General features: G+C 32.6%; 2 protein-coding genes, 1 long non-coding RNA gene and 1 pseudogene across 3 annotated transcripts; 1 reads left to right on the top strand and 3 right to left on the bottom strand.

Annotated features, from left to right (window-relative positions):
• The first annotated feature begins 6,734 nt into the window (after window positions 1–6,734).
• On the top strand, window positions 6,735–12,356 carry LOC107912554 (pyrophosphate-energized vacuolar membrane proton pump). The gene is made up of 9 exons (XM_016840789.2): window positions 6,735–7,079; window positions 7,178–7,479; window positions 9,102–9,676; window positions 9,780–10,159; window positions 10,246–10,332; window positions 10,419–10,749; window positions 11,194–11,604; window positions 11,696–11,755; window positions 11,856–12,356. The coding sequence occupies exons 2-9, from the start codon at window positions 7,215–7,217 to the stop codon at window positions 12,060–12,062; spliced, it is 2,316 nt and encodes a 771-aa protein (XP_016696278.1). The 5' UTR covers window positions 6,735–7,079; window positions 7,178–7,214; the 3' UTR covers window positions 12,063–12,356.
• Window positions 12,357–12,877: 521 nt separating this feature from the next.
• LOC121220081 (probable 2-oxoglutarate-dependent dioxygenase ANS) lies at window positions 12,878–15,276 on the bottom strand (annotated as a pseudogene).
• Window positions 15,277–18,230: 2,954 nt separating this feature from the next.
• On the bottom strand, window positions 18,231–21,385 carry LOC121220082 (uncharacterized). Its single transcript, XR_005917238.1, has 2 exons — window positions 20,543–21,385; window positions 18,231–18,450 (listed from the first exon to the last, which is right to left on the bottom strand). It is a non-coding gene; the product is annotated as an uncharacterized lncRNA (long non-coding RNA).
• Window positions 21,386–57,117: 35,732 nt separating this feature from the next.
• On the bottom strand, window positions 57,118–59,852 carry LOC107912568 (heparanase-like protein 3). Its single transcript, XM_016840810.2, has 9 exons — window positions 59,413–59,852; window positions 59,192–59,228; window positions 58,932–59,115; window positions 58,693–58,841; window positions 58,378–58,608; window positions 58,101–58,290; window positions 57,887–58,012; window positions 57,664–57,763; window positions 57,118–57,582 (listed from the first exon to the last, which is right to left on the bottom strand). The coding sequence occupies exons 1-9, from the start codon at window positions 59,638–59,640 to the stop codon at window positions 57,187–57,189; spliced, it is 1,641 nt and encodes a 546-aa protein (XP_016696299.1). The 5' UTR covers window positions 59,641–59,852; the 3' UTR covers window positions 57,118–57,186.
• Window positions 59,853–72,089: the final 12,237 nt, after the last annotated feature.

The following is a 72,089-nucleotide window of genomic DNA, read 5'->3' on the forward strand; positions in this document are numbered from 1 at the left end:
TTGTATGAGGTGGTCTAAGTCGATCCCAATGTTCTATCAAATGACCTTGTCTGCTTTTCTCAAACTCTGAATTACTTTGAGTGCAGGCTCAAATAAGTCGAACCAAGTGCACAAAACAAAAATTTTTCTTAACTTTCAATAGGAAAGTTAACTCTCTATATAAACAAAAAACTATGAAGTTTCACCAAAAAAAATTGTTCTTAAAATAAATTACACATATTTTCTAATAGAATAACGACTCTCTATAATATGTGTGTATAGGTTAGTTGACAGTTCCTATTTATAGAGAAACAGTGAAAGAGGTCTGTTTGGATAATGTGTAATTAAATAATAATTTAATAGAAAATATAAATTCTACTACAAGTATAATACAAGGTGCAGGCAACATGCCCTTAGAAATACTAGAGCTTGCTGCCCCTACCATTTAACTAGGCCTAATTTAGGAATTTCATGTATTGAGTATAATTAAATGTGTTATTCGAACTTATATATAGCACTTATAATTTATCCAACTCAATAACTATTTTTTATTTTCAAAAATATTATTTATTTAATTAATTTATTTAAAATTAAATTGAATTTCCCATTAAATTATTTTCTGAACCCAATTTTAACTCTGTTAAATCATGGCAACTTCACCATATTAGAATCTATGATGAAATATATTTATTTTCCTCATTCAACAAATCCATGATAACTTAATTAATTTAATTTTCACTTCGAACTTTAATTATTTAATTATAATCAATTAAACAATAATTCAAAGAAATTAAATTAATTTCTAAGTCATCTTTTGCACTTAGCAAGAAAACGCATTTACTACGAATAGTGATACATGTAATCTATTTCTCTTACTTTATCATCTTCATTCATTCCATTTATTGGTTCTAAATGCAATTCATTTCGGGTTATCTCAAGCTAGCGGAGGAACTGGTTGGAAATATATAATTAGGGCTCAAATAATTTGTAATTAAGTTCTTACTTTTCGTCCATTAATTACAACATTATTTAGTCATGGAGTCATTCCACTATAGTACTACGATTGAACCGAAAGCTTGAGTTTGAATAGATAAGGAAGCGAAAGCTGGTGCATTTAGTATACGACTTCTGCAGTATGTAGAACCATTCACAATAGTGAAATTCATAGTCTAAGATACGGGTAATGATATCCTCTCATAGGCATTACATGATAGATGAAAAGTAAACATGACCACAAGTCGTTTACCTTTGTGATGAATGACTTAATTACTATATGATAGTAATTGACTTTTTATGAAGGAAGATGTAGTGGTTACCATGAGATAAAATAAGATCACATTGGGAGAACAAATTTATCCCAAAGAGATTAAGGATATCCTATGAGGGTAATACACTTATGACAAAGTCATTGGATGAGTACTAATCGAGTAGCTTTCATAATGGTATGTCATTAAGGAGAGCTCAATCACGATACTATAGTGAAATGACTTCATGACTAAATGAGTTTATAATTAATAGGCGAAAAACTAGAACTTAAATATAAATCATTTGAACCCTAATTACATATGTCCAAGGTCCCTCCACTAGCTTGTTGAAACCATAAATAAATTGCATGTTGAATCAAATGAACATAAATGGATAGAAATGATAAAGTTAGAGAGATAGGTTACATTCAGAAATTAATGTGGTTGCTCACTAAGTATGAAAATGACTTGAGAATTAGTTTAAGTTTTTTGAATTATTATTTAATTAATTGAAGTTCAAAAATAGAAATAAATTAATTGGTCATTGTGAATCCGTTGAATGTAGAAATTAAATATATTTTCTCATATATTCTTTTACGGTAAAGTTTCCATGATTTTACCAGAACTAGAATTGAGTTGAGAAAATTATTTAATTTAAAATTTTAATTAATTAAAAATAATTTAATAAATAATATTTATTTAAGGAAATAGAAAAACATGTATTGTGTTGGATTAAATTATAAAGTGTTGGGTTAAAAGTTTAAGAAGCACATATTATTGGATCCAATACAGGAGAGGTTTGAATCCCCATTATAATGCATATAAAGGGAGACATACCCTACTAACCGCCTCTCTCTCGTAGTTCAATTAAGAGATAGTTTTTTCTATTAAATAAGTATTATTTGTGTTTTATTAATTCAACTGGGCTTTCACTTCCTCTCCTTATAAAAAGATGGTATTGGTAGGACTAAAAACACAACTTTGAGATATTGTTATTCTTCCTGAAAATAGTGAGAATTTATTTCTAAGTATAAATTCTATTTTCCGAGAATAACAATTCTATCGATTTCTATAAGATAGAGATATTTACTTTCCTACTGAAAGTAAGAAAATTATTTCTAGTTCTATGTTTAATTCAAAATTGTTCGAGCCCACACTCGAAGCAGTTTGTGGTACGAGAATAGAGGAGATGGTCATTCAGTTGAAAGTCGAGAATATTTAGGATCCGTCTCACTGAAAGCACAAGTATTATTTTGGGAAAATGTTTATTGCTATAAACATCCAAATCGGCTCGATTTTCAAATTTTTTATTTTTTTGTTGTGTAAGAAAATCATTTTTGAACCGGATTTTTTCAACAAAGGCAAGGTAACCCTCTCTCACCTTACCTATTCAGTTTTGTTGTCAATGCCTTTTTGATCATTTTTTAAAAAGTTATGCAAGATGATCTATTTTGAAGGTTTAGAATCAATATTTGATGCCCTTATTTAACTAATCTTTTTTTTTCCTTATTTTTGGTGTGTGGATAAAAAAATTACACTTCTAATTTTGAGACTTTTATATATTTCCAAGAATCCTACGAGTTAGTTGGTGAATTTTAGCAAGTTAGTTGTGTCCTCCTCTTAGAAAACACTTTGGTATAGAGTAAATTCGCCCTTAGAGGCACGGTTGGAATTAATGACATAAAATATGACTCAAAATGTTTGGGGTTTCCATCTATTTGGGGGTGAAACAAGAAATTAGCATTTGACTTTGTTAGTGAAAAGACTAGAAACTAAACCAAAGTGTGGAGAAGGAGACTTCTTTTGCAGCCAAACCGAGCTGTGTTGCTTAAAGCAATTGGCATGGTTGTTCCAATTTTCATCAAGTAAAGCTTCAAGTTAACAAAAACTTTGTATCAATACCTTAACAACTTGCTCAACAAATTTTGGTAGGTAGTTTTGAAGCTAAATATAAAGGTATTTATTAGATGAATTGGCTTAAGCTTGCTCATCCTAAGAAATCTGCAGGAATGAGATTTAAAGACTTTAGATGATTTAATATTTCTTTTTTGGCTAAATAATCACGCAGAAGTCTCTCTAATCTAGATGCTATTTTGGCACGTCTCCTTAAGGGAATCTGATTTCTTTTCTCTACGTGTTTGGAGTCTTTGATGTTAAATCCTCCATTTTAGGCTTAGAGAAGTATTCAAAAGGGAATTAACTTTCTTGAGTAAGGCATCCAATGTAATGTTGGGTGTGGTGAGGCCATAATGACCTGGCATCATGACCACTGGTTCTTGACTTTCCATCCTTCCAAGTTGCTTCCTTCCCTTCCTACGTTGATGTTAGAGTATGCCCAAAGACCAATCATGAGATGATTGTAATAACATACTTATTTCACCTCGTTTATTAATATAAGGCATAACCATTATTATTTCAGTTTACTTTCTGTGTATATAAATAAATTATTTTATAATAATGTTCTGAGAATAATATGATTATTCTTAAAAAGTCTTTAGTCAAGTACTATTGTGGGCTTAGACAACAATAATGCATTAAGACTAACATGTACTTGATTGATGACAAAGTGTTCTCATTGACATGAGATGTCAAAATCAATACATGAGTATGTGTGTTAGAGAACAACATATTGGACTGACTTGCTATGAGTATGTTTCTTGGATTATTATTTAATAATCACAACATTACTCATAGTGATTACTATGTCTACGATCCTCAGACTTGAGATCATCATTATCCCAATATCGTGAGTCGTATACTTTGATATAATTAAACGTCCACCATAATTGGTTGTTCTATAAATGCTGATGTTGGATATACTATAATCTATGTAGTGGGATTGGTTGATCAATATAGAATTTGTCCCTCCTAAAAATGGGAGCAATATCCTAGGCCACTTGATTGAGTGAGACTATAAATGCATGGTCATTCTCGAATAAGTTGATATGAGATATCATACTTATTTGTTTTTCATAGTCTACTCAGGATATCAAGAAGCATTAGATGGACTATGCAAGTGTGACTATTCTATGACTTATGTCCATTCTAAATATAAAGAACAAAAGTATTTAATACATGAAGGGTTAATCACAGAAAAGTTATGTCGAATCATGACTTCTTGTAACTTAGGTAACAATGATGCATTGCTAGATGCCACTCATTGTTTGTAATATTAGAATCGTTCTAGTATTACTGCTAACAATACAATAACCTACAGGGTCACACCCTATGGTTGAAACGAACGGAATCCAAACATAGTTGATATTGCGTTTAGCTGTCAACATGAATTAAATTGATTATAGAATTAATGTAATTGGACAGTTATATATCGAACGAATTATATGTACAAGTATGTTGTATACATAATAAAAAATATGGTTAAATTAATATATGTTTGATTCGTATAAAATTTAACTAAAAAATAATTTACCTAAATTCTTGTTATAATTATTGTAATTATAATTTAGGATCGAATATTATTATAATTACTGTAATTGTAATTTTTTTGGTCAAACATTTTTATAATTATGACAATTATAATATTTGGTTAATTATTATGATTTGATTCATATAAAAATATTAATGATTCCCAAATTAGGAAATATAGGGTTTTTGACAAAAACCTAATATACTTGAAATAAGGGATGTGTGAGGTCTAGCAACCGTCAAGTAATTTTTCTCTCTAAAAAATTTTTAGAGAGTACTTACCGTTCGTTATCACACTGGGTGGATTATGTAGAGGCCGAAACGTTTTTGTAATGGCTTGGAATCGAAACACAATTGTGTAATCTACTTTTTTTTATTTTTCAGACGATTAAAGGTAATTGTTCGTATCCTTTTCACCCCGATTCGTTCCTTGCACATGGATCCCTGGATGTGATCGTTAGATTTAACTTTTCGCTGTGCCATGGGGTGTACTGGTGATCCAACAATTGATTCAGGTCACATATGATGGTTAAGGATCTTATTGATTCAAATTTATGCACTTTGAAAAGTAATATCCTCCATCGATTTTCAATTATGAAGAGTAAAAATCTATTGAGAAAATCTCTATTGGTTCTCCTTGTGTTCAAGATGAACTTATGTGGCATTTTTTGAAAGATGGAATCTACAATGCTTGATAATGGTATCAGTGACTCATATCTTGACCTCGTTATGTTTTGGCACAGTGACATATTTAGCCCTAATGTTTATCCTTTTTGTCACTTTGGCTTTAATACATTTTTGTCACTTTAGTCCTTAACCTTTCTAATTTAGTCAAATTGTTGCTTGTTGGAAGGAAAAGCTAACTAGACTATTAAAATTTTAAGTACATTAACTTGGTAACTTGCGTGATTGTCCATGTGTACTTCATAAAAATTAAAAATAAAAAATAAAAAATTTAAAATATTTCAAGAAGTTCAAAAAGTTCATACTTTTTTTTTCTTTTATAAAAAAACTATCCATGTCAGTAATGAAGTACATGTTGATTGCCATGTAAGCTACCATGTCAACATCTTTAAAACTATAGGAGTTTAATTAGTTTTTTCATCCGGAAGGCATCAACTTGGATATATTTGAAGGGTTGTGTATCAACATGATAAAAAAAATTAGGTCCAATTTGACAAAAGAGATAAATGTACTTAGAAGCTAAATTCTTTTTTTTTTTAAATTTAAGTGTGTCCAATGTTGGCAATGGCTTTTCTCATAAGGGATGGAAACATCTATGGAATCTCAAAGTGGTTCATAAGATAAAAAAGATTTATTTGGAGATCTTGTCACAATGAGGTTGCTACCAAAGAAAACCTTGTTAAGAGATTGAGGGAAGTGAACCCTAATTGTTTGAGATGTGAGGAGGAAATGGAGTTAGTTGAGTGTGCACTCTTTTTCTGTCCCTTCACCAAGGTAGTCTAGGGAGTTTCGGGTTTTAGGTATTGATTTTGGAGGGAGGATTCTCAAGCTTTGAGGACTGGTGGGTAAGCATTTATGCGCACCTTCTGTTCTTTTTGTTCTTAAAACTTGCTCGCCCTTATGTGTTGGTATATATGGAAATTTGACAGTCACTCCCTTTTTGAGGGCCCTCCTCTAACTTGATAACGGTTTGGCAACAAGTGCTCCAAGACTTCACTTGCTCTTTTTGAGTCATTAACTCATAGTAGGGGCCCTCAATTTTAGGATGCTCAAGGGAAAAAAAGATAAGAAATGGTCTAATGTAATTCTTGAGTCTGATTGCTTTAATGTGATTGCCAAGATATTATTCTTGTTTTTGTTTGTTGTGAATTGTTTTTGGTTATCAAATTATGAAAAGTAGTAAAATATGGTCCACCTATTTACTTGTAAAAGTGAAAACACCCAAAAATCTAAAACAATTGGGAAAAAACAAAAATAAAAAAATTAAGTAACCATTTTTATTTGAAGGATGTTTTCTTAATGACCGGATGGTTAATCCACACCATGAGCTTCAAACACTCTTCTTCCTGTAGTAACTGTGTTTGTTAAAGAAGCAAAAAGTTGCACCGCACCGATCACACTCAACAATACAGAGCAACGAGTAGTTATTGCGGAATAGAATTAAAACAGCAAAAAAAAAAAAAAAGTCGTTCCAACCGATCAAATACCTTGTGATTCTCTCTCTCACGCGACTTTTATGAGTGACATCTCTCTTATAACCAACATTATTCTGTCAAAAAAAAAAGTTCTTTAATTTCAAAACTAGTTATAAACTCTCTTATAACCAACTTTTATGAGTGACATCTCTTATAAAAACTTCATTTTATGAGAATAAAAATATACAAAGTTAAAAAATAGTTAATAAAACGTTAACGAATTTTCTATCTTTAGCCCTTCCATTCTTTCAGGCCAGCGAAGCATTTAAAGGCATTCTCACCACAAACTTTTCCTGTATATAATTATTATAAACTCTCTCTCATTTTCCCCTCCCCTCGCTGACAAACATTTTTTTCTCTCACTTTCAGCTTTGCATTTCGTCTCTTTTGGGGAAGGTGGTTTGATATGGGGGCCTCCTGGATTTTGCCAGATCTCGGAACCGAGATCCTGATCCCGGTTTGTGCCGTGATTGGAATTGCCTTTTCTCTCGTTCAATGGATTCTCGTTTCCCGGGTCAAGCTCTCTCCCGGTCGAGACTCTGGTGCCCCCGGTAACAACGGTGCCGCTGGTAAAAACGGCTACGCTGATTACCTCATTGAAGAAGAAGAAGGTCTCAATGACCACAATGTTGTTGTTAAATGTGCTGAAATCCAAAACGCCATCTCTGAAGGTTGGTACCCTCTTCACTTTTTATTTTTTAAAGCTTTTTTCGATCTGGGATTTCGAAAAAAAAAAAAAAGAGAAACTTTCGGTCTTTCCTTATGTTGTTTTTGTTTTTGGTTTTCACGTTTGAATTACTTAGCCGTAATGGGTACTCGGAAAAAAACGTGTTTTTTTTTTCTCGCTGTCGTGAGACATTTCGATTTTTATGTTGTGAAAGTTTAGATCTTCAGTTTCACATTATATTATGTTATTTATTGATATTGGATTTCTTGGTTTGTCTGTATAAATTTTGGTGATGTGGTTTAACTTAGAAGAATGAGTTTTGGAGCACGAGGTTTTCTGTTTCACCATGCTTTCCTTGTTAAAGTTTTAGTTTTTATTTTTAAAAAACAAAATATTCTTATATTCATTTTATGTATTCAAAAGCCATGAAAAACTACAGCATGTACAAGCTATCTTTTATTTATATATATAAAAAAATGTGTGCTCCAATGAGTGTTTTCTTCAGATCGAAGTGTATGGTGATGGGGTAATTTGGAGTTTGGACCCACGTGTATTTATTAATTATATCTTACAATCAATATATGGTTAAGCTGGTGTGTTGATTTTCTGTTTGCACATTGAGAACATAATTGAGATCTAGGCTTTTTTCTTTCCTTTTTGTCTTTTTGGGTTTAAACTTTAGGTTTTGTAGCAGAAGCCATAATGGCATTGAAAGACTTTTGGACATTTCCTCATAATTGCATGCTTACTATGTGAAAATTTGTTCCAACTGATTAGTCTTCAGATTTGGATTTCAATGGAAAACTGAATGTTCAGGAACTAAATTTATTAATGAAATTCAACCCCTTTCGTTGAACTTGAACTAGATCTGGATATATTTAGAAAGAAAAACTGAAAAAATAGATCTGGAAGTTTTACTTTTTATGTGGCCTGATTTAAATTCCCAGTGGTTTGAACTCTTCAATTTTTAAAAAAAATTATGTGGGGCCTGAATTAAGTTTCTAGTGGCCATAACTCTTCACTTTGTATACTCTGAAAGAGTTACTTAACAAAGATATAGAAATGGATGATTTATTTACTTTGAAATATTTGTTTAGTTTCCTTCCTTTTTTACTGCTGTAACTTTTTTTTTATCTTGCTTGAATTGCTGTCATAGTAAAAGCTGATTTGAGCAAATGATGCACTGTTTCATGATAGATATGCTTAACACTTTGTTTCACTATTTGAAAGTTGACTGCTTTTGAATCTTTTCTATGCTTCCAAGGTTGTAACATACTGAGCTATTTTTCTTGTTTGTTCTGCTTTTTGTGAGATCTAAATGGTAAATATTACTTTTGTTAAAATGCAAATTTAACGATACTTTTTTAATTGCTCTCAACAAAATGAAATTACTTGTCTAATAGAGAGGAACTACTTTTTTCTGTCTGTTATGTCATTGTTTCTATTGCTTTACATGATGATAGTAATAAGAACACTCTGGCTTGTTCTATAGACAATGTTCGTGACAATATGCTTTTCCTACAAAGAATTCAGTTTATATCTTATTGTTTTGTTTGTTGCCTTTTCTGCTGGTAATTTTTTGAAAGACTTCCCAGTTAGCAAATATTTTGATTTATGAGTTTACAGGTGCAACCTCATTTCTTTTCACCGAGTATCAGTATGTTGGCATTTTCATGGTTGCTTTTGCAATCTTGATTTTCCTCTTCCTCGGCTCCGTAGAGGGTTTCAGCATGAAGAGCCAACCTTGCACATATGACCTATCTAGGATGTGCAAGCCTGCCCTTGCCACTGCTGCGTTCAGCACCTTATCATTCTTGCTCGGTGCAGTCACTTCAGTTGTTTCTGGCTTTCTTGGGATGAAAATTGCTACCTATGCAAATGCTAGAACCACCCTTGAGGCAAGAAAGGGAGTTGGAAAGGCATTTATTACTGCATTTAGATCTGGTGCTGTCATGGGCTTTCTTCTTGCTGCAAATGGCCTTTTGGTGCTTTACATTGCCATCAATGTATTCAAGCTCTACTATGGTGATGACTGGGGTGGTCTTTTTGAGGCAATCACTGGTTACGGGCTTGGAGGTTCATCCATGGCTCTTTTCGGCAGAGTTGGTGGAGGAATCTATACTAAAGCTGCTGATGTGGGTGCTGATCTTGTAGGCAAGGTGGAGAGGAACATTCCCGAGGATGACCCTAGAAACCCTGCTGTAAGTAACATGCATCTACGAATATCTGTAATGGTATTTTTTTAATCTGATACTTAATAGTTCCTCCTTTAGGGTTGTCCCTGAGTTACTTCCATGTTTTCAGGTGATTGCTGACAATGTTGGGGACAATGTTGGTGATATTGCTGGAATGGGATCTGATCTTTTTGGGTCCTATGCCGAATCATCTTGTGCCGCCCTAGTTGTTGCTTCCATCTCTTCTTTTGGAATGAATCATGAATTGACTCCAATGTTATATCCTCTCATCATCAGTTCTGTCGGTATCATTGTTTGTTTAATCACCACCTTATTTGCAACTGATTTCTTTGAGATCAAGGCTGTTGATGAAATTGAACCATCATTGAAGAGGCAACTTATAATCTCCACTGTTCTCATGACTATTGGAATTGGAGTTGTTAGTTGGATAGCTCTTCCACCTTCCTTTACCATTTTCAATTTTGGAGACCAGAAACTTGTGAAGAATTGGTAAGCTCTTTGTGCTTCTTTTACTGAGAAATGTTAAAAGTCATATGCTTGCATTAAATGAGAGTAACATTGAATTTCTTCTTCAGGCAACTATTCTTATGTGTTGCTGTTGGTCTTTGGGCTGGCCTAATTATTGGTTTTGTAACTGAGTACTACACTAGCAATGCATACAGGTAACTCATGTGGATGATATTGTTTTTCTCCTTTCGTTATCCTTTGTTATAATTGATTGTAACATTCTCTTTACATTCTCCTGCAGCCCTGTACAAGATGTTGCTGATTCCTGCAGGACTGGAGCTGCAACTAATGTTATTTTTGGTCTTGCATTGGGTTACAAGTCTTGCATTATTCCTATTTTTGCTATTGCTATCAGTATTTTTGTTAGTTTTAGCTTTGCTGCTATGTATGGCATTGCTGTTGCTGCCCTTGGAATGCTGAGTACCATAGCTACTGGATTGGCTATCGATGCTTATGGTCCCATCAGTGATAATGCCGGAGGCATTGCTGAAATGGCTGGCATGAGCCATAGAATACGAGAGAGAACTGATGCTCTTGATGCTGCGGGGAACACCACTGCTGCTATTGGAAAGGTTTGATTTGTTTTCACTTAAGCACATGGCTTACCTTTTTCTAATTTTATTTTATTTATGGCATCTCTATGTTTGTTCTGCATATTCTAAAGCAGATTTTATTGTTTTGGTTGGCATTGAAACAGCTACTTATTTTATTTGTCATAATTTTTTTCATAATGTTATAATTGGAATTTTAAGAGTTATTCAATATCTTTGTTGCTTTTTTGATACATCCTATCTCCTTTAAATTTATTTGCAGCATGAGTAGTTTTTTGCTCTTTGGCTAGCTTTGGTTTTTTCTGTTGTTTGTAACTGTAAGTAGTTTTCTTTCTAACGCCTGAAGTGTTGTTGCAATTTTTGCTTGATGCATGTTTATGTGTTTTCTTGAAAGAATGTAATCTTTCTTGTTCCAGTAGTGGATTAATAGGTGTATTCATTTGAAAATTCTGCATTTCTTTCCAGGGTTTCGCCATTGGTTCAGCAGCCCTGGTGTCCCTTGCCCTCTTTGGTGCTTTTGTGAGCCGTGCTGCAATTTCAACAGTTGATGTATTGACCCCTAAAGTTTTTATTGGTTTGCTTGTCGGGGCAATGCTTCCTTACTGGTTCTCTGCTATGACCATGAAGAGCGTGGGAAGTGCAGCTTTGAAGATGGTTGAGGAAGTGCGCAGACAATTCAACACAATCCCAGGTCTCATGGAGGGCACTTCCAAGCCCGACTATGCTACCTGTGTCAAGATCTCTACTGACGCCTCTATCAAAGAAATGATCCCTCCTGGTGCCCTTGTTATGCTCACACCCCTTATTGTTGGGATCTTTTTTGGTGTCGAAACTCTCTCTGGTGTCCTTGCTGGATCCCTTGTCTCTGGCGTCCAGGTAATGTTAGCAAGTCTTGATATTGTCTACATGAGAGCTTTCCTACAGAGGGTTCATTTTAATGTTTGTTTCTGATCTGGTATGTTTGCAGATTGCTATCTCTGCATCCAACACAGGGGGTGCTTGGGATAACGCTAAGAAGTACATTGAGGTATCTCTGATTTGACTGATATCTTGGGAGCTAATCTTATAATCGATGTTTTAAAGTAATGGTTCTACATTTGTGCTCTGGCTTTTGTTGTGAATTGCAGGCGGGTGCTTCAGACCATGCAAGAGCTCTTGGTCCCAAAGGATCGGATCCACATAAGGCAGCTGTTATTGGTGACACCATTGGAGACCCTCTAAAGGATACATCTGGGCCATCACTGAACATACTCATCAAGCTCATGGCTGTTGAATCACTTGTTTTTGCTCCCTTCTTTGCTACACATGGTGGACTGCTGTTTAAGATATTCTAAGAGAAAACAAACATTGGCTAAAGGCCCATTGATTCCCATCTCTGCCGGGTTCCACATTTCCAATTTTCCTAAGTATATTTAGTCTAGCACCTTTTTTACTCTAGAGACCATCTCCTCTCAAAGGTTTAATCAGGCAATGAAAAATTTCCCTTGTAAAGGGTTTACAAAGACATTGATGATGATGATGATGATGATGATGATGATAATGATAATGGTTAATCCATAGAAAAGAGTTAAAACTGTTTTGTTACTATTGTTACTTTTTGTTATATGAAGAATGTTGATTTTTGCTCTCGTCTAACTCTGTTTTGCTGCTCTAATATTCTTGTCATTAATGGTTTTTGGCACGGTTTTGGGATATAATGAGAATGCATGGATTCTTCATTGCAGGAAAAAAAAATGGTCTTCTTCATTAGTAATTTATTTTGATATAGGCTGTAGCAAAGTTCTTAGAAAGCTCAAGTTTGGCGGAAAGTCTAGTGGACATAGGTTTGCACCCTTGCATTTGAGCTTGATTAAAATCTTTAGCATATTACTGTTGAGAAAGGTGAAGGTCGTAATTTGTGCGGTGGGCCTATTCTAATCGTTGGATAAAATGGTTTCGTGTTGAGTCTTCACCAACGTATCTGAAAAAGAAATAAAGTTCTTGCTAAGAACAGAGACATCATTGATGGGGGCTGACTAAGGTGACTGAAGCTTGGAAGGAGGGATTGCATTAGGCATCACCTGTAGGTTTCAGTTGAGTATTTTGGGGCTGGTTATGGCAGATTTCAAATTAAACATGTTTATATCTTAAACTAAATTAAAGATATTGGTGACATGAAGACTTGATGATGATATCATTTAAATTTTGCTTGAAGGGCTTAACAATTGGTAGTAAGGAGCCATCCATTGCCCTACAAATTATCCTCAATATCAATGTGAAGTTTCTTTATTTCCTTATAATTTTACACACTGGTTTCATCGCTTAATGTTTTGGATGCCGCTTCTGAGAACAAGCCAAAAGAAAATGTAGTATGGGGGAACCTCAAATCAGTGCTGCTTCCATAGGTCTCCTTCCTTGCTGGTAGTATTGAAAGTAGAGACTGACATAATCTCACTTTCTTGTATAATCTGGGATGAGTTTCATTGATGAGCTCTTCCACTGGTTGAATCTCTTGATCAGGATGTGGAATGCAGAAAACAGCTACAGTAATCCTCTCCCTCTCTGAGTTTGTCACCACTCGGTGTACTGGGCTCTTGAATATCCCATTGCTCATTATCTGTGTGCAGTCCATGGAACCACCAATGTAAGTCACATGTTAATTATGACATCTATTCTTGATTTACAGCATCAAACATCTTTTAACCGAAACTTGTAGTTGGTAGATTAGCTTAGTAGATAAATTACTCGGACTGATGTAGCTAAGTTCATTTATTTTTTCCCCAAGTTCTTTCATTTGTTCCAAGGATTTTACATCATGTTATATCTGACTATATGTTGGATACTGAAGAGTTGGAGTAACATAACTAACCAACCAGTCATCTACTTATCCGGACTGGAGAAATTTAAGAGTCGGAGCAACGTATCTAACCACTATACTTACAAATTATGTTTTCTGGATTTGAAGGTGAGCTTTAGATGTGTATGTTCTGACATGAGTATATTCAGTTTTTTCTATATTCAGTTTTTTCTAAGCTTTTCCTATAATTTTCAGGACTCCCTCCGTACCTTGACCCAAATATATGTCAAGACATACATGTCGGATACGAATCATTTAGGGTATTAAAGAGTTGCCAATAATAGATTGCTTATCATTAGATAATTGGGGTCATTACCTCTGCTTGATCTCCAACGTTGATAAGAAGAGCTTGAGGTATAATTGGAACATTAAACCATTGATCATCTTTCAGGACTTGAAGACCTTCCACTTCTTTGTCTGGCAACAGCATGGTGATTACTGATCCATCTGCATGAGGTTTAACCCCAAGAACTTGATCTGGTCTTGGACATATAGGATAGAAGTTAAATCTTGCTTGCATTGTTGCTTGGTCTCCATATTGTTGCAAAAACTGGTTCTCCTCCAAGTTTAGTGACCTTGCCATTGCCTTCAAGAGGACTTCCAGGATCACATGTAGTTTCGTTGAATAATCATTTAAAATTCCCCTGTGACAGAGATATGACAAATATATTTAACTTGTTTGATTGCTAACATTCACTCTTGGTGTTTTGTTCTCTTGTTGTATTGGTAGAAGTTAGTGCATAACTTTGGAAAGCTTCAGATCCCTAGGGCATAAGGGAAAAGAAGGAGAATACCTGAAAGATTCAGGATTTTCAGGCCAAAATTTGAGTGTTTGCTTATCTTCTGGGCGCAGTATAAGATACAATCTATCAGTCCAATCGAGTATTTGATCCTCAGATAAGATCATGTCGTTCCCGTACCCTTCGATGCTGCCGATTTCTCTGGAGTATTTCTTCTTTTCTTCTGACGGAAGAGCAAAGAATTGGCGAGCAACTTCTCGCAGTTTGTCCAGAAATGCACTTGTAATTCCATGATTGATTGCCTGAAACTCGCAAAATAATTCTCAGGTTTGAAGTTTACTAGTTTTACAATCATGAAAATTTTAATGATGAGCTGTTGAATCCTCAAGAAATTTGAGCTACTTTTAAAATTGTATGTTTATTGGACTAAGTTGTCTTGGAGAGCTATATGCAGTGTAGTTAAAATACGGTAAAATCGACCATGTTCTGAAAATCAAGGAATTTGATAGTTAAAACTTTTTGTCCACGGAAATTTGCCAAAAATCAGACCTGAATGCAACCGTAGGAGCTGAGAGCTGATCTAAGTTTGTCAAGTTCATCTCCACTGGTAGATGATGAAGATGCAAGGAGTTGAAGATCTATAGTAGGAACATCCAACACTGGGAAAGAGGCATCAAGTCCAACTCCTTCACGGATGTATCTTTCTGGGACTTGTCTACTGTTGATAGCCGCCAGTTCCTGCACGGTTATGGCTTGTGGTTGAAGCTCGATAGGTTGAGCCATACAGCAAAACTGGGACCCAGGAATATGCCGGTTCTAACCTGTTTTGGTTGCAGTTATATTATATACATTCACAATTTCAAGTTGTTTTGTGGTTGACATCATTCATGACGATCTGTACACTCTGCTTTTAAAATTGTCTTATGCCACTGCAATTATAATATTCAGAAAAAGGGTTTTTGGTCATGTTCATTTGTAGAAATCCCGCACCAATTTGATTTTCTGTTCAACTAAGCTTGGTCTTCCCAAGGATTTGAAGTATGCGCTTTAACGTCAAAGGAGCCAACTATTGGACAAAACCATGAAAAAGAGCGGTTCCATTCTACGCAAAGCCATTTTTTATTGTAAAAAAACTCAGTAGCATTCCCATTTTACAAAACCCTAAAATACTGATTATAATTTACTAATAGATTGTTGATTTTTTTTAAAAAAAATTATATCGAACCTAGAAAATAATAAGAGTTTCAAATGGTTACGTGAGATCTCGTAATTTCAGAATAATATAAAAATTCATTGAATAACTGCATCACCTACGTTGAAGAAGCAATCATGTAAAATGGTTTTTATAATGCGGGGATGATGAAGAAAGGAGCAACAGAGATGGTAGAGATGAAAAAATTGCATATTTTTGACGATAGTAATTTTATATTTTTAATAGTTTATATTTATAATCTTTAAAACATTAAATTAAAATTGTATCGTATTTTAGGGATTAAAGTATAATTTTACTATTATTAATTTAAAAATTTATAAATCATTAAGGGCTCTAAATAAAAATAAAAATTTTTTTTAGAGGGACCAAGTCTCCTATCAGCCCCCGATGAAGATTGATAGTTCTTACATGGCAAATAAACAAAAAAAATGTATTAGACTAATTATAGAGTAATTTTAGTAAAACAATTCACATGGAATTTTTAACAGTAATAATCAATTCGAGCAATTATCTTAATTAAAGTGAATAAATTGACAAAAAAAAATTAGAGTAATCAAAATAAGAATAACTTACAGTATAATTTTTCCTTTATAAAATTCAACCTTCAAATTTTATTTTAATAAATTAAAATTATATCTTAATTTTATTTATTATAATTAAACTTGGTGAATAAATCTAATTTTCAAAGCTATTAAGATTCATTGCTTAACAATCCTCTCATACATCATTCATACAAAAGAAGAAACGGAAGCAAATATGAAGCCAATCATAGTCTTTTTGAATTCCATGTGGTACGCATTAAATTTTATTTATTTATAGAAATTCCCATGTGATATTTATTTAATTAATATAAATTCAATTATATATATTATATAAAAGAAGATCCGGGAGGAATATATGGAAACTTTGAGTTGTTCCAAAATATTTCCTTTTTAGTTATATTTAAAGTGTCTCATTTTTTAAATTAAGTTTCAAATACGATTTTCTTACCATTAATAATAATAATTTTTTTTAACATCATGCATTAAATTATAATTAAATTTTAAAATTAAAATCTTAACACACATCACAAGATAATATAATTGTATGAAACAACCATAAATAATATATTTTTAAAAAATTCTTTTAAATATAAAGATTTTCAATATACTTAAACTGCATAATCGATTTTGAAAGTTTAACCGTTAAAATTGAAAAAATCTCATCAAACTTTAAAATGACATCAACTTATAAAAGAAAAAGTAATTTTCTAAAAAGCTTTCATGTACAATAAAAAAAAAGTTGCTTTTTTTTTTTATCTAGAAATAATTTTTGCTACATCGCAAATTGTGTATTTATACCTCTCTCTCGACAATGGAATATCCTGTTTTGACAATTTCTTTAAAGAAAATGTAAACAAAACGTTAGAAACTACATAAGTATTGAGAACCTGTGATATTTCTAGTATTGAAAACTAGAAACATTTGAATTTTTTGGCATTGAATTAAAAGTTGGCCCAAAACGTAACAAAATGAAGCAAGGAAAAAAAAGAAGGGAGGAAACTCAGGAGGGGCGAAATTAGAAAATTTTTTTAGGGGGGTCGAAATGAAATTTTAAATTTTAATAGTCTATATCTTTATAATTTTTAAGGATTAAATTAAATTTTCATAATTTTAGGAGGCCAAAGTACAATTTTACTTTTATTAATTTAAAATTTTAAAATTTTTTTAAGGGCCAAAACAACAATTTTCTATTTTAGAGGGGGGTCGAGGTCCCTACTAGCCCCTTGAATTCGCCTCTGAAACTCAGGTTTTTTTATTTTTGTTTTCCAACTACCCCATTACACATGAAAAAAAAATGTCTTCGATATATGGGAAACGCTAAGCCGTTATTTGCAACACAAACCCCTCTGTGTTTTAAATTTATTTATAAAAGGATTTTACCTTTTTAATTTTCTCATTTTGTTCTCATAATTTAAAATATTATCTAATTTTAGAAATAGGTTAATATTATTAACTATGTTAGTCCTTGTAGTTTTTATATTACTTAGGAAAAGGAATTTATGTTATTTTGTGGAGCCACAAATCCGGCCGAGACAGTTCGACCCGAATTTCGAATGTCATATTAGCCACCAAAGTGACTCTTTGTTTAAACCACCACATAACATACCAGGCGACCAATCACATCACACAATTAATCATGGAATATTTAATAAAAACCTAATATCATGCTTCCGTTGAGCTACTCTGATCAACTAACAACAAGACTAATTCACAATTTAATATTTAACGGACAATTACCTAAAAAAACTTTGGTTAAACATACATGCATGCAGTAGAGCATTTTTAAAAGGGCTATATTTGTAGGGACTTGAAATACCGTTTTGTTTAAAAACATATAATTAGATTTAAAACGTAATATATAATAATATGTTAGGAAAAACTCCATTTCACAAAGTTTAAATATAAAAGTCTTGTTTTAGAAGATTGATTAAAACCTTACACTCAATTTCATCAAGTTATCATTCAATTAGTTCACATGTAGTTATTAGTTTACGTAATCTATCCAATTTTACATTTATGCATACTAAACATTCAATTGTTTTCTAAAACACACACCTTTAATATCTAAGCCTTACCTCAATGTCCAATGGCTCTTCCACCTGCACTTACGAGCTAGTCAAATAATTAATCAAAGCATTCATCAAGCAATCATAATCTACCATTCAATCATCTATCTAAAGCACTAGTAAAAGTTTCAAATTAAACCAATTAAAGAGTCTATAATGTCCAATTACAACCAGACAATTATAACTAAGTCTAATTTTAAATACCATAATTTGGTCTCACATTGCCTTCCTCATTGAGTTTGGGAACACAACAACATATCCAGGAATAGCCTCGATTTGGGTCACTTGGATGGCTCACTTCCCCACCTCTTCACAAGTTAAATCACTGGTATATTATAAAAGTGTCTGTGAGCTTATTGAAGCTCAGTGAGTTGCTCAAACATACTATAAATAAACACATCAGTTAGTTTAAAGGGTGACATACTATAGCGATCCACATATTATTATAGTTTACACAAAATAGTAACTCACACAATAGAACAATTCTCATAAAATTAGCAATGCACATATAATAAGTTATTCGCATAAAATAGGAAGATCACATAAACTATCAATTCGCATCAAACATCTGTTCATATAAAATAACAGTTCATACACCAAATGACAGCTCATGCAAAATAATAGTTTATATGAAATATCAGTTCATACCGAATAACAATTCATGCAAAATAACAGTTCATACTCTATCATAACTCATATATTTCAAATAATAATAAATTGACATTTTTGTGATTATGAAACATATAGGGGACTCAATCACCACACATTGGACAAACGAATCTCCTTATAACGCCTCACTTTTAGACTCAAAGAGCCCTACGCTGTCTCTAATATAAGTGTAGCACAAACGCTCACACTCTCCAACACTCTCGACTCATAGAGCCCTATGCTGTCTACGTTGACTGGAACTATGTTCGACATTCCCTTATCTCTCCAACGCTATCTTTGGGCACAATGCTCACCGCAATAATGAGGGTGAGTATTCACAATCCTATGGCATGCCAACTATATCTAATGGTTCCATAAGGTCATAATGCCAACATATCTCTTTAACACATTCACAATATTCAGTATAATAGGGCTCGCAAATAAGTAGAGCTCACACATTATAACACAGCTTGCAATTTACAATTCGCAATAAAGCATGGTTTGCAAATAATATAATAACTTTCATGCAACATATAATGCACACATAACACAGTTCGCATATCATTCATGACATAGATTACATAAATCATTGTTCGCATATTTTATTTAGCATAGGGCATACAATAGCTTAGCTTACATACAATACAACTCAAAATATCACAATACACAATTTGGCAAATTAATATCGTTCGCCATATTAATACAAATCACCAAATTAACACAGTTCGCCATAATAATATAATTCGCCAAGTTAACATGGTTCACAATATAACACAGTACACAAATATAATTGACTCGCACTACAATTGAACTCGCACCTAGCATTTCACGATAATATAATTCTGCACTAATCTAAGTTTGCATTACCGTAGAGCTCATAATCCACATACTGATTCGTGCATGCATAGATATACACATTATCAATAAAATTTACATATTAAAAGAGGTCCCATTATATTTTTTTATATTAATTCGCAAACATTACAAAACTCATCCATATATATATTATAAAACAAGACCCATATATATATTATATAACAAAACTCACTCATATATTATAGATAACAAAACCCATGCATATATATAATATATAACAAAACCCATACATATATATTATACATAACAAACCCAAGCATGTATATATATTATATATAATAAAGTCACGCCTATATATTCATAAACGTATATATTATTAAATCCCTAGACGCATATATATAGAGTATATCTAAAAGAACAATAGACACATATATGTTATATATAGCAGGACCCACGCATATATAGTTGTTATGTATATGGCAGGACCCACATACAACAAATATACGTACCTATTTAAAACCCCTCTCTATCACGTCAAAATTACATATATATATATAAAATAAAATCCTAAATGCAACCGTAGACGCTTATATATCTTATATCTATAACAAGACCATAAACATATTTATATTATATATATACCTATTTATGAGTACAATCGCTCATGTAACTGCTCACACCTACTAATATACACACAATTTCACTTATTTGTTACGTTAAATTTCATAGTTTACAATTACAACTTATTTATTTTATTCCTATAATTACATGCCCATTTTAAATTCATGCATTTGACTCGTTAAAATCACACAGCATGCATACTCTACACTCAAACAAAATTATAATAATTTGCACCAAGAGAAATAAAGGTACACATATTAATTAAGAAGGGTTCACATATGTTACTTTAGCCTGCGTACTTGAATTTAAATGCAGTATATCGGACCACTCACCTTAACAACCATTGCTTCAACTACCAAGCTCAAGTAAGCTTTTATTTACCTTTGTCCATGGTTGTGGAGGCTCCCAAATGAATTGACATTTTTCATACACATCAAACACATTACAAAGTCATTACTAACAACAACAAACACCATTAAACCATTCCAAAATTATAGATTAAAGCCTATTAACCTTTATACCGAAAACTTAACTAATTTTGTCGAAATAGGTGTTTAACCACTCAAATCTCACTTCTAAGCTTAGATTTCAACTTCATACATCCTAAATATCATCTAATTACATATCTAAACCATCAAATTCATCCAATTTCACTGATATAATTTTTCAGAAAAATAAAGCTTATGTGATCTTTTAAAAGGGGAAAATTTTCAATTTGCTTAAATTCATTAAGGATTTGTTAAATTAAGATCAATTACCTTTTAATTAGATAAAAATGAGTTAGAAATCACTTTAAAAGCAAAGCCTAGCTAAGAAATACAAGATCCACCATTTTCAAGCCAAAAATCAACTTAAAATCAAGTGATATATTGAGATTTTGATTAAATCGTTTAAATCTCGAATTGAAATAACAACTCACTTAGTTTAATCATAAAAAGTTAGAATCTCACCTCAATTTCGCAAAATCGACGAGCTATGGAGCTAATTCGAGCTAAAACGTGTGAAGATCTCTTGAGGATTTTAAGGATGAAAACATGAGTGTTCTTCAAACTTGAAAAGAGATTTTGTGTTTAGAGATATTGGGAATAAAAACGGATGAACTAATTTCGGGAGAAAAGCTTTGATTTTTTGTTTAGCAAATTTTTGAAGAAGATGAAAAATGGGAGGGAAGGAGACGTGGGGTTGTCAAATAGGCACCAAATTTTTAAAAATTGGACCATTGCCCATTTAATCACCTCCAGTTTCTTTCCTTTTTCAAATAGGTCTTTGCATTTCAATTAAAATAAATTTCAAAATTATTTTCAAATCAAACCTTGTTTTTTAAAATCCATTTTAATCAAATAAATTCTCAGACACCTAATTTTAATTTCCTAACCTAAAATTATTAATTCTAATTATTTTAATATTTTATTTAATTATCTAACCTATTTACGATTTCCTGTTCACTAAACCCCGATTCTACTTACTCAATTCTACTAATCTAATTTTTGGAGTGTGACATATTTAATTTTCATTTTTTGAACAATTAATTTCTATTTTTAAGTTTTAATATCATGTTTTTATGAAATTACATAATTATCTTAATCTTTATGATTTTTAAAAGAAAAATTTTAACATATAAATGAATACAAATGTTTTTTTATAAATATAATTTAATATTAATAAAGTAAGTATTTTTCGCGTACATTATTTTAAAAAACTTATTAAAATATGCTAATGTTTGTTTGAATTATTTTAACATTGTATTATTTAAATTTTGTATTTTATAGTGTTTTAATTTATTTGAGCACTGATTGGTTGAAATTAAATAATTTTCTAATAGATAACTTACTATTAAATTTTGCTTAAAATTTATTAAAATTTATTTATTTTTTAACTAATACATGTTATTAATACAAATAAACCCTTTAATACTATTTAAATATTAGTGTTTTTAGAAATTTTACATGAAAATTAAAGAATGTTATGTTTTCCTACAATACTTTCCTAACTTTTATTGTAAATAGAAGGTTAAAATATGTAATAAGTCATTGTACTTTTTGAAGATTAAGAATTTAGTCAGTTTTCTTTCATGGAATTTAGTCATTCTACTTTTCAGATTTCAAAGTTCAGGTTCAATTGTTAATACTGTTAAGTTTTTTTTATTAAATTTGTTGCTATGACATTTTTTAAATATAAAAAAACTCACTTAGTAGACAAGTAATTAAAAAAATGACTTTGTATTAATTTGAATTTAACAAAAAAATTAACAGTGTTAACAGTTGGATCTAAATTTTGAAATCTGAAAAATAGAAGGACTAAATTCAATGAAATAAAAGTACATGGATTAATTTCTTATTTTTTAAAAGTACAGGGACTTGTAGCACATTTTAACCTAAATAGAACTATGATAATAATTTCCTCTCACATTAAATCATTTTGTTTAATATATGCTTATATTTTACTAAAATATTAATAAAAATGAAATATATTTTAATTAATGCATGATCATCCCGTGTAAAATAGTTTTTAATACTATTTAAATTTTAATATTTTTCTTGTAAAATATATGCCTGTAACATATTTAAAATATTCAAAATATATTATATTTAAAATAATTTATATAAACAATAAACTCACGCGGAAAAAAACTAGTTTATATATAATAATAATTTAATACTAAATTAATTATTCTAAAAAAGATAAAAGTATTGGATAAAAAATTAAATAAACATATAAATAAAAGGAAATGGAAAATAATGTTTAAATAACTGATCTAGATCGTGATAACTTTCACGCTATTGCAAAAGGGTCATACATTTAGATGTAATTTATTACGCATATTATACCATGCCTGCTACTACTGATGGTGTGGTCTAGATCATAATGGTAAATCGGTTATTAAAGTTGAATCATGAGAGTATTTGATGGCCTTGGATGCGTGTAAATACTTAAGTAACAACACTCGTAAGTAAGTACGTGACGGATTATCTAGAAAATATATTTATAAAAGTTACAAAAGAATTGATGTGATTGAATTTCAAAGTTTTATATGTTTATAGAGAAGGGAATAAAGTTATCGATGCCTTCATGGCTTCTACTTTCTCTAAACTTTTAACTTATTATGTTTAAATTTTGTAATTATTTATAACTCAAATATTAAAAATTAATACAAATAGTTGTAAAAAATTATTTAATATAATTGAAATAATATATATAATCAACTCCTACATCTCATTGGTAAGAAAACTAATATATATATATATCATATTACAAAGCTCTAAATAAAAATATAAATAAACATACATTCTCATACTATAGTTTTTTTTGACAAGTGTCAAGATTAAATTTTTTAAAATTTTATATAAATTTTAAGTTCAAAATTGAAAAAATTTAAAAATAAATTTTATCACTTTATTTTTTTAGATTTACAATATATATTAGATTTTAAGTTCAAATTTATATGTTATGAAATTTTAAAAAATCAATTTTATCCCTAAAATAAATACATATTATTCCTCAATTTTATCTCTTGTTTTTAGCATAATGATTTTTTTGTCCTCTCAACTTTACAAAAAAAATAGTTATTTTAGCCATCCATTTAATTTTTCACCTTTTTTTAGCCCTTAAACTTACATTTTTTTTGTCAAATCACCCCAAAGTAATGTAAAAGTTAACTTTTTTTAACTTTGTTCACGTGGCATACACATGGATTGCCACGTGGATGAAATGTCAGTATTTAATTTTTTTTAATTTTAAAATTTTTAAAAAAAATTAAAATGATTTTTAAAATTAGAAATCAATAAAATTGGTTAAAAATTATAAAAATTATAAAAAAATTGTATATTTTTAAAATTTAAAAAAAAATTAATTAAATTTCAACGCGTCATCCATGTGAAAATCCACGTATATGCCATGTAACATCCCAAAATACATAGGGTTAGAAATTTAATTAATCACTAAGAAATGAATTTAGTTTTAATGGCTATGAAGTTAGAGTAATCCCTAAGAGATCTTGGGTTCAAACCCACGCTTTCCATTTTCTTACATTTTTTTCAACAACTAATGAACAAAATTAATCTAGTATAAATATTAAATATGGTATAAATATGTCAAGTGTGGGTAGTAGTCTAATGGTTAATTCAGTATAAGATCCACTCACTCTTATGTATCTTGTGGAATGTTTGAAAAATTGGGTGTTGGGTAGAGAAAAGCACTACTGATGTAACTGTATAAGCCCCTTAGGAAAATCTGTTGTAAATAAATTCTACAGGAGATGTTCGTTAGAGGTTCAAGGGATAGTGTTTCCCACAGACCTTATGGAGTTCGATTTAATTTTAGGTATGGACTGGTTAGTTGAACATCAAGTTAGCCTAGATTGTGCCTTTAAGAGGGTAACTTTGAAAACAACTGAGGGTAGAGAGATTGTTATGGTTGGGGAACGTAGGGTGACACGAGTCACAAAGGCCCAACTCAAACTCAAGAACGTGATGAGCTCAAATTACCACAAGGCCCAATAACGAGGTCAAAGGCCAGGTAAATGCGTATGAAACTAAATGGAACTATTCAAGACTTCATTAGCAAGGCCTTAGATGCGTATACAAAGGAAAAAGAAAATCAAGATTCACTTTCTTCTTTTCAAGAAAATCAAGAAACTGAATCTTGGTCCAATTTTGCTGTTTTGAGCGATTTCAAGAATCAAGAAAATTAAGATTTCAAATCTTGAAAATCTTGGTCCAAGAAACTGAATCTTGTAGCTAAGGCGCATTGGATCTTAGTTACGAGCATCAACGAACCAATTTCGGGAGAGAACAGATTACAAGCCCAAGTTCTTGAAGATACGACCCAATAAGATGTTCCAAGCCCAATCAAGAAATTTAAATTAGACTTAGTTGAAAATCAGGCCAAATTGTCAAAGTGACCCAATTTTTTAAGTTTTAATTCTTTAAATACTTAGTTTTAATTTTTATACTTTATGAATAAATTTCTATGTAAACATTCAGACCAAGAGGCCCATTTAAAGTCCTTGGCCGAATTTCCCCTTGAAAGTCAACTATAATGCCCAATATTGCCCGACCCAATAGATAATAAAAAAACCCAAATACCACAGTTTATTAAGCAATCCAATTAACAGAAGCCCAAAATTAAAACTAAGCACCTAGCCCAAAACATTCCCAAACCCGGAAACCCTAGCCTTCAGCAAACAGCAGCACCGCCGTCGAACCCAGGGCCTCTTCCGCGCGTGCTGCGCCTCCACGCGCATGCGTCTCCTCCAGCTGGCCTCCGTACACGCCACGTCCACCTTCCAGGCCGTACCTGCAACAAACAAAATAGACAACGCAGCACCTACAACAAAAACAGACAAAAACAACCGAGCAGCACACAAGGAGCAAGAATAGATTTTGCTTTTATTTGATATTTTCTTTTTCATTTCGGCTATAAAAGAGCCAACGAAATCTGTAAAAAAGGGCCCTTTTTTTTACGATATCAACTCACGCATACTGTATCAAAAACACGCACAATATTAATACAAAAAGAATAAAAAAACAAAGTTTTTTTTAAGTTTTTGAAGGTGATTCACCATTTTCGGTTCTTGTTTTTTTTTGCGTTTCTCTATTATTTTTCTTTGCTGCTTTCTATTTTCTATACGAAAAGAGAAAAGAAAAGGGATTACCTTGATATTTCGCCGTGGAATCCTTGCCTACTTCGCCGTGATTGGAATTTGGCAAGGGTTTCTGGGTTTAAGAACGACGCAAGAAGAAAGGGGGTGAGTCCTCTGGTATCTAGTTTTAGGGTTTTAAAAAAAAGGTTATTTAAAGTGGGGAAAATGACACCGTTTAGAGCCTGTGTCAATGGCTCTAAAACGGTGCCGTATTGGCACGGACCCGATGACCCAACCCGAGCACGGCCAGATTCGCGCACTTTGGTCTCGGAGGGGATATTTGCACGCTAAGTCCTTTTACTTTTGTGCCGAAACCCAATCTAGTCCTGTTATTATTTTAATTTTAGCTATACATTTACTGTCGGTTTCATTTTGGTCCCCAACAGAACGCAACGTTTGGAGGGCAGGGATTAATTTCCCTTTTGACCCCTCTTGGTTATCCGCGTGTTCAATGGGGGTCCGCACCCTTGTATTATTTTCGAATTGGCTCTTAAATTTCAGCCTTGATTTCAAAGTAGTCCTTTTGTTGTTTTTGCACTATTATTATTATTATTATCATTTTTACCATTACTATTACTATTATATTTTATATCAATATTTAGCTTTTATATGCGGGATTTTATTTCATTTTGTATTACTGTTTCCTTTTTATATTACTATTATATATTATCATTTAATTTTACAATATACTATCTTATTTTATTTTATATATTAATTCAACATAATATATATTTTTTAGCAATATATATATTTTTAGATTCACTTGAACATATTTTTGTGTTTTAAAATATTTATACGATAATATTTCTTGTTCAAATATTTCCTTTTTATATGTATACACAATTTACATTTAATTATTTCCATTATATATAGACATACATATAATATATTATTGATTTCATGTTATTATATTTTTTTAACCTGTTTCTATATATAATTATTTTTATGATTTCCCTTCCCTCATATTTCTTATTTTTAAAACTTGTTGCATATCTTTGTATTAATTTGCTTGGAGCTTCGTTTAAGATTAGTTTTTAGTTCATTAGCTTTGGAATGTTAAATTTATTTTTTGTATATGATATGAGATAATTACTCTTACGTGTATTGTATTGCTTGCTCGTATCTATCGATTCTTTGTTGTTCATTAGCGTACATTAGTTTACGAATCACCATTTCGCGTTGTACGTTATTCTTTCATTGTTTTATTTATTCAAAAGATTACGTATCATATCATTTAAATGTCAAAAGCATTTTTATTCAAAAACTTTCAAAATAACGCAATACTCGAAATTTAGAATCCTAGAGAGAATTGAGCCCTAACATATTGCGTTCCAATTTTCCTCGTTGAATCTAAATAATCGAAAATTTTCTTTAATCAAAACACATAAATAAAAAGCTCATTCTCGGGAATTTGAAGCGTTGTGTCCTAATGCATTGGAGATGACATGTTGTTTTCTCGAGACGAGGATTTTTCTAACAAATGAAAATAAAGGCAACATTCGATATTTAGGAATTTTATGAAATCGAACCCTAACTTACTGGGTTTTGATTTTCTCATTTGACCCAAATAATCAGATATCCTTCTCAAAATGCATAGGTTTTAAAAGTCAAAAGATGAACTTAATTTCGAGGATTTAAAATGTTGCACTCTAACTTACTAAGTGTAGCAATTTATTTCTTTGACAGAAGAGAGCCTCATCATCCAATTTATTTCATTCAAAATTTTTTTTCAAAGGATTGTATTTTAAAATCGTTTCAAATTTTCGACACTAAGACATTAAACAATCGATTCGGTACCAATTTTGGGTGTCACGAGGGTGCTAACCCTTCCTCGTGCGTAACCGACTCCCGAACTTATTTTCTCAAAATTCCCAGACCTAAAATATTTTTCAAGGTGATCCGATCACACTTCAATAAAAGATCGGTGGCGACTCTCATTTTATTTTCAAAGTCGATCCCCCTTTTTTTAAACATGAAAGTGGTTTCGACAGCTTGGCGACTCCACTGGGGACGATAAGAGAGTCAGGCCATAAAATTAATTGTTTTTGTCTTATTGTCGAAAATAAAAAACTTGATTTGAAAAATTACGATCTTCTCTTTGCATTTGTTTACTGTAAATTGATTTTTATATTTTGTCATGATGTTGCATAAAGACTGTTTAGTTTCACCTTTTAAGTGGGACTGAGAAGCTACTCCTTCGTGAGGTTTTCACCTCCGTGCAGGATAGTGGATCACTTTCGGGATACATCCGTACCTATGCCTTCGTGAGATTTTCATCTCCGTGCAGCCATAGGGAAATGTATTCCCCTGAACTAAACTCGGTCTGTATGAGCCTATAATGGGTGAGGATCGAGTAATCTGCTGGTTCGGGTACCTTGAATTTAGAGCCAAACTACATATAGAAGACCTAGGAACCCATCCTAGGTAGAGCCACTCCAAACCCCTAGTAGTCACCCGACTAGCTACTTTCGTTTTCCTTGTTTGCTTCTGTTTTGTACTAACCCATCTTGTTTTGTTTTGATTATGATTGCATTACATTTGCTTCTTAGGAAAAAGATATTGATTCAAATCCAATTACTAAATTAGAAAGCTTGTCATGGAATATGGATTCCTTGATAAAGTGGAAAACAATACGGCTGCCTGACTATATTCTGAGAAACCCAAGAAGAACAAGGGAAGAGTTCGTGACCTTGTTTCGTAGCCTGAGGATTCAAGGCGATTGTGTAAGAGCCTTCGACGTTCCAAGAAGCTGACGAGCCTTATGAAGATGGGCAGATGATGGATCGCGACCAAGATCAAGAAAATGAGCTAGCAGTGACATCTATCGGCAAGATTGTCTCAAGCATACGGACAAAGAAAAAGATCGATGTTGTCTCTTGGAATATAAGGGCGAGGCTGTACATGCATCTGCTTTATGCAAAGGAATTTGCTTTCTAGTAAAGTTTCCTAAATGTAATTGAATCAGAATCAACGTCTCTTTAGGCATTCATTTCATGCATTTGCATTGCATGACATCACATGCATTAAAATCCATTGAAAGAGTCTAATTGAGTCAATTTATTTCAGCTAATCTGGAAAGCCAACCAACCAAACACCCTTACAATACTCGTCGCAAAACTAAGGAAATGGATCAAAGATTAGAGAAACTAGAGCAAATGCAAAAAGATATGCAAGAACGGTTACAAGTGCAAATGCAAGAGCGGCTAGATAAAATCCAAAAAGACATGATGGAAAAATTGATCAAGGCTCAAAAAGATGCGATGACTGAATTGACCCATCTACTGACGGGAGGAGTAGATAAGGGAAAGGGTCCTATGGCCAATCCTAGAGAAGGTAATGAGGATCCGTTATATCCTCTGGGTTTTACTCCACCAAATGTACAGACCCAAGCTGAGGTGTACCCGTACAAATCGTCAGTCACTATCCGGCCTCAGCAGTTTCAAGTCGATGCCTCAATGCCAATGCACTTCCAAACTAGATCAGACTCTAATCCTGGAGATAACCCTATTTACCCTGTTATCTCTGATTTCGACGAGATGGCTGAAAAAGAGAAAGCAAATGAAGAATTGCCAAAACAGCTAGAAAAAATGTGTAAGTGGTTGGAGGAAAAATTCAAAGCCTTGGAAAGTGCTGATAGTTATCATGGAATCGACGTTCAAGATCTGAGCTTGGTACCAGACTTAGTACTTCCGCACAAGTTCAAAATGCCTGAATTTGAGAAATATAATGGAACTAGTTGCCCCGAGGCCCACATCACCATGTTCTGTAGAAGGATGACTGGCTATATTAACAACGATCAGCTGTTGATACACTGCTTCCAAGACAGTTTGGTAGGGGCAGCGTCTAAATGGTACAATCAATTGAGCCGTACTGAGATTAGTTCATGGAGGGACCTAGCACAGGCTTTTATGAGGCAGTACAGTCACGTATCAGAAATGATTCCTGATAGAATCACCTTGCAGAATTTGAAAAAAAATCGAATGAAAGCTTTAGACAGTATGCACAGAGGTGGAGAGAGGTTGTAGTCCAAGTTCAGCCACCAGTCCTAGAGAAAGAAATGACGATGCTTTTCATCAACACACTGAAAGCCCCTTTCATCACGCGTATGTTATGAAGTGCAACAAAAAGCTTTTCTGACATAGTCATGAATGGTGAAATGATTGAAAATGCCATCAGGAGTGGGAAGATTGACGCTGGAGAAAGTAACCGAAGGTTAGCTTCAAAGAAAAAGGAAAATGTGGTGAACAACACGAGTACATATAACAAGGGTTACTCAAAATCAATTACAGTGAATCAGCCGAGGAAGGTGACAACTAACCGGCAGGGCTCATCTAGACAAGAATCCGGAACAAGGCAAAGCACTGAGAAGCTCCAGTTCACGCCAATCCAATTGTCGTATAATGAGTTGTATCAGAGGTTATTCAATGCACATGTTGTTGCCCCTCACTATTTGAAACCTCTACAACCTCCGTACCCTAATTGGTATGACGCGAGTGCGCAGTGCGACTACCATGCGGGGACTATGGGGCATTCCATGGAAAACTGCATAGCCTTCAAGAAACTGATTGAAAAGCTGATCAGTATGGGCGTTGTCAAATTGGATGATTCGCCCAACGCAGAAAATCCGCTACCCAATCATGATTGACAACGGGTTGAATGCGATATATGAAGAAGAGTTGGGAAGCGTTCACATCAATGACATATATGAAGACACAAATGAAAAGGGACCTTGTTAGATGTCCGCCCTTATAAATTTGGGAGCGTTCTAAGCAATTGGACCGCAGAAGAAATCCTTGTAGTTTTTAGAGCTTGTTTAGAGTAATGTTCAGAACATTTTTATTGTCCTTAGCCTAAAAGTGTAGAAATTCCTTTGTGAAATAAGCTAATGTCTAAACGTTATTATTCTAATAAAATTACATCTTTGCATTCATTTTTGAGCCAATATTCTTTCATTCTTTTGGATTTTCTTCCACATCATTTTTTTCATTCATAATTATATTGTACAAATAATTCACACATTCTTTTGTATATTTTTCGGTACTTATTATGGGTCCCTAGATATCAATGACATGAATGACGCCGCTACAGACTCAAGTTTTCCTTTTGAGTGAGGCATGTTTTAGGGGGATCTCATGACTTTGAAAATGACACAGATTGTAGCCTATCTCCAGACTTGTTGAGGATGGTAGCACAAGAGGATAGACAGATCTTGCCTCACAAGGAATCATTAGGAATTGTGGGATTGGTGAAGATTAGAATTGACCTGACCTCAAAGACGAAGCAACACCTTGTTGAGTGACCTCTAGAGTTCAAAGATGTCTTTGTATAGTCATACCAGGATATGCCCGGGTTAACCACTGATAATGAAATCTGCCAAACAGCATGATGTCAGAAATTCACAGTATGAGCAATGCAATTCTTTTTCGGGGCAATGCCTCTCTCGTTGACTCAGCATAGCTTTGCCTATTTGAAGTCAAGTTTCTATCCCTTTAAGATGTTGTTAGATTTTAATTTGATTAAAGAGGAAGATCCAAAGTTTTCTGTCGTAGTTGCGCTCCAAAAGGCTTTATGAAAGAAATCTGATACCAAAGAAGGTTTTTCGCATACAAGGTGAAAGTGAGATCTTATGTGGGAAACTTTATCAAGAAAGAACATTGGTTCTGGTCAAAAGGGATAACAATGATTTGCCTAATCCTACGGGTTCAGATCCAATCTCAAAAAAAAAGAAGTAGAAGAAGAAGAAAAAAAAGAAAAAACAAAATCAAAATCAAAGTCAAAATTAAAATGAAAAGAGAGAAGAAAAAAGGAAACAGAAAGGGAGAGGCAAAGGCGAAAACCCGCAAATGGCACTTTGTGACCAAAGGAGGTTTTGAGTTGAAAACCCGAAAAGGGCGACTCAAATTTTGAACAAAATGGGGCATGGACATCACCATTATCGAAGACTTCTAATGGGCATTGCTTCACTATTGAGATCATTAATTACTTCATCAAATGGATAGAGGCTACTACATGCGTCAATGCCATCATATGCCGATGGTATTGGAAAATGCATTGAACTTGAATGATAACGTGATAGCTGAGAGCTGTAATCAATTCAAAATCAAACACTACGATTTGTCACTGTATTGCAAGACAATGAATTGCAAAGATGACCGAGACTTACAATGACTGGCATGAGAAATTACCATTTGCCCTCCTTGTTGGTTGAACATCTATCAAGATTCCTACCGGAGTAACATCATTCTCTTTGGTTTACGGGATTGAGGTAATTTTACCTATTGAAATCCCCTATCTCCGGGCATTAGTTGAGCTATGAGTTGGAGGGATCCAATCGCGATGTGATCAGTTAGACCTAAGAAGAGGGTTAAAAGCTATTCATCAAGGTTGGATGTACCAAGAAACAAATGATACGAGCCCATAATAAATAGGGTCATCTCAGAGAATTCCACGAGAGGGCTGGTTGTCGAAAAAGATCCTTCTTCAACAAAATGATTCTAGAAGGAAATGAATGCTAAGCCGGGGATGTCCCTGTGTTGTAAAGAAGACCTTTTTCAGAAGAGCATTGATCTTGAGTGAGATTGCTAATCCCATAAACTCGGATTCAGACAAGGAACGCTTCGTTTAAAGAAGAAGAAAGGACCAAGGTGAAAACCCGCAAAGGGCACTTTGAGTAAAAAAAATCGAAAAGTGAAAAAATGAAAAAGTGAGAATGAAAAGTAAAAAATGATGGAGAGGCTAAGGGGAAAACCCGCAAAGGGCACCTTAGGGCAAAGGGGATTTGAGTTGAAAACCCAAAAAGGGCGGCTCAAATATTGATTAAAATGAGGCATGAGGTGATCAGAGCAACTCGAATTTTGATCATATTGGGGCATGTGGTGATCTTGCTATGCTTGAATCAACAAGAAAGTATAGGCGACATCTTGGGGCATCGACAAAGCAATGTAGATCTCCTAAACACATGTCAAACTCAGAATGGTCTTCAGAAAGTTTGTACAGAGAAGTTCAAGCTGCGATATCTGGGGCACCCAATTCTCATATTATTCATATTGAATTTGTTGTTCTTGGAATATTTCATTCTTTTCCAAGATACACTTTCCTAATCAATTTCTTTATCATCCTTCTTTACTATTTTTGATAATTTTTTCTTTCGAGCTATGCCCGGAACCAATTTTATTCTTATCCATTGTTATGACACTTTTTGCAAGCATGTTGCATTGGAATAATGATTAATGGACTAATGAAACTTTCACAATAGAAGTTTTGTATATTACTCTGGAAATTTTCTAAATAAAACATAAACCTGAAATAGGACGATTATTTAGAACACACCAAATTTAAAGGTTGGAAATTTGAGAAGGAAGGGTTTAAATTTAGACTTTCTCTTTGGATTTTGTTGTCAAATGCATTTGATTGAACAAAATGACAAGGATGTCATATTGACGATAAAGCTTAAATATACGAGCAAGCAATGATCATCAGGCAATAGGAAGAGGTTACCTCAGAGAAGAGAGCCTTCATTTACGCATGAGTCTTTGGTACGACACCCTGAGAATGGTGTAAGGAACTAGAATGATTCAGATCCTGTATCCTTGAATTGTGATAGGAAAGGATTGAGGAAAAGCCGCATATTAAGGAACTAGAATGATTCAGATCCTGTATCCTTGAATTGTGATAGGAAAGGATTGAGGAAAAGCCGCATATTTCTACCCTTGGATTATAGTGGGAGAATGATTATACCAATTTTGCGTCCTGGTGGATTGAACTTTGAAGTTCATGGTGGGGGCAATATGATTAAGTGTTTCTTTAGAGATGCCAGTCGAGCGAAGACGTTATAACGCGTCAGTGATAAAGCCTTAATAAACTTTGGACAATGATAACTTAAGTGATAAAGAAAGATCTTTGTCAAAAAAATGACATTCTGTATTCATGTAAACATCATTCATACATACCTAGTTAGGAACATTTGACTCATTCTGATCATGGCATCCTAATCACTAGAAATAATTAGGTTTTTAAAATGAATTATACAGGTCATATTCCGCAGAGAACGGATCGGTGAAATCACAAGCCGTAGTTCCCTGACCAGTAGTGGAATAGGTGGAAGACTGTAAGCCCTAGTTCCCTGACCAGCAGCGAAATAGGTGGAAGACTGTAAGCCCTAGTTCCCTGACTAACAGTGGAATAGGTGGAAGACTGTAAGTCCGAGTTCCCTGACCAGCACTGAAATAGGTGGAAGACTATAAGCCCTAGTTCCCTGACCAGTAGGGGAATAGGTGGAAGATTGCATGTCTTAGCTCTCTGAACAGCAGTGAATTAGATTGAAAATCACAGATCTTGTCTCCTTAAGCAATAGTAGAGCAGATAGAAGACGGCGAATCTTATCTTCAAGAGTAGGGAAGCAGATTTAAGCCACAAGTCCTATCTCCCTGGTCAGCAGTGGAGTAGGTTGGAAATTACAGATCTTGTCTTCCTAAGTAGTAGCGGAGCAGATCGAAGACGACAGATTTTACCTCCCTGTGGTTATAGTGGAGGATATTGAAGCCAGTAATTCTATCTCCCTAGGCAGCAGTGGAATAGATTGAAGATTACAAATCTTATCTCTCTGAAGTTGCAATAGAGCAGATCGAATCAAGTCTTGCCAACTAGATATAGCAAATTTTGTTCTTTTCAAAAGCTACAAGCCACGAATCCTATCTCCCCGATGTTGCAGTGGAGTGGATTGAAGCAATTCCTATACCTCTAAAGATACAGCAGGATGGAATGAGGCAACTTGTCGAAGAAGAGGAGCACCAAGGTCCAGCACAACTGGGCAAAATTGGCCATTTTTAAAGTCTTTGCTCCGTTCTCGTTACACGACAACGAGCAAAGAGGGGCAGCTGTAATGGCCCAATATTGCCCGACCAAATAGATAATAAAAAAACTCAAAATACCATATTTTATTAAATAGTCCAATTAACAAAAGCCCAAAATTAAAACTAAGCACCTAGCCCAAAACATTCCCAAACCCCAAAACCCTAGCTTTCAGCAACCAGCAACATCACCGTCGAATCCAGGGCCTCTTTCGCGCGTGCTACGCCTCCACGTGTGTGCGTCTCCTCCAGCTGGCCTCCGCACACGCCACGTCCACCCTCCAAGCCGTACCTGCAACAAACAAAATAGACAACGCAACACCTACAACAAAAACAGACAAAAACAACCGAGCAGCACACAAGGAGCAAGAATAGATTTTACTTTTATTTGATATTTTCTTTTTCGTTTCGGCTATAAAAGAGCCAACGAAATCTATAAAAAAAGGCACTTTTTTTACGATATCAACTCACGCATACTATATCAAAAACACGCACAATATCAATACAAAAAGAATAAAAAAACAAAGTTTTTTTTTGAATTTTTGAAGGTGATTCACCATTTTCGGTTCTTGTTTTTTTTCTGCGTTTCTCTATTATTTTTCTTTGCTGCTTTCTATTTTCTATACGAAAAGAGAAAAGAAAAGGGATTACCTTCACATTTCGCCGTGGAATCCTTGCCTGCTTCGCCGTGATCGGAGTTTGGCAAGGGTTTCTGGGTTTAAGAACGGCGCAAGGAGGGGTAAGTCCTCTGGTATCTAGTTTTAGGGTTTAAAAAAAGGGGCTATTTAAAGTGGGGAAAACAACACCGTTTAGAGCCTGTGTCAATGGCTCTAAATCGGTACCGTATTGGCACAGACCCGATGACCCGACCCAAGCACGGCCAAATCTGCGCGCTTTGGTCTCGGAGGGGATATTTGCACGCTAAGTCCTTTTGCTTTTGTGCCGAAACCAAATATAGTCCTGTTATTATTTTAATTTTAGCTATACATTTACTGTCGATTTCATTTTGGTCCCCAACAGAACGCAGCGTTTTGAGGGCAGGGATTAATTTCCCTTTTGACCCCTCTTGGTTATCCGCGTGTTCAATGGGGGTCCGCACCCTTGTATTATTTTCGAATTGGCTCTTAAATTTCAACCTTGATTTCAAAGTAGTCCTTTTGTTTTTTTGCACTATTATTTTTATCATTTTTACCATTACTATTACTATTATATTTTATATCGATATTTAGCTTTTATATGCGGGATTTTATTTCATTTTGTATTACTATTTCCTTTTTATATTACTATTATATATTATCATTTAATTCTACAATATACTATATTATTTTATTTTATATATTAATTCAACATAATATATTTTTTAGCAATATATATATTTTTAGATTCACTTGAACATATTTTTGTGTTTTAAAATGTTTATACGATAATATTTCTTGTTTAAATATTTCCTTTTTATATGTATACACAATTTACATTTAATTATTTTCATTATATATATACATACATATAATATATTATTGATTTCATGTTATTATATTTTTTAACCTGTTTCTATATATAATTATTTTTATGATTTCCCTTCCCTCATATTTTTTCTTTTTAAAACTTGTTGCATATCTTTGTATTAATTTGCTTGGAGCTTCGTTTAAGATTAGTTTTTAGTTCATTAGCTTTGGAATGTTAAAGTTATTATTTGTATATGATATGAGATAATTACTCTTACGTGTGTTGTATTGCTTGCTCGTGCCTATCGATTCTTTGTTGTTCATTAGCGTACATTAGTTTACGAATCACCATTTCGCATTGTACGTTATTCTTCCATTGTTTTATTTATTCAAAAGATTACGTATCATATCATTTAAATGTCAAAAGCATTTTTATTCAAAAACTTTCAAAATAACGCAATACTCGAAATTTAGAATCCTCGAGAGAATTGAGCCCTAACATATTGCGTTCCAATTTTCCTCGTTGAATCTAAATAATCAAAAATTTTCTTTAATCAAAACACATAAATAAAAAGCTCATTCTCGGGAATTTGAAGCATTGTGTCCTAACGCATTGGAGATGACATGTTGTTTTCTCGAGACGAGGATTTTTCTAACAAATGAAAATAAAGGCAATATTCGATATTTAGGAATTTTATGAAATCGAACCCTAACTTACTGGGTTTTGATTTTCTCATTTGACCCAAATAATCAGATATCCTTCTCAAAATGCATAGGTTTTAAAAGTCAAAAGATGAACTTAATTTCGAGGATTTAAAATGTTGCACTCTAACTTACTGAGTGTAGCAGTTTATTTCTTTGACAGAAGAGAACCTCATCATCCAATTTATTTCATTCAAAATTTTTTTTCAAAGGATTGTATTTTAAAATCGTTTCAAATTTTCGACACTAAGACATTAAATAATCGATTCGGTACCAATTTTGGGCGTCACGAGGGTGCTAACCCTTCCTCGTTCGTAACCGACTCCCGAACCTATTTTCTCAAAATTCACAGACCTAAAATATTTTTCAAGGTGATCCGATCATTCCTCAATAAAAGATCGGTGGCGACTCTCATTTTAATTTCAAAGTCGATCCCCATTTTTTTAAACAGAAAAGTGGTTTCGATATCAACAATTAGGTTTTTTTTTAGTTTTCCTATTAGGACTAGGAAAATAGTTAGAAGGCCTATATATATGGCTTGGCCGGCCACCCTTATGGACATTACACATTGAAATCAGATTTTTATTGAGTGAAAAATTCTCTTTGAGTTTTCTCCAAGAATCCTCTCTTAAGTTTTCTTTCGAAGTAGTTTTAACAATCTTTTTGATTGTGGGAGCCATCTTCAGCCTTCTTCTTGCTGTTGTTCTACATTGGAGGGGAGGTTAGAGCCGTTTGAAGGGAGTTGTGAAATCTTTTTTTGTTTCAAGACTTCTTAGGACTTTATTCATCTTTCTTACTGTTTATCATTCCTTAATTGTTTTTGTTTTTGCCGATTTGGGGATTAAGTTAATTTTATTGTTCTTGTTGAGTTTCCAGCCATTCCAAGCTTCAAAGATCTGTTCGTCACCATTCTTTGGCATCAAGAAACGTTCTTTATTTCATAATTTTCCTCATTTCTTGCCGTCCAAGTATTCTACTTCTAATCCAATTTTAGTTTGCTGGGTTTTTAAGTTTAATTTGCTGTTTCGGTTTCTCCTTGTCAGATTCGGCTTGGAAAGTCTTTTCTTGTAATTAGATCTCGTTTTTTGGCTTCCAAGAAACCATATTACTACGTGTTTTGTATCTTGCCTGGTTCTTCTTGTTTTGTGGCGTTCCTTTATAGATCTATTGCTGCTAAGATTGATTTTTTTGTTTTCGTTTCAGATCCAAGTGTCTATCATTTTCGTAGAAGTTTTCCGTGACTTGACAACTCGATCTTGGTCCGTGCGCAACCTCCTATCATAGGGACTATTTGTCTAATGTAATTTCTGCTATGGTCGCTGAAAAGTTAGTTCGCAAAGGGTGTAAAGCATACCTAGCTTATGTGATGGATGAGAATGTCGATAGTACCACCTTAGATAGCATCCGAACCGTTAAAGAAGTCCCATACGTGTTTCTCAAGGAGTTTCCAAGAATACCCCAAATTGTGAGGTAGAATTTGACATTGAATTGTTGCCAAAAACCACTCCAATGTCCATTGCACCCTACCACATAACACTAAAAGAGTTACAAAAATTGAAAATCCAACTTCAAGAACTTTTGGATTGCAGGTTTGTTAGACCCAGCGTGTCTCTATGAGGAGCTATGATCCTTTTTGTGAAAAAGAAAGATTGTTCCCTAAGATTATGCATAGATTATCGAAAACTAAACAAGCTAACTATAAAAAAAATAAATAACCTCTACCTAGGATAAACAACCTATTTGATCAATTATGAGGTGCAACTGTGTTTTCCAAAATAGATCTAAGATTGGGGTATTATCTACTTAAGGTGAATAAGACAAATTTACCCAAAACTGCTTGAAAAATCGTTATGGCCACTATGAGTTCCTTGTAATGCCATTCAGTTTAACCAATGCTCCTACCGCTTTCATGGATTTTATGAACTGAGTGTTTCAACCCTTTCTTGATCAGTTCGTTGTTGTATTCATAGATGATATCCAAGTTTATTCCAAAACCGAACATAAACATGATGAGCACATTAGGAAGGTTCTGCAAATCCTTCAAGAGAAAAATTTATATGCTAAACTTAGTAAATTTGAGTTCTGGCTTAAAGAGGTTATGTTTCTGGGTCATGTGGTATCCATAGAGGGTATTCGAGTAGATCCAAAGAAGATAGAAGCGATCCTTGAATAGAAACAACCCAAAAATGTTTCTAAAATTCACAGTTTTCTAGGTTTGGTTGGGTTTTATTGTAGATTTGTTGAAGGGTTTTCTTTAAAAGTTGCACCCCTAACTAAGTTGTTGAGAAAGGAAGTTCCATTTAGGTGGACGGATAAACAACAATCCAGTTTTGAAAAGCTTAAGACAGTGTTAACCCAAGCTCCTATTTTAATTCAACCTAAACAGGGGAAAGAATATATGGTGTATAGTGATGCATCCTATACCGACTTGGGTTGTGTGTTGATGTAATGTAGTAAAGTAGTAGCTTATGCATCAAGGCAGTTGAAGCAACATGAATGCAACTACCTGACTCATGGCTTAAAGTTGGTTGCAGTAGTTTTTGCACTAAAGATATGAAGACACTACTTGTATGAGGAGAAGTGTTACATCTACACTGATCATAAGAGCCCAAAATTTATTTTCACCTAAAAATAATTTAATTTTAAATAATGAAAATAACACAAGAATAATAGACCTACCTGTTAGCGAATGTCTACTAGTAGGAGCCTGGTAGCATTTTATCAATATTTTGGTGAATTTCTTTCTTGATTCATTTTTCTTTAGTGTCCGTCTTTATTCTTTTTTTAAGAATAATTGGACAATAGTGAGTTGTTCTGTGCGTCCTTGCTGTGTAGGGCTTTCAAGATTTTTCATTGGAATTATTTTCGAGATAAGTACAGTTCTTTTTCCGTAGAATGTGCAAAACTGAACACCTTGATTTGGGGTTGAAAAAGGATTGGGGGTTTCTCTGGATTGATTTTTTTGTCTTCTCTACACATCTTTAATTACTGTATGTAATTTCATTTCTTGCATGTTTTTATGTTTTTTCTTGCATGGTCTCGTTGTTTTTCTGCATGTTTTTTTGGCCTGGTATTTTGACTTTTCTTACGATTTTCTTTATTGCATGTAAAAATCTTTTCACGGTTCATTAAATCTTAGTTATTACGTTGAGTTTTCCCATTTAATCTTCTCTCGTCTTTGTTGATTTTGCACATAGTTACTATTAGGGTTGGTTGGTAGTCTTTTTTTATTTTTTTCTTCTTTTCTTTTTTGTCTTCTCTTCGACTGGTTAATTGGGTTTTTCTGTTTTGATCTCTTTAACTTATTTTTTCTCTAAGAACTGCTTACTTTCTCTGTGCGGGTTTGTTCCGTGGCTTTCATTGTAGGTGGCTTCTTTTCTTTCTCTGTTTTAACATTTATTTTTCCTATTTTGTTTAACTATTTTTTCTTTGTTTCTTTGGGGTTTCCTACCCGTTTTTTTTCTCTTATTTTGCGAGACGATCTTTTTTATCATTTTATTCTTAGGTCATTCATATTGACTGGTTTCTATTGATTTTGTTCTCATTTATCTATTTTTTTTTTCTTACTTTATTTTCTCTTGAATTCTATTCTTTGTCTTTTTTTTATGGCTCTTGCAGTTTCTTTTAGTTTTGTTCTCATTGAAGAATCTAGGTCTACCTAGATTGGTGGTGGAGGTACTTATTTTCTGGTCGTTCGCTACTCTGGCATTAAGAATGGCTGAGGACATCAACGATCTATTGGAAAGGCTAAACTTCTCTGAAGAAGAATAAAAAAAGGATGATCAACACGAACAAGAACGTAGCAAACACACAGGGTTACGAAGCATGGGCTGTTGGAAAGATTATGGCTGGGGAAAAAATAAACAGAGACGCCATGTACCGTGTTCTAAAATCGTTATCGTTTACTAAAGAAGAAGTCAACTTGTGCCTTTAAATAGAGAAGTGATACTGGTGAAATTTGGTAATATCGACGATTGAACAAGAATCTTGAACATGATGCCATGGCTCTTTGACCAATGCCTATTTACAATGCTACCATTCGTAAAGGGTCAAGAGTTGGATGAATATGTGTTTAATATTACACCTTTTTGGATAAGGATTTACAAAATTCCCCTTGAGCAAAGGGATAGACAGGTGGCCATCGACGTGGGAAAGACAATAGAGGAGGTTGTGGCAATTGACTGGCGAGATAGAAATGGGGGTTGGACTGACTACATAAGCATAAGGGTCAAAATAGATGTTTTATGACCCCTTCGAAGGGTTCATTTGGTTGGAAGTGAAGGAACCGAGACTGTTTGCACCATCAAGTATGAAACGCTTCTAACCTTCTGTTACATATGCGCCCTAATTAGACACACTACATAGAAATGTAATAAAAAAAATATGAATACCTCGAAACAAGTAACCTTAGCTTTCAATATGGGAGTTGGCTCAGAGCTGAGCTAGGGGGGTCAACCCAAAGTAAGGAAACTGGAGAAATGGGATCGAAATACTAGAACAAAAAAGATAAACTTGAGTGAAGAGAATAATGGTAACAAAGCTGGGAATGGGGATGAAAATGAGTTAACAACGCTAAAAGGAAAATAAAAAGTTAGAGATGAGGAAAAAGAATCAAAATCTTGCTCTCCCTAGAGAAACGGTCAACCAAATCAACACTTGAGGGAGAGGGAAGAATGAAATACAAAAGAAAAAGAATAAAAGGGAGTAATAGAGAGAAAAACGAGGAGAGCCTTACTAGATTGGTTCGAAGGAATTTGGTGGATAGTCTTTCACATTACGAGGCAGTGGCTAGTGACCAGCCTCGCCAAAAGCAATGAAGTTTTTTTTGCTAGAACTGTTGTGGGCCTAGGAACCCTACGACAGTGCGGGAACTTAAGCAACTCCTCATTGCTAATAACCCTAATTTTTTCTATGTTAAACAAAAATGCATTCTAATAACTTCACTCGTATTTGAAATCTATTTAGGATGGCTAGATGCTTGGCGATGAGTTCATAAAGACGTAGTGAAGGCTTGGCGATGCTGTGGAAAGATAGAGCCCATGTGTCTATACAAAACTATTCCAGCCACCATATTGACTCACTTATTTGTATGGAAAGCCATAATAATATCATGTTTACGGGGTTATATGGCCATACTGATCTGAATCCCAAAAGTCAATTTTGAGATATCCTTAAAATAATGGGAAGATCAGTTAGGGAGGATTGGATCGTGGGTGGTGATTTTAATGCCATCATCGATGAAGCTGAAAAAGAAAGGGGACGTAGGAAACCAAGGGTAACCATGGATGAGTTTAGAGATGCAATGGAGGAGCTGGCTCTTGTTGACATCAAAACTGACAATGGTTCGTTCATGTGGGTTAATAACTATGAGGGTAATAACATGGTAAAAAAGAGATTGGATAGATTTCTTATTTCTAGTATTGCTATTGATAATCTCCCATTCCTTATGAAAAATGTGGTAAGACAAGCAAACTCAGACCATGATGCTATTTTGATGGATACTATGGGCCGAAAGCCTAGAGAGGACTTTAAAGACCTGAGAATTTTCTTTAAATTTGATGTGTGTTGAAGAGAAGGAAGCCAAAGACATTATTAAGAAAGCTTGGAGCAGGATTGATTCGAACATCATTGAGAAAATCGAGAAGGTGCGAGAGAAGCTTGGCCCTTGGCAACATGATCGGTATAGAAAGATGAAAAACTATATTCGTAGGCTAGTTGCGAGGATTGGCAAGCTTATTGGTGGCCCTTATAAGGAGTTTAAAGTCGACAGCTTGAAAACTGCTCATCTTAAGCTGGGGCATCTTTATGCCGAAGAGGAGAGCTACTAGGCACAAAGATTGCAGATTAAATGGCTCAAAGAAGGGGATAGAAATACTCATTTTTTCACGTCTGGGCCATCAGCAGATTGAAGAAGAATAAAATCAAAAGGTTAGAGGACTCAAATAGTATTTGAATTAATGATAAGGTTGCGAGGGATTACTTTCGTAATCTTTTAAAGTCGACAGCTTCCTCTAATGATGAGTTCAATTTGAGTTACATTTAGAAAGGCATCACTCTGGATATTAACAATATGTTCGCGAAGCAATTTACAGATGAAAAGATCCTTGAAGCCTTCAATCAAATGGATCCCCGTAAATCCCCTAGGATTGATGGCCTTTCGGGTATTTTCTTTAAAGAGAATTAGTAGGTGGTGGGTAAAGATGTTCTTAACCTTTGTCATGATATTTTGGATGGCAACAAGGACATCACTTATCTTAATGATACGATTATTGTCCTTATCCCTAAGATTAAGGATCTTATTGACATGACTAACTTTCATCATATTAGCTTATGTAGGGTGATTTAAAAAATTATTTCCAAGGTTTTAGTAAATCATCTAAAGGCTGCCCTTCCACTTTGCATTAGCCAGAATCAAAGTGCCTTCCTTCTGGGTCGAATGATTCATGACAACATTCTTATTGCCCATGAGCTGATGCACTATTTACAGAGCTCTAAAAATTGACCGAATAAAGGCTTTGTCATAAAGCTCGATATGAGTAAGGCTTATGACCGCGTTGAGTGGAATGTTCTCAAGAAAGTCATGAAGAACTTGGGCTTTGAGGATGCTTGGGTTGATAAATTTATTCGTTCGGTTGGTGAAATATGCGGTTAAATGTAATACGATTCTATACGAGGTGATTACTCCCCAGCGGTGTCTTTGAAAAGGGGACACCCTCTCCCTTTATCTCTGTTTATTTTGCATGGAGGCTTTCTTAATAATGCTTCTAAATGCACAAAGTGCCAGCCTTATTCGTGGCATTCGGGCTAGTCAAAATGGCCCTCGTATTAATCATTTATTTTTTGCCGATGATGCCCTTCCTTTTATCAGGAACAAAAAAAGTGAAGTTGAAGCTTTCATGAAAATCCTTAGGGAGTTTGCATAGGTTTTCGGTCAAAAAATAAACCTTGACAAGTTAATGGTGTTCTTCAGCCTGAATACTTCCATGAACCAATGTGAGCTTTATGGTGACTTACTTCGAATGAGAGTGGTTGACAATTTGGACAACTATCTTGGGTTACCCCTCTCCGTTGGAAAGAAAAAATCTATGGATTTTCATCTTAATCGCTTTTCTTATAGGATTACTAGTTGGTCTAAGAGGCTCCTCTTCTACGGTGGTAAAGAAATATTTATAAAATTTATTCTACAATCACTTCCTACTTATGCACTTTCAATTTTCCTTGATCTTAGGGGAACTCTAGAGGAGATGCAATAAAAAATTTGCAGGATGTGGTGGGCATGCAAAGAAAAAGAAAGAGGTTGGGCAATACTTGCATGGGAAAAATTTTGCCTCCTCAAGGGCAAGAGAGAGCTTGGTTTTAGAGACCTACATCTTTTTAACCTTGCTCTCATTGGAAGACAAGTTTGGAGGCTACTTACCTTCAAAGACACGATGTGTTATCATGTGCTCAGCTCGAAGCATTTCCCTAATGACGACCTCTCCCACCCTAAAAAAGTTGACAAACCATCTTACACATGGACAAGCATCGCTATTACTGCTAAATCCCTCAAAAATGGCTTCAGTTGGCAAGTTGGTGATGGGAACAATATTGATATTTGCAAAGACAAATGGGGCTTTGAAGGTTTAAACGGTGATTCTCTTCACTGCACCACTCTAAATCTTTATGAAAGAAAAGTGTACGATTTATGGCTTAATAATCATTTGAGTTGGAATAAAGATAAGGTGCATGGACTTTATGGCTACTTTGAAGGGGATTGTATTTGTAATTTACCTACCCTCTTCAATGGCTCGAACCATAGCATGGTTTGGTTCCATAACCCTTATGGCTTCATCTCAAGTAGGTGGGCTTTGGTCCTTACAGATTCTTTTGGAAGACAATTTGGAAGCTTAAAACCCTTCCAAAAATTAGGGTTTTCGCTTGGCATGTGGGGCATGAACTTCTCCCTACAAATGCAAAGATATTCTCTATTAGACAGAGCTTCAGAAGTGACTGCCTCAGGTGTGGTGCAAGTGTAGAAACCCTTATCCACCCCCTTAAAGATTTCCCTACTGCTCGGGCCACTCTTACCACCGGTGGACTTAATGGTAAGCTTCTCGACAAAGACCACCTTTTTTGCACTAACTGGATCGAAGATTTCATGCATTTATTGGATAAAAAAGAATAAATAGATTTTATAACAATGTTGTGGCATAGCTGGAGCAACCAAAACAATTATGTTTTTTGTGGTAACGAGGATGAAGCTCAAGTCATTTGGGAAAGGGCCAAAACTCTTTGTTAGGATTTTTGGATCTACAATATGGTCAACAAGTCGATGTTACCTTAAAAATGGGAGAAGTCTTTAAGCGAGATAGTGAAATTAAATTTTGATGCTACTGTTTCCAAAAATAAAATTGAATTTGGAGTGGTTGTTCGTGATTTCGATGGCTTCGTTCTTAGTGGTGGTTGGGGCTTCAAAGATGAGGATATGACGGTTGATTGGGAAAAGCTTTATGCATTAGAAGAAAGCCTTAAGATTACACGCTCCCTTCATATTCCTAATGCCATCTTCGAAACTGATTGTACCAACCTAGCGAACAAGGTCAAGAAAGGCAGAGAGGATATTACAATCATTGGATATCACATTAAAGAGATTTTGAAAACCATGGAGATGTGTAATAATGCAGTTTTTAATTGGATCAATCGTAGTTGTAATAAGGTTGCGGACTTCATATGCAAATATGCCATTATTAATGATTGTACTTTGGTTTTCGGTATGGATTACCCTAAAGAAATTCATGATCTTATAATTGATGATTCTATTAATTGAGTTTTTACCTTTTTGGGTCTTTTTGTAAAAACAACACAAGAATAATATATGAGAATAAAGAGGGGTTTCTATTATTTTTCATCATCATTACAAGTAGTAGACTACTATATATATAGGGAGATTAGACTCCTCATTTTCTAATACATAAATAGGAAAAGAAGTTGCAAGGAGATGAAAGGTGAAAGGTTGATTATAATGAACATCCACTTAATAGCATTCATAACATTCCCCCTTGGATGCTTATACCTTATTAAAAACCTTACTAGGAAAAATCCTGTGAGACAAAATTCTAGTGAGGGAAAAAAGAGTACATAATACTTTAATACACAATATGCCACAACCTTAAAAAAAATGTAGTGTGAATTTACTCCCCCTCATGTAAGCATCACTTTAGATCTTTGAAACAACGCAATTCAATGCTGAAAATTAACTTCTCAAATGTAGCGATAGGGAGATCCTAATTGAATTCTTGATTATCCTTTACATCGGGTGAGGGGTGTTACAATAGTGCATAGTTTCTTCCCCCTTATTGGAACATTGTTTTATAACTCAATATTGAGACATTCAATATTATTTATCAATAGTAAACCATTAACATATACAACAAATTTTGTTAATGCGTATCAATATTGTAACAACCCGGTTTTAGCTAAATCGGAATAGTGGTTTCAGAACCACAAATTCGAATTCATAAAATTATTTTAATATTATTTTATGTGTTTACAACATGATAGCATGTATGTGTGAAAATTTTCTGATTTAATTTTATCGTTTGGATGCTTAATTTGATAAAAGGACTAAATCGCGTAAAATACAAAAGTGGCATGCTAATTGTTTAAGTGTTTCTTTGCTATGATTAATTAAATGTGAGGTCCTTATGATGTGATTAGACCATATTTAGTAGATAATGACATAAATGGTCATCCATTATATGATTTTGTAATGTTTTCATTAATGGCATTAAAGTAACTTTGTAAATAATGTTATTAAATTAAACAAAAACATTATTTTGTTTGTCTTTTCACCACCATTGCCGAAAATAACAAAGAAAGAAACCATTTTGAAGCTTTTAGGTTCGGCACTTTGAAGTCTTGATTGAGGTATATTTTGAGTTTGGTTTGGTATAATTTTTACGTTTTTGAGATCGTTACTTTGTATTCTGGCTAGCCTATGCTCTAATTTTTGAATTTGATGATGATTTTGTGAAATTCCATTGATGAATATTCAAGCTTTTTGTTGTTTAATGATGAAATATGAATATTTGATGTTAGATTTTCATATTTTATAAAGTAAATTTTTTATGAAAATCCAAATTAGGGATTTATTTGTGAAATTTGCAAATTGAGGGGTTGAAATGTGAAATAAATTGAATTAATGGGCTGCTAGGGACCTAGAGAAGATTCGGCCAAGCATGGGTTTAATGAAATTATGTGTATTTTGTGTTGTTTTGAAATAGGGACTAAATTGAGAAAATGTGAAATTTTAGGGGACAAAGTGTAAAGTAACCCTAGTGTGTGTTTTGGACTAAATTGAATAAATAGTTTATTAAATAAGCTGATTTTGATAATATATAGATCAAGATAAGTCAAGATTGGGATTAGATCGGGAAAAAGGAAAAGTGGATGAATAGTCGATAATTTCCATCCGAGCAACTTGAGGTAAGTTCGTATAATTAGAATCAAACTTTCATTTAATTACAATTGTATGAAATAAATATATATATGTGAATTGAATGGTTGAAATAAATGATATTGAATTGCTTAATTTGAAATGTATTGAGTAATACCGAGCCCCGTTTGAACTATAGAAAATCGTAGGATACGAGTGACATGTCACTAGGGTTATCGTTTTGGTCGAGCTCCTGCATTTGTTGCGGACTCACCACAGCTTGTATGAGCTTACCGATATATCAGCTCTTATGAGCTTACCATTTCAGCTCGATAGAGCTTACCGTTCTTTAGCTCGGAATGAGCTTACCGATCATGGCTCGAAAGAGCGGAGATGATAATGAATTGACGGATTACCGATTAATGCACATAGTGTGTATGACCTGAGTATCCTTCGATGTTTCATTAGGTTCAACGGGCATTATACTGTTACCAATTATATGATTGAGAATGAAATGGAATATGATCTATGTGATTTGTATAGATGAAATATGATATGTGTTATGAGGACGTATGGAACTAGAAACGAGATTTTATGAAATGTATGAATGAAATGCTCTGTGAGTTGAATGCCAAATTGAATCATTCATGGATGAAATGTTGGTTATATGCATATTTAAGACTCTAACCTATTGAGGTGTATGTGTGATAGGCATTTGAATATTCGAGTTGGACATATTTATTTAATTACTTAAATTATGCAATGTGGTAAGTTTAATTCTATTATACGAGAATACTAAGCTTTAATGCTTACTCAATTTATTTCTTCATATTTTATAGAGGTTTCTTAGCTTGCTCAATTCGGATGACGTCGGAGATAAGCATCACACTATCCAGACGGTTTCTCAGTACTTTTGAACTCATGGAAGTTGTGTAAATATGGCATGTATAGGCTAATTTATGGGAATATGTTTTTGGTTACTTTAGCTTATTGCATAGTTATGTGTTTTGATGTTCTTAAGCCATGAGATTTGGCTTAGTTGTTATAATGGTCAAATGTGTATAAGATGATATGTTTTGGCAAGTTTGCTTATGAAGGATTTGATGCAAATGATAATATTGGTATGTGATGAGTTGGTGATTGAAAAAGGCTTGAATGTTATTTGATATTAGGATAGATATGAGGTTGAATCATATTAGTTTGATATGTGTTTATATGTACAAATGGTATTAATCTGAGTATGTAAATGATTGGTTTGAAATGACATATATGTGCATTGAAATGGTTGTTTATAGTTGCTCATATTGTATGTGAATTTGGTACTATATGAATGGTTTAGGTACATGTGCTTTGGGGTGTGAAAAGTGGCTTAAACAAAGCCTATTTCATTCCACATGACCTGAGTACACGGGCGTGTGACCCTTATTCGAAAACTTTTATATGTTATCGATTCAGTCCCAAACGTATGAATTAAGATTTGTATGCTCGATTTAAGCATGTTATGAATATGAATGATTGAAAATTTCTAAAATGAAATGATATTTGTTAAATTTTTTGATGAATTACCGATCTGGACTGAGTTGAAAGTCTGGTAATGCCTCTTAACCTATTCCGGCGATGGTTACGGGTTAAGGGTGTTACAAATATAACAATAAAACTCAATTGCATTCTCATGCTTTAGATGTCGACAACAACTTTACAAAGCATGATGTATTGTATCATTCACTATTACCAATACAGTAGTGCATTAAGTACATAAAGAAATGGCACTTCAGGACCATCATTTTATAACATTATTGTTTGACCATTTGTATTCCTTTTCAATATCTTCAATCTACATGAAAAATTAGCTTGATTAATTTTGATTATATAAACACTATTGGATACTCAATAACAATTCTTTATAATATCATTGTGTAACAATTTGTCCTTATTGAACACTTGATCTTCATGTCAAGACAAATTTTCATTTTTAGATATACTTTCATTATAAAGTTTATCTATTGAATAATTATTTCTCTTGGAAATTCTTCAAGAACTCCAATGATATTTGATACATTAATATAAACAATAATGATAATAACCTATATGTTTAAATATATTAATTAATAAAAACACGTGAAAAATTTCATATTCACATTTAATTATTTCCCATGAAACTAAAGTTTTATGCTTCAGGCATCAATCCTTTAGGAATTTTTTTACAATATTATCAATTAATTTATATCATCTGAATACAAATTCACTAAACCTAAATAAATAATCTTATTTAGTGTTAGACTATTTCATCCACAACAAATTAATCATTTTTTATAACCAAAACCAAGTGTCTTGCAAAAATTTGAGTTACAAGTCAATTCTATATATTATGACATGTATATTTTTCATTATTATGCTAACATGCACTCCACTTGGCTTTATACCTTTCGGGTGTTTGAACTTCATATCTGAGATACATTCCATAAGTTATAATAGAAGTGTTTATTTATTTTGATGACTTGTTTTCATCTCAATGCTTTCAAGTATATTTTCATTCAAGATCTTCACTTTTCTATAATATTAAAGTGTTCTATGTATGTTATCATTGTTGACCAAAATTTCCTTTTGTAAGCTCCATCATCTTTGGCTATGACATAACTAATTGAGATATCTCACTATATTCATAATGTCAGGTACCTGAACTTCTTCCGAGATTTTATCAAAAGTTATGCCTTGAGACTCTTCATGAGTACCCGCATCCTTTAGCATGTGATCATCTTCATTTCTTTCTCCTTTCTTTCAAGAACTTTTCATTTTATGGAATCAACTAGTTTGTCATGCTTTTAGCATGCTCAAGACTTATTTTTATCACATTTTCCTTCTGGGACATATAATTATTTAGAGCATTTTAGCTAGTATATGTATCACCTAGTATATGCAATCTCTAAATGTAATCATTAAACATGTTTGGAAAATAATTTTATCCTTCAAACTTGTGAGGATCACAAAAAGTGATGACATAAGTATTTAACTAACTTGTCTCCCTTTAATACTAAGAAATTTTGCAACATGACAATCCTTTTTCAAAATTATAATTATATCTTTTTTCAACTTTTAGCATCTAATGAAATTCTATTTTTTTCTCAACTTCATACTTGATGATTAATCTTAGTGCATTATGTTGGAACATTATACTTGATAATTCATCTTAGTGCATTATGGTGGAATATAAAATAGATATTGCACATCCAAATCTTTTTAGATGAAATCTATTGGCTTATAAATGAAAGCCAAATCTCACGAGACAAATGTTTCTTTACATATCGGCTTGATGCAAATAAAATTACATGCTTATTGTAAAGCTATTCTTATATTAATGGTTAAGCAATTAAATGGAGACATAGTTTTGCTAACCATTAAGTTTAACATATATAGGTATAAATAACTTAATATTATTCCAACTAAAACTATGAAAATCAAGCTTGGGATATAATGCACCAACATTGTTAATACAAATTGCATACTATAGAAATTTTCCACAATCAAATTATTACAAGAAATAATATCACAAACTTTAGGTTGCACATATGTGATACATGAGCTTATATATTATTTGGTTATCATCTAAAAATGTAACTGACCTCTAAATTTAGCTAGTGTCAGTTCAATATGTTGTCCAAATAACTATTATTGATGACAATTATTAAAATATAACTTCTAATTCTTCAATAAAATCATATAAATTTTCATCAAATTATTTTGTATCATCATTGACTCGGGATGGTCAACTAGTCATACCAACACTATGAACTTCTTTTCATTATCTCATATGTCAATAATATACGTGTAATGTATTCTTTCGGGGAATTTATAATACAAAAACACGAGTATTTCATGTCATTTCTATCCATGGTTTTAATGTAAAATACATAAAGATTTCCTTCAACATATATTTCTTGATCTGAAAAATAATATTATGTTTTACAAAATTTTGCATCACAAGGAGGTAAAATATTAGCTCTTAAAGAGCTTTCTATAGTTTGATGCAATATTAGCTCTTCAGAAGCTTGTAATCATTTTATTATATAATATTAATGAATACTTAATTTATTTTAAATAATATACACTTTTTCATTTCTTTTCAACATGAATGATAAAAAAATTTGATCTTCAAAAACTTTATTATTCATATAAAAACAAAATGAATAGGTGTAAATAAAACATATATTAAACATAACAAATAACAAATTCATGTTACGGACAAATCACCATGGTTAGATAATATTTTTTATATATATACCATAACATAACAAAATACAAAATATTATAAGATTAGATAGTAACTTTACAGCTATAAAGGTTTAAACATAAATATTTTCTAAACTCCACCTTAATCATGAAATTATCTAGATAGGGTGAATATCCCAAAGTTCATGATAAGTAAGTATTTTTACTCTCATTCCGTAATAATCATATATTTTAATCAAAATCAAAATTAAACCCATCACTTCTATTAAAAATTAACCAATAAAAAATAAAAACATTTATCTCCACATAAAGATCCCAATAACTAAACGCGTAAAGAGTTTTATAAATTCATAGAGTTACGAATAGAGAATTATATAAATTGAACTTCTTAATAGAAAACGAATCAAATTTCAAAAGAAGATAACTAGAATGACTTAGGTTACCATGGATAAGAATTAGTGATTATAAGCATCCTTTATAATGAAGAGAAAGAGACCATTCCCAAGCAAATATCAAATAGCCATTGATTCTAATTATTCTTAAACAATTAAATTTCAATGCTTGATCCCAACAAAATTTTGACACAAACTAAGAACATATTAATCATCCTTGTATGCATGGTCAACTTTAGCATCATAGTAAAAATTTTCATCTTTTGCCGAAAAATTATCCTTCATTTCATCATTTTGGGATAACGAAATTTGTCTCAATATTGTTTCTCCCTTTTTTTTAATGGATGCTTTGATAAAGTTTTACTAGATACTTAAAAATACGATAGGTATGTGACCAATGCATTTTCATACCACATTGGTAGCATGAATTTTCAATAACCTTCGAATATTTTGGCCACCATTTTCTTGTTTTTCCTTATTATTCTTTTTCTAGTGGTTAGAAGTACCACTATTATAACCACCATAATAACAATTATTAGTACGTCTCCAACCACATCCTCAATTACAACGACAACCATGATCTTATATTTTGATTTTTCATAATTGTTATATATTTTTATATTCACTTCAAGGAATGGAGTCTTTTTCACTAGAAGGCATGAAATCGTTCTAAAATACTTTTAAAGTCTTTTTCACAATATTGCTACTACAGGAGCACATTAGATATTTCAATCATAACAAGCTTTAGAGAGTATTATCATTTTCTAATGGTCAAATCATTCTTTCAAATTATTATGCAATTCAAGAGTCAAAAGGATCTTTCGCAATTAGATATTCCACTTTTAATCCTTTATGTAGATGATGTTGGACAAAAACAATGGTTTTTGCTTTGTCTATATAAAAATTCAAATTCGTTTATACTCACAAACAATGTGGGGCTCTATTAGAAATAATCTAATAGGCAACGTAGTTATCATATCAATGACATATGTTATGAAAGATATGCATATTTAAGCAAAACTATTCAAGTTGTTGATACCTCAATCTTATTCAAAGTCTTAGATCATACACAAGCATATCGTGGAATATATAAAACATAAATTCATACTTAAATATGAAAAAAATAGCATCATTTTGAACTTTTTTTTCATTAAGAATATTGAAATCTCAAAATCTTTTAAGCACACATAGAAAATCACATACCTTAGGATTGTTGCTTCAATAAGGACGTTATACGTCTAGATTACTTGTTCTCCAATGAAATATTGAATACTATCGAGCATGCTCGTACTGATAACGTGTTATAAGATAATAATAATACAAATAATATATGAATAATATATGAGAATAAAGAAGGATTTTTATTGCATTTCTATTCTTTTTCATTATCATTACAAGTAGCATACTCATATATATATATATAGGGAGATTAGACTCATTATCACATACATAAATAGAAAAGGGATTGCAAGGAGATGAAAGGTGAAAGGTCAAAGGTCAAAGGTTGAGGAAGACGAAATGTGAAAGGTTGATTATAATAAACATCCACTTAATAGCATTCATAACAATTTATGATTTTTTGAATTATCAATTAATTAATTAATTAATTGAATTTCTAAAATGAAATGAAATTAATTGTTCATTATGAATTTATTGAATGTAAAAATATTGAATATATTTTCTCATAAATTCTTTCACGGTAAAGTTGTCATGATCTTAACAAAATTAGAATCGGGTTAAGAAAATTATTTAATTGGAAAATTAATTTATTTAAATTAATTTATGATGTTTATTTTGGAAAATAGAAAAACATATTTTTAGTTGGATTGAATTATAAAATGTTGGATTAAAAGTTAAGGAAGCCCTTATAATAGGACTCAATATGGGAGAGGTCTAAAAGCCCCTTATGTTAATAAATGGGACAACAAACCCTAGTATATTTAAACTAGTGTTGTCACTCATCTTTCCTAGTTGAACTATGAAGTTGTTTTTCTATCAAATAGACTTCTACTAGTTCACTTCTTCTCCTTATAAATATATGACACTCATAGGGCTAAAGAGACAATAAGTTTTACACAACTTTGAGATATTGTTATTCTGCCCGAAAATAATGAGAATTTATTTTCTAAGTATAAATTCTATTTTTCGGAATAACAATTCTATTGGTTTCTATTAACGAGATAATTTTTCTTTCCTATTGAAAGTAAATTAAATAATTTTTGGTTCTGTGTTTGATTCGAATTCATTTGAGCTCACACTCGAAGCAGTTCATGATATGAGAATAATAGAGAAGGTCGTTCAGTTGAAAGTCGAGAACAATAATGATCCATCTAGTCGAAAACACAAGTGCGATTTCAAAAAAAGTTTATTGCTATAAATATCCCAAACCGAATCTATTTTTTAAAATTTTAATTTTTTGCTATGAAAAAAAAACTGATTTTAAACATGGTATTTTCCAACACACATATCATATGCCTGAGACTCGTCGGAAGTAGATGGAACCGTACCGTCCAAATGAAGTGCCCTTCAACCTCCTCTTTCTCACCATCATCATCATTACCACCACAACCGTCTTTTTCTTCCCTTCTCACATCTCCATCGTTAATTTTCCATCTACAATCAAAAACTTGTCTAAATCTCCCGTTAGGCATCATGCTGAAAAAAGACAACAAGCGAGGAAGACGGGTGTTGGTGGCAAATGAAAACTTTCATGTATTAATGTGTATATATATCAATTTTTATATTTTTTAAATTTGTAATATATTTATATATTTTTTGAGTTTTTTAATTTTTCTAATTATTTATAAAATTTTTACATATACTTTTTAACTTTTAATTTGTTTAAAAACTTATATTAATATATTTTAAAAAAATTAAATTATGACATTATAATGTGTCAAATATTGCCACGTGTCACTGTATGAAAGTACCGTATGGACCAAGCTTAACACCTTTACAAAAATGTAACAAAACCCTTGACGGAATGAAAAATCGGTACCAACTTTGGACAAAAAAGCTAAAAGTACCAACTTACGAGAAAGTGACAAATCAGGGACTAAATGAGTATTTAAACCATATTTTTAATTTTAATATTTCTAAATATCTGTAAAAACTGTTTTATTCACAAATTATTACATGCACATTTTTAATGCTTTTAAATTACCATTGGTTTATTTTAATATTCCTAAGGTATTTTTTTGTATTTTTTATTCGATCCACATAATTTATTTATGATATTAAACTCAATTAATCTTTAAAAAACAACTCAATCAGGCATTTTATTAGAGCAGAATTGGAAAACTCAGCTACTTTTGAACAAACAAAAACAAACAAAGGATAAACTTTTTATAGTTATTGATTATTTTTTAAAATAGTCGTTTTTTAAGAATTTTATGATTTTTAAAGTTTTATAATATTTTTACATCATTATAATTTTAAAATGTAAATGATAATGAATTTTCATATATTTTTATAGTTTTATTGTTTTTTTAAATATTTTTTAGAGTTATGATTTAAAAATATTCTAAATATACCAAGCTCATATTTTAGTTCATATTATGTATTAACCTATAACATCGCTCTTTCATTAAGTGATTAACGATAGTTAATGGATGAATGATCAAAACGTTACAAATCACTAAGGAAAATGATCATATTCTAATTTTTTATAGTTCAACGGTAAAAAAGAAAAAAAAACTCAAACATTAGTGAGAAAACTTGTAGTTTACTCAAATATTATAATACATAAAATTTACAATTTGTATATATGAATTTTTTTTATTAATAGCTTATATAATTATTACGATTATGAAATTGATTATTATGTTGTGGACAATTTAATATTATTTTATACAATATTATCTATTTTACTAATGATTTTCTCTATACTATTTATTAAGCATGTTATTAAGTTGGTATCACTTATCAATTGAGTTTCAATTTAGTTAGAGAATTTCAAAAATATCATCTCGTAATTAAAATGAGTTATACTATTTGAGGTTACTTTAATCTTTTTTTGTTTTAATAAAAATCAATTAAAGTATGCGGGATTTAAACTTACACCAATCAATTTAATAATTCTTTAAATTTATCACTTTAGCTAAAGTTTCGTTTCAACTCTTTTCATATGTTTTTATTTTAATATGCATAATTTATTATCTACATTTGTTGTATATATCATATTGAGTTGATTCCTCAAGTTAACTCGATGATAAATAATTTAATCTAATTTTTTTTAATTTTACTATTGTACATATGAATGTGTTATTATTAATTAATTTCAAACTATAAATTTAATTATTTCTTATATGTTATTTTTAAACAGACATTTGTATTCTAATTTTGTGATTTCTACACGCAGACATGTAAAAAGTTTCTTAAAAATATCAATCTAAAACATTAAAGTAATGAATATCGTTTTTTTTATATATTTAGTTTAATTAATTAAAATAAATTAATATTAATAAGTGCTTACATTGCACCCTTAAAAAAACCTCGTGTTTTACAAACTTTTTTTGCATCATCGGCTCACAATTAAGAGTAGTAAGATGGTATAAAAGCTTCATATTTATTTATCCAGAAGAAGAAAAAAAAAAGCTTCATATTGAGTAAGAATGTGAATTTTGTTGGAAATTGGAATTCCGAATTTCATAGATTCATGGAACATTACAATTGAAGATCTTGAAAGTAGAAAGCAAATGGACTGTCATCTGCCCTTGCTGCAATCTGGAATTTTTATGCATCTACTTCATCCACAGGTCCAGTGTAGGATGTATATTCTGTTAGACAGACTCTTATGTTAATATGGTACATGCATATTAATATTCAACTAACCAAACAAAATGCTTCCTGTTTAATGGAACTATCACAACATTCTCCTTCTATTAAGCTGCAAAAACTGTTCCTTATCTACAGTGTTCAAGTTTTTGTTGGTCATGGTTTATTTGTTTGAAAATATGTTGCATGCTTTCTTTTCTTCTGACAAATCACAAATTTTTGTTATACCAAAGAAGGGCAACAGTTAGAACAAGCCTGTCAAAGGATACAACTTTTTGCAGGTTAATACCCCCAGAATTTCTCTCTTTTTGCTAGCTGCATCATGGTAAGGTTGTTTTGTTTCTCATGCATCAGTTTATCACATATTTATGTCCAATATTTTCTAAAATTTCACATATTCATATCCAAAAAAGGTGTGTTACATTATATTCTTCACTATGGGGAAAAAAAAAAGAATGAAATGTTTGTAATATATTCTATTTCTTATTTGATCAATCACTAAAAGGAACCATTTTTAGTTCCTTGTAGCTCTAGGGCTGTACCTTGCAAGCAGGGACAGTAACATCAGGCATGTGAGTGAACATAATGGATAAAGGAGCAACCATTATTGGCTTTGCTGATTTTACATGTAAAGGCTCCAGATGAGGTATGATCCCAGATGAATTTACACTTAAAATGTTTCCATTAAGTAGCATGCTTTGACTCTGTAAATTCCCATCTTTTGCTGTTAGATGGTATTCCTCTCTTCTTATTTTACCATCAATGCCTTGAGGCAGCTTGATAATTGTCGTTTTATGAATTCTATGCTTATGGTCTGAAATCTGAGACCGGTGCTTGTGTCGCAAGCTCATTGTACTATTGAATGCGAGTTTTGCCTGGACGGTAGTGCTATTGTTGAGGTTGATCAAAAGTAGTGTGATGCCTTTCTGCAAGATAGGAAACTTTGGTCAAAGTCCAAGAAAGGGAAGATTAACAATGCTTGATAATTGCATATGAGATGAACTTACTGATTGTTTTGCACAGTGAGTGTAGGAGCGGATCTTGTCTGTCCCGGTGAAGCTTGTCGAAAGAACATTTCTTCCCATTAGCCGGTGCCAAAGAAGTGCACTGCAATGGAGAAAGCAGAGTATCATGCAAGTTAGGCTTAGATAAATGAAAGCTTATTTTGAAGTAATAGGTCTAATTCGAATCCTGCAAGCTCGTAATGAAAGAATTTGAAAAAGCAATTACCTGTAGTAGTCTGGATTTGGTTCAAAGTTGGTGGTGTTTAGTAAACCATAATTTCCACCAACCAGTGACTGTCTGCAATACGTTTTCGTATCATACTTGGATGCCATGCCGAGTTGATCTAAATACCTGCAATTCATGTCCCAGGAACAATGAATCAGAAATCTATCAGACAGAAAGGCCTAAGCTTCGGGATAGCAAGGTATTGCGACATTACCAGAAACTGAACACAAATGCATTTGTGACAAGATTATGGCCACTGTTGTAAGCTCCTCCAGCCTCACCCACCCAGGCAGCTGCTGAAGTTGTAGAATTCTTGATGATGTTATGAAGGCCACTGAATGTTCCGGACACGCCCTCAAGAACGGATGGATCGAGAATCTTTCCAACAAGATGGTCATCAACTCCTACACAGAGAAACACACGATTGTCAAGTTCAAACCTTCTTTCATGTCCTAAGCTCCTATACTGGATTATGCACATAGGAACCATACCTGGTCCAAGGTTGTATATGTGGTGAGTGACAACATCGAGGGACTTGTTTGTCTTATCAATATATTCCGTGAACCAATCCGAGTCATAGAACCCTCCCGGTGTGATAATTAACGGCTTCAAATCAACATTCTGGTATATCTTCTGCACTATACTTTGCAGAGCTGCTGTGTCAGCCGCATACTGGTCTGCAGAGACCCGAGTTCCGACCCCGCTTCCGCACAATTCATTTCCTGACAAGCGAAAGATAACAAAAATAATGTGTTTCGGTCGATACATTATCAAGAATTCAGACATATCATGTATAGTTCTTTTACCTAACTCCCAACCGTGAATGGTATAGTTCTTGTCAACAGTGTATTGCATAAAAGATTCGGCATTGGTGTAGTTCCAAGCACCTACGGCTGAACCATCAGAGGCTATAGTTCGACCAGCAAGTGCATTTAATCCAAAAATAACCTTAGCTCTGAATAATCAAACAGCTGAATTAAATTAATGGTGGAATTAAGAATTCATAATGTTGAAGCTCAAGGAAAATTGAAAATGGTGTTTATACCCTGCTTTTTGAAAGAAGGAATTAAGGTCATCCCATCTATTCATTGGCAAACATCCTTGTGTAAAACCAAACATCTCAGAAGTGTTTTTGACAAATGAAGTGCAGGGTAGTTGATTGTCATCAGTGTCATATATGACTTTGTCTTGTAATGTGCCGCCCAACCTAATCTTCAATGGTGAAAAAGCTGAAAAATATAGGGACTGGTAAATAAATAAAATAGAATAATTGAGATGGATTTTTATGGGAAAGAATTGCCTTACCTTTAACGGCATTCAAGAATAAGTTTTTATTAAGATCCTGCAAAAGAAAAAAAAAAGAAAAGAAAAGGAAGATGAAACAACATCTCAGCCAAAACCACTTTTAAACTGGGAAAATATGCTTTTTCCAGATTGAAACAGAAATACCCTCAAAAGTGTGAAAAGACCCATTATGTTCATTATGAAAATCATTGTCAAACAACAAAGAAAAGAAGAAGAAAAACCAGATTGAGAAGCCCAGCAAGGCCCCAACTGCATGTCCCATAATCACATTTCTCAGGAGGCCACCAATCCAAAGTAGCACAAATGAAATCATCATCTATTCTACCAATCGGAGCTTTTCCATCAATGAAAACAGTCCCTTCAGCACTTGCATCAGCTTGTGAACTTACAAAACTCAAGCTGTAGAAGTTTAACAAACTAATAAAACAAACCCAGAAACAAAAACCCATCTTTGGATTCAACTCAGGAAGAAGAAAAAATATTTAGATCTTCAATGTTCTGGAAATGGAGCTGAAGATATATTAAGTTCCCATAGGAGGCAAAAGTAAAAGATTGAACTTTTTTTCTTTAATAAAAAGGGGGACAAAAAGTGAAAATAAAAGCAGAAAGAGGAGGATATTATATATATATATAAAAGGTTTTTATGGAAATGGGGAGAATCAAGTTAAGCTTCTTTCCATGTTCGTTTAATTAAGTTAGCAGTTTAGAATTAGTTGCATTAAGTGGGACCATTATGGGCTGTTGTTCTCTTTCATCTTTGCATTCCCTTAAGGAAAACAGCAAAGATTTCTTTTTTATTTATTTTGCTTTTTGAACCTATCAAACAAAACTGAATCTAAAGGTTGTGGGATCCACTGTTTTGTAAGAACCTTGAAAGCATGAAGAACGTCAAAGCCGCAAACCCTCGGCTTTGTTAAAATATGTAGTTACTCCCTGTACTTTGTCAAATTTTGAGATTTAGTCCCTAAGCTAAAAATTAATTCCTCCTTTTTTTAGAAAAAAATCAGTCAAATAATTAAAATCAAAAGTATTTTTTTTCAAAATTTGATTAGATTGTGCTCGTATAATTAACAGAAAATAAAGATGTTACATTGACAAATTTTGACAGAAACTACCAATGACGATTATAATTGGACTAGAGTTTTTAAATTAAAAAATTAAAAAAAAAGACTGAATCTTTTTACGTTTTAAAGTAACAGGGACTAACTGCACAATTTAAACCTAGATATAATGAAAAGATAATGGTATAGGTTAGGGATTCCTCGTAACAAAATTTCATTTTTGCTTAATATATGGTTAGTGCTGTATAGAGCATTGAAAATATATACGTGGACATCGAGTAGTGTGTATTAAAAAGTGAAATTAATTTATGATTGAAATAATATAGATATTCCATTATCAAATGTGTTAGGACGTTGGTTTTTTTGTTTTAGCTACTAATAAATGGAAGCAAATAGGGAGAAACGTAAATGAACAAGTTGGAAGAAACCCACGTCAGCATCATTAAATATTCTTCATTGTTTTACGATTGGATGACCAAAGCTTTGATTATAAAACAAGTGCATACCACTCATACGAGGATTCCTCAAATAATAACAAGATTGAAGGCATATTTTGGTGATCCAACTAAAACTGAGATATTCACCACTACTTTGTATTAAATAAAAATTAACTAAACAAAATAATATATCTCAATTTCCTCTTTTAAATTCTTTATTTATTTAGTACATATCATCTCACTACAGGATAAAAAAATTATTTCTAATTCTAGTATACATTTTTTTTAATTTTAATTTATTAAAACTATTTGTAAACTTTTACAAATATGATGACATCTATAAATATTTTTATGTTACTTATTTTTAATTTATAAAAATTTAATAATTTTTTTCTAAATCAATTATTTATTCAAGAGAATGTTCATATATGCTCTACTGAGAAGGGATTGTATGACACTGTGATTCCACGTCATCCTTATCTCTTTTTAATAGTAGAATGACAAATCAGGTTTTTCCTCCTGATTTTTAGCATTTTTAGTTGGATTTGAATGTTTTAAGGAGGAAAAAGCTAAAAATTAGGAAAAAAAATCTGATTTGTCATTATCCTATAGGAAATGGATAAAAATGACGTAGAATCATAGTTTCATATAATCCTTCCTCATGCTTTACTATCTTATCATCTAATCTGATAAATAAATATATAAACTAATTCATGCATTCCGGATATTTTTTGTTACCAACAAAATTTGTTTGTTGAGTGATTTAAAACTTAGAATGTCATTCTATACTAATCCCTACAATATGACTTCACCTTAAAATGGAGTATTCTCCTTTCACTTGAATTGAAATCAAAGCAATTTTGAGAGTATTGCTTGGGTTTTATTTTTTTGTTGAAAACAATTGTCATATTCGTATTATAATCGAAATGAAATGTTCATCTTCAATCAAAAGTTGGTCCTATTGCTGTTCTCAAACTAGTTAGTTGGAGAGTTTCAGCAAACATGTCTTTCCCATATTGATGAGAGTATGGTGAGGCATCTACCTAGACCAAAAGGGAACCCACCAACACCATTACTTCAAGGTTAGTTAAGGCGAAGCTTTTCCTTGTTTTTGTTGTACATTCACCTAACACTCCTTTCTTATTTGGAAATCTAATTATTGTTTTAAGCTGTCAAGTTCCTGTCATCCACTAACACACCCACCTTCGATGTTATCCAATGCAAGCAAATCTTCATGTGCACTTGAAGAAAAGCTTCAGTTTTTTACCTAGAATGAACAAGGTTCCAAAACTATGAGAGCTGGCTGGTTATGCAAGGGAACTCTATGTATTCTCCACTTGTCAACTTATTATCTTTTCATAATTATATATACACATTTTCTTCAAAAGCAGTTGAACAAATACCAATTAACAAGCATTCGAGAAAACAAAGTCAAACATTTAGATGGTAGATAGAATTGGAAATTGTATCAATGCTCGATTTATCATTTAACATCATGCAAAATAAAATTAAGTAATTTATTTTCAAAAGTTTGGTTGATTAAAAAGTAATGAAATACTTCTGCTTTTATGAATTGTTGTACGTTTTGTTCCAACAACAAATGAAGCAGTCGGGATTACTTCAGACTATTGAATCACAGTACAAATTTTAATAATTTACACCCAACCATCTCCAAGCCTTATCCTCACATATTCAATATAAATTCGCTCAACCTTTTCTATTGAGAGCTGTAATAGATCTATGAAAGAAGAACAATTGATGCGATCAAAATATGTTCCTTTAAACTAAATTGAATAGTGCTCTCACTTAGTGTATAAAATATGAGAAAGTTCATTCTTTATAAAGACTTTCTTCACAGTTTCGAAGTATGCCTCGCATTTTCGGACCGTTCCAGGCACTTATCGTTACCTGTATTGTGACACGAGGACGTAAAAATCACAACAACTCCAACAGGCGACGACGTCGGGACAAGGAGGTTTTCGATGTCACGAAGACGGACAACATCATGACAAGGCGATTCGGGATGTTGCTACGTGGCGACGTGTTTCCCACATAAATCGAGTTTCTTTTCTCAGTTAAACTCTATTATCTTTTCTCAATTAAAGTCTAATTATTCTAGGGATATTTTAGTCATATATTCACACGAATTTCAGCCTATAAAAAGACTTTTGTGACCCTAGAATTGATATCTTCATCACATTAAGATTAAAAGAAGATTAAGAGAGTTTTGAGAGAGCTTTAAGGGAATTTCATGTTTTAATCGGAGAGCTTTGTTTTTGAGGTTTAAGGTTTATTTATTTTTAAGTTATCTCTATCTTGTACTCGTTCAGATTATTTATCGTTTCATTGAAGTTTTCTCTGCCCGTGGTTTTTATCCTTTTCAAAAGAGTTTTTCGCGTAAAATATTTGTGTTCAATCTTCTCTCTACTTTTTTCTATTTCATTGTTTATACGGGTCGATCCCCAACAAATTGGTATAAGAGCTTGATTCAGATTCTGCAATCAACCCGTTTAGAGATGACAATAAGATTCGATATTGAGAAGTTCGACGGAATCACAAATTTCAATTTATGGCAAGTTAGGATAACAACTATTCTAGTTCAATACGGTCTGAAGAAGGTCGTTACAGGGAAAAAGCCTCCGAATATGAATTAGTTAGAAAATGATGAACTTGATGAGAAGGCTCTGACAATAATTTAGTTGTGTCTCACGAACAATGTGTTGCAGAAGGTGCTTTCAAAGAAAACGGTAGCAGCTTTATGAAGAAAATTAGAAACCCTATACATGACAAAGTCTTTGTCTAATCGATTGGTGTTGAAACAACACCTATACATGTTCCGTATGGACCAAGGTGAGCACCTTAGCGGTCACATCAGTTAATTTGTCACTTTCTTGAGCGATCTGAAGAATGTTGAGGTTAATATAGATGATGAATATCATGCTTTCTATTATTGTATTATTTACCCCCTTTATATAAGTCTTTTAGAGTGACTGTAATTTATGGTAGAGATAAACTATTGTTCGAGGAAGTGAAGGGAAAATTGTTGAGAAAAGAAAAACTCGACAATGAGTTTGGTTCAAATAGTAAGTCAGATAAGCAAGCCTCGATTTTGGTTGCAAGAAACAAGATTGGATCAAAGTCAAGGAATTAAGACAAGACATGTGGCTACTGCAAGAAGTTAGGTCACATTAAGGCAAAGTGTTATAAATTGCAAAATAAGAATAAAAGGGTCACTGAGAGCAACGAGAGGGCAGTATCCGATGCTAGTATGACCGAGGACAAGGGTGATGATTGGTTGCTGGTGTTTACAACCGAAAAGTCTAAGCTTATGTCCGAGTGGATCCTAGATTCAGAGTGTTCTCACCATATGTGTCCCAACAAGGACTAGTTCTCTACATACAATTCAATTGTGCTCATAGGGAATAATTCAACTTGTAAGATAATTAGTATTGGTTCCGTTCAGATCAGGATGCACAACGAGATTATGAGAACATTCTTAGATGTCAAACATGTGCTTAATTTAAGAAAAAACCTCATCTCCCTGAGTATGTTAGACTTGAACGAATACAGAATCGTCATTAAGGTATCTCGTGGAGCTCCATTCTGATGAAAGGCTAGAAAATCAGCAGTCTATATACTCTACAAGGTACAATAGTGAATGGTAAAGCAATAATTTTCTCGTTTATTAAGGAGTCAGAGTCGACTCGTATGGGGCATGTGCAACTTGGTCATATAAGTGAAAAAGGTATGAACAATTTGAATAAGAGAGGTTCTCTTTCGGGTGCAGGAATTGGAAAGACAGAGCATTACGTTCGTGGGAAGCAGACACAACTCATCTTTGATTTGGCAATTTAGAAAACTAAAAGTCTTCCAGTTTTAAAGTTCAAGCACTATTTAGACTCGGTTAATATTCTGTAAAGAACAAGTTAGGCCCATGACAGGTATTGGCAAAGAAGACGTTGAGAAAATACAAGTCTTCCAGTTTCAAGGTTCAAGCACTATTTAGACTCGGTTAGTATCCTGTAAAGAACAAGTTAGGCCCATGACAGGTATTGGCAAAGAAGGCGTTGAGAAAATACAAGTCAAGGTGGAGGTTTTGAAGTGTGCCTCACATTCTCAAACCCTTTCAGGCACTTACCGTTACTCGTATCGCGACACAAGGATGTCGAAATTGCAACACCTCTAACAAGTGATGACATCACAACGATGAGGTTTCCAACGTCATGATGAGGAGTTTCCTAACATCATGACGATGGACGATATCGTGACGAGGCGATTCAGGACTTTGTGATGTGGCGACGTGTTTCCCACATAAATCGAGTTTCTGTTCCCAATTAAACTTTGTCATATTTTCCTAATTAAACTTTAAGTATTCTAGGGATATTTTAGTCATATATTCACATGATTTTTAACCTATAAAAGGGTCTTTGTAACCCTAGAATTGATATCTTCACCACATTAAGATTAATAGAAGATTAAAAGAGTTTTGAGAGAGCTTTAAGGGAATTTTGTGTTTTATTCAAAGAGCTTTATTTTTGGGGTTTAAGTTTTGTTTATTTTTGAGTTAGCTTCATCTTGTACTCGTTCAAATTATTTGTCGTTTTAGTGAAATTTTCTTTACCTGTGGTTTATTATCCTTTTTAAAGGAGTTTTCCATATAAAATATTTGTGCTCGATCTTTTCTACCTTTTTTTTCTATTTCGTTGTTTATACAGGTCGATCCCTAACAACTTAAAATGTAGTTGATATGGAAATCTCTTGGTAATGGGGATAAGATAGATAGATTATAATTTTATTTCAAATTCCTCAATCTTCTTAATCAATCTTTTCAAGTAAGGAAAGTAGAACCTTGAAATTTAGACTCTCAAACGTCTAGTTTGTTTTATATCGATTACAACCTAATATTATTGTTACAAACTTAAGATTAATCTAATAGTGAGTATTTGGTATACTGACAATTTTTTTATTCCACTAGAAACCTTAAAAAATTGACATGTATATATATATTTCTAATATTTTACTATATCCTTATAGGATACTTATTATCCCCTTTACTTTACTTGTGGAGTCTAAAAACTCTACTGGTAATGTATCAAATAATTTCCATTAATCTAAATCAATTACAATGTAAAAAGTATCAAACTTTATTAGAAAAAATTGCGTATTAGGTTGATACTCGTTTGTTGCAACATAGAATGCAACAATAGTTTGCACTAACGATCTTCCCTTTTGACATTTATTATAAACTCATGCAGTAAAATGATCCATTTTAAATAAATTGAAAAGAAAATATATCCTCCAATTCATAATTAACTAAATACATGGTAATAAAACACCTAACAATCATCAATTAATGTTGAGTATGTTGGAGTATGCCCAAAGACCAATCATATGATGATTGTAATAACAAACCTATTTACCTAACTTATTAATAAATGCATTGTCATTATTATTTTTAGTCTTTATTTCCGTGTTAAATAAATTGCATAATGATAAAGTCCTGAGAATGATATGATTATTCTTAAATGTCCTTAGTCAATTACTGTTGTGGGCTTGGACAACAATAATGCATTGAGACTAATATGTGCTTGATTGATGAAAAACATTGTTATGGATATGTGATATCGTCAACACATAAGTATATGTTAGAGAACAATATCTCGTACTAACCCACCATGAGAATGCCTCTTGGATTTGTAACGACCTGATTTTTTTTGTGTTGGAAAAGTTGATTTCAAGATCGAATTTTCTGAGTCAAGCTAACCAAGAATTTTTCTTGGGGAGTCTAAGTATCACCAACATAATTATAAGGTTGAATTTTTAAGTGAATAAATTAGATTTGCTGTTAATCATAGTACATGGACTAAATTACAAGATGTTTAAATTAGTGAAACTTGATTAAGGAATTGAACAAGCCTTAACTGGTAATTGTGCCAAAGATGTAATGGCAATTGGACCATAATTAAGGCTTGATTGGTGGAAAAACTTGACCATCACCATCTATCTCTACTTAATTGTTTAATGATGAATGAATGACCATTAGATTAATGTTTAATTAAGGTTAATTAGGTAATTAAGTTTAGTATATATATATGGATAGTGGGAAAGAGAAACATGATTGAATTTTTATCATTTTCTTCCTCTTCAAAACCGTCTATAGAGAAAAGAAAGTTGGGTTTTTTCTACCACCATAACCGACCATCAATCCTTAAGGTAAGCATGCTTTCCTTTCAATATTTTCATGGAATTTCAATCTAAGAATCTTAATGTACCCAACCCATTAGTTTGTTTGAGAAATTTTGGAAGTTAGTTTGAATTGCCATTGTTGATTACATAGTGAATTGAAACATGGAATCATGGAAAGGTTAGAGGTTAAGCTTGGTTAATGTAACCAAGTTATAAATTAAGTGGATAATGTCAAAATGAGGTTTATTTAAGTTGAGAAGAAATTTAGGGTTTAACGTTATGAATTAATAGTTTGAAGATCTTAGAGAATAGCTATGAAGTCAGATTTTGATTCGAACAGGAGAGTTAAAAGATACAAGAATTTTGGACATTAACGTTTTAAGGGCCCTAAGTGAATATATGCATGAAATTTTTTAATTACCCATAATATATGCTTGTTGAAAAGAAACTAATATTGTTCTTATATTGAAACTATCGTACGTAGTTAATGTAATGACCCAATTTTTACCGATGTTAGAAAATGCAGTTTCGAAGCCAAATTTCATAAATTGAGTTAGCAAAATTATTAACCAAAGAGTTTCCATATATAAGAAAGCGTTATATTATTGGATTTTTGAGTAGTTAAATCGATAAAGTCATTAATTATAGTATAAGGACTAATTTGTAAAAGTTAATCACTATTGAGTTTTAAATTGAGAATTGCATGAAACCTTATTTAGCAATTAAAAAAAGGATATAATGGTTATTTAACCATTATTATTTCATGGATAGTGGGATTAAATGATTCTATCCGTTCATTTCCAGTTAGAGAATTAATTTTAATCATGGTCATATATTAACTAGTTAATTAAAGTTAATTAGGTTGTTAATCTATATATATAATGTGAGTGGGAGAGAGAATGTATTATCTTCTCCATAATCCTTGTCCCATCCAACCTAAGTGAAAAAGGAAGAATTTTTTTTTTAGTTTCTTAGCCAAACTATCCAAAAACTCTACCAACGTAAGAAGGATTATTTTTTTATAGATTTTTTATCCTCCAAGTTGAGCATGTCATACTCATGTATTAGATTTTCAAATTGTTGAGTTGATGCAAATAAATCTTAGAAGCGATGAATTCTTGAATGATATGTTTAGGTTAAGTTATGGCCATGTTAGAACATAGTTGAAAGTAATGGATTAGGCTTGAAATTAAGTTAAGCTTATAGTTAGTTTTATGTTATTAGGGAACAAATTTAACAGGATGAAATTTATCGGGATATCATGTTTATGAGGTCCCTAGTGAATGAATGTGAAGTTAGATTTTGATTCGATAAGGGATATTGAATGATACTAATATTTCAGACATTGGGGATTAGAAGGACTAAAATGAATAAATTGCAATTCATGTTTAATTGATGTGTTTCTATGATTTTTTTTAAAATAATATTATTTTCGTAATCAAATTTATCATATGTAGCTAAAGATGACGTTGAGACGTCGAGGGATAAAGGAAAGGTGATGGTCGTAGAGAGTAGCTTCATTTCAATTTGTGCTTTCATGATTTTGATTTCAATACCTATCCTATTAAATATAAACTCAATTAAGGTAATAAATGATGTTGTCTCATAAATTGTAAGCATATTGTGATTGTGTTGAAAATGTTGAAAAATGTATGTGATTGAATGTTAAGTATGTTTGATACAATTAATATGAGAATTTTTTTGGTGAAAATTAGTTAAATGCAAAGAATGTGAATGGAAATGTGATAGAATAAATGAATTATATGTGATAACATGATAATGAATTACAAATAATATGGATATGCCATGTAAATTGTGATTGATATGTAAATATGTGCATGTCGAAATGGAGAATACCTTATTAAACAGTCTTAGATAGAGTTCGGGTATTGTTGACATGCCATAAGATTTGTGTATATTATTGGTGGGACCTTATTGAAACTTTGATACAAATGTTGATGGCACTTCGGTGTGATTATTATTGTGGAGTGTTAGGGGGATCGATGCATATTTGTCTGATCATCACTTTGGTGCTTGTCAAAGAGTGTATGGAGTCTAAAATCTATGTATCTGTCTTGATTCCGCATCTGGCTAATAGGGGTTATAAACTATGTAATATTTGATTGGTTATGTTAATCGATATTGGATATTGAATAATTGATCGCGCTTATCGGTGTTCGCACAGTGAGTAGAGAATTAACATAAATATAGAGATTTAAAAGTGACTTTGACTATAAGTGTGATAGGTTAGTTGTAATATTTATATGTTACAATGGAACACAGAGTATTCTAAGGACCGTACCTAAGAGAGACCAGGTGATATGGTGAATGGACAACAATTAAGCATGCCATTAGGTAGGAAGTCTAGCTAGCTAATGGCTAAGTGGTATATTACGACAATCCATAAAATCGGGTTGATTAAGCTAAATTATACCAAAAAGGATTAAAATGAATAAAAAATAAAATTACAATAGTATTAATCGGATGAAATAAAGTGGTCAATTGATACCCATGTTGTTATTTAACTCTTGGATTAAGGATCTAAATTGCTCAAACTCCTAGTTGGTCCAATTTTACCTCTTGATCACCATTTTATCAAATTAGACAATTTAGTCCAATTATATCTCGACCTCACTAGATTAAATTAGGAAAATCAAATTTTTCACAATAATATCTTCTATCGGTCTCACCTATATAAATGTTCTCCTAGAGTTGTCAATTCTAGGTTTTTAAAATTATTCAATTTAATCCAATTTTTATGATTTAATCTCTAATCTCTAACCCTAAAATTAATCATGCAATATTTCAATCAACCAACCACTATAAAGTTTAGTTCCTACTCATCATCAAAACACAAAACCTAACCAATTTCATGCTTAAATGAATCACCAAATAATCATAAAGGTTGAGAAATGCTTAGTAAATCTTGAAGAGGTTTGTGATGGAATGATGACAAGCAAGAGTAATCCACAAATCCATAATCCAAATTAATACCTTGCGACTTTTGGTAACTAAAACATTTAAATCTATTGAATACTTTGAAGAAAAACTCAAAATAACATAATAGGTCATTATATATTTTTGAAGTAAAGAAGAAAATTGCAACAAAATAAAGGAAATAGCAAAATAAAGTCTAAGCTAGAAATGAAAAAACCTAGGAATCTAAATGATTAAGAGAATAAAAATATGATGATAGAAAATGAATGATTTATCTCACTTTTTTGTGCCATAAAGAGGCTTTAAATAGTATGATTTTCTGACCCTAATATTGACAAAAAGGCCTTTAAAAAATGTGGATGACTTAAGTTTGTTTGGACACAAAATTTCCTCTGAAGTTTTTCATCTGTCAGAGACTTCAATGTTGTGACACCTACGCTTTGGTGTCGTGACACCCATGGTAGTTGGCTTCAAAGAAGGCTCGAGGGTTACTTGGTGTCGCAACACGACCTTGCTAATGTCACGACCTGGACGATAGGCCACTGGGTGTTGGAAAAAAACCTGGTTTGAAAATGGTTTTCCTGCACAGCGAAAAATTAAATTTTAAAAATTGGCCCGGTTTGTGATATTCATAGCAATAAAACTTAACCAAATCCGTATATGTGTTTTTAGATTAGCAGACGTTCGTTGTTCTCGGGTTTCAACCAAATAATATTCTCTATTATTCTCATACCATGAACTGCCTCAAATGTTGGCTTGAACTAATTAAATCAAAATATAGAACTAAAGAAAGTTTTCTCGCCTTTTGGGGTGAAAACAAAAATTCTCGCTTCTTAATAGAAACTAGTAGAATTTTTATTCTGGAAAAATATATGTAATAATTGAGAATAATTTTTTCTATTTTTCAGAAGAATAACAATATCTCAAAGTTGTGTTAATAGCTCTACCAATGCCATATATTTATAGGAAGAGAAGGTAGAACCCTTGTTGAGTTGTAGTGGTTTTTTCAAATAGAAAAACAACATTCTACTTAGAATAGGACTAGGGTGGACAACAAACCCTAGTATTCCTACTAGGGTTGTCACGCCCTTCATGCCCATGAGGGGTTTTTAGGACTTTTTCACATCCAGCCTAATTACAAGTACTTCTTAGGCCTATTTGACCAAATACTCTGTAATGTGATCCAACCCAATTCAACTTTTCTATTTCTCAAAATAAACTTTAATATTTATACATAAACAAATTTCACCTCCGTATTTTACTCTCAACAAAATTTTGACTGTTTTATCCCTGGTAAAATTTTTGATGATTTTGCCATTAGAAATGTAATAGCCCGATTTTGGGACTAGTCGGAACAGTGGTTTCGGGACCACAAATCCGACGAGAAAAAAATTATTTTTTATTATATTTTTATGGTCTACAATTTCACGGAATTATTTTGTGAAAATTTCGTTCAAAAATTTCGACGTTTGGGCACTCAATTTAGCCAAAAGGGCTAAATTGTAAAAAGTGCAAAAGTTTAGTTCTACATGTTAGAAGTGTTCAATTGTTATGAAATTTTAAATTGGATGTCCTTAGATGGTAATTAGACCATTGGTTACATTGTGGAAAAAAAATGGACATGAGATAAGTGAAATAGGAAATTTTTAAGTTAAGGGTATTTTGGTAATTTGGTAATTAAAATGTATTAAAAAGACAAAATAGGCCAAAAATCGTCATCTTCAAGCCTTGGCCGAATTTCACAAGGGGGGAAGCCATTGCTAGGGTTTTCAAGCTTCCAAGCTCCATAGTAAGTGATTCCAAGCCTCGTTTTTAATGTTCTTTACGTTTTTTGGAGTGTGACAGCCCTAATTCGACCCTAGTCGGAATGTGGTTTCGGGACCACAAAACCGAGTCATAAAATTTAGTAAAAATTTTAGTTGCATAACTTATATGTGTGATAGTACTTGTACAAAAATTTGATGTTTTAATTTTATATTATGAATGTGAATTTTGCTTGAAAGGATCTAGTTGAAAGACTTGGAAAATTATGATAGGTAAATAAGTAATGACCAAATAGTATTAAAGTGGGAAAGTGTTGTCCTTGCATGTCAAATTAGCCAAACTAAAGCATAGTGGCCGGCCATGCTATGGGTGGAAACATGTCTCCAACATGTTATGCTAGTGATGTATGTTAAGAAAAATAAAATAATGAGCATGGTGATTAAATAATGAAAGGAATTGTGATGGAAACAAAAATAACATGGTCTCACCCCCTTGTTGCCGTGAATTGAAGAA

Source organism: Gossypium hirsutum, chromosome D08, assembly GCF_007990345.1.
Source record: "Gossypium hirsutum isolate 1008001.06 chromosome D08, Gossypium_hirsutum_v2.1, whole genome shotgun sequence".
Classification (NCBI taxonomy): Eukaryota; Viridiplantae; Streptophyta; class Magnoliopsida; order Malvales; family Malvaceae; genus Gossypium; species Gossypium hirsutum.

What these genes read in the sequence shown, in the direction of transcription:
- LOC107912554 (XM_016840789.2), top strand. Translation starts at nt 7,215, where the DNA reads ATGGGGGCCTCCTGGATTTTGCCAGATCTCGGAACCGAGATCCTGATC. An exon ending in CCACTGCTGCTATTGGAAAG is followed by an intron (nt 10,750 to 11,193) that starts GTTTGATTTGTT and finishes ATTTCTTTCCAG; the next exon opens with GGTTTCGCCATTGGTTCAGC. An exon ending in ACGCTAAGAAGTACATTGAG is followed by an intron (nt 11,756 to 11,855) that starts GTATCTCTGATT and finishes TGTGAATTGCAG; the next exon opens with GCGGGTGCTTCAGACCATGC.
- LOC107912568 (XM_016840810.2), bottom strand. Translation starts at nt 59,640, where the DNA reads ATGGGTTTTTGTTTCTGGGTTTGTTTTATTAGTTTGTTAAACTTCTAC. An exon ending in TTGCTGGGCTTCTCAATCTG is followed by an intron (nt 59,229 to 59,412) that starts GTTTTTCTTCTT and finishes TTTCTTTTGCAG; the next exon opens with GATCTTAATAAAAACTTATT. An exon ending in CCAAATCCAGACTACTACAG is followed by an intron (nt 57,764 to 57,886) that starts GTAATTGCTTTT and finishes TCTCCATTGCAG; the next exon opens with TGCACTTCTTTGGCACCGGC.